The 72,089-nt window shown below is 33.4% G+C and overlaps 1 protein-coding gene across 6 annotated transcripts; it reads right to left on the bottom strand.

Annotated features, from left to right (window-relative positions):
• Nucleotides 1–17,654: 17,654 nt before the first annotated feature.
• LOC143252168 (scavenger receptor class B member 1-like) lies at nt 17,655–61,831 on the bottom strand. 6 transcript variants are annotated; one of them, XM_076503882.1, is made up of 15 exons: nt 61,346–61,831; nt 45,177–45,352; nt 42,220–42,311; nt 41,190–41,350; nt 38,339–38,480; nt 34,549–34,755; nt 33,312–33,403; nt 32,093–32,139; nt 28,835–28,904; nt 28,145–28,317; nt 25,500–25,618; nt 24,951–25,024; nt 23,356–23,407; nt 22,642–22,803; nt 17,655–20,332 (listed from the first exon to the last, which is right to left on the bottom strand). In XM_076503882.1, the coding sequence occupies exons 2-15, from the start codon at nt 45,199–45,201 to the stop codon at nt 20,213–20,215; spliced, it is 1,536 nt and encodes a 511-aa protein (XP_076359997.1). In that variant the 5' UTR covers nt 45,202–45,352; nt 61,346–61,831; the 3' UTR covers nt 17,655–20,212. The 6 variants fall into 6 exon arrangements, with proteins under 6 accessions (XP_076359997.1, XP_076359994.1, XP_076359996.1 ...); XM_076503879.1 differs by lacking the exon at nt 61,346–61,831 and adding an exon at nt 46,719–47,551; XM_076503881.1 differs by lacking the exon at nt 61,346–61,831 and adding an exon at nt 47,224–47,281.
• Between the last annotated feature and the right edge of the window lie 10,258 nt (nt 61,832–72,089).

Raw genomic sequence — 72,089 nt, 5'->3', positions numbered from 1 at the left:
AACAATTTTGTTGCTTACATGGCTCCTAGTAATATCCGAGTTAAAATAATAAAAAAACACATTAATATCACAACTAATCGCTCAAAGTATTTCACGGATTTTTACTTATCTGTTAACGTGAGTGAAACACCCAATGTTTTGATCAGTGATCAGTCTGATGTTTTGATCAGTATCTTATAGTAAGTATTTTGACAGAGACAAACAACAAGAACATACAATGAATGAATGCCATGCAATATGCAATAACCTATTGAATCTTACTGACTAATCCATCTTAGTGTACTGATTGGTCAAGAGTAAGTTCGGGGTTCGACTGACAGCAGTTAACAGAACACGGATAGTTCATTGTGTAGTTTGGCATTAAGAAAACAATTCAAGTCGGAACTCCAGCTTTAACTCTTTCTAACGTTTTCTGATATCCTTCATTCTAATGTGTAACTATTCATACCTGTAAGGTAATTTAACTGATGTATCTGCAGGCATAACATACTCACGTGAGGCTGTTACTTTTCATTTAGTATTGAATAAAGATTAGCAATGAAAATGGATACATCAGACCATGAATGGAATATTACCAGTACTTACGGCTAACGGATTGATTTACTTCGTTATATTGCTTGTTAATAATTAGAATGAGACCTGATGAATGATACATTTATCTGTTGTCGTCATAACGACTAAAGGTACCTTCACGAGAAGAAAAAAACAGATAAGAAAAACATTAATCTCTTTCATACACTGCTTAATACATTCTGTCTTTCCTGGTTTAATATGAAGTTTTTCCTATCACGTTGTAGCCCTTAACCGCTATTATTTTTGCAACTGAGACATCTACGAATTTTCTGTATGAAAGTAAGATACTAGAAGCTATTGAAGAGTCAATCTCACTATTCGTTGGTGAAAGAGTAGCCCAAGAGATGGCGATGGGTGATGATGACTAGTTGCCTTCCCTCTAGTCTTAGGGCCCGGCATGGGCAGGTGGTTAAGGCACTCGACTCGTAAACCGAGTGTCGCGGGTTCGAATCCCTCTCACACCACACATGCTCACCCTTTCAGCCGTGGGGGCATTATAAAGCTACGATCAATCCCACTATTCTTTGGTAAAAGAGTAGCCTAAGAGTTGGCAGTGGGTGGTGGTGACAAGCTACCTTCCCTCTAGTGTTACAGTGCTAAATTAGGGACTGCTAGCTCAGACAACCCTCATGTAGCTTTGCGCGAAATTCAGAAAACAAACAAACAAACATTCTATTGAAGGAGTCAATATAACGTAATTGGGCACCGTTTACGTTGAACAGAAAGGTTGTGAACACCTCTTTATTTGTTTGTTTACGAGACAGAACAATGTGAACAGAAGTTAAACGAGAAAAACATTTCACATGAGAATAACCCTTCGATTGCGTGAAAAATTCGTTATTATTTTCTCAATCATTAAAAAACAATGTTTCGAATATAGTATTGAAGTTTGAATTGACATGTTGAAGGTCTAACTAATGATTTACGGACATATTTTTGCGAAAATTTACAGAGGAAATGGATGTGACCACTATCAGTACGTCTTTATTTTATACATTGATATAATAAATGATAATTTTGATTCCTGTTTTGTCTCGAAATCTTTCTGGCTTTTGTATATCTATTTCTTTAAATATCCACATCCGAACAGTATTGTTGCAACACGTGTAATATAATTGTATATCGCGGAACCATTTGAAATGCTAAACAATTGTAATTTGATTGTATAATTAGTCGTACCTTTACGCGGTCTCTTCATTATATTACTAATTAGTTAATTTCTTTAATTAACTGGGAATAAAAACAGGCTTCAGTACGTTGCAACAATAAGAATGATTATACAACATATTCTGGCTTTCAGTTCTGATAAAAGTAACAAACAAACAAACCTATTCAGTTTAGACTAATGATTGCACTGAGTCATTCACATTCTCGCTTCCTTTCCCTGGAGACATTTGTTTTCATGCCTTTGGTCAGTAGTGTACCAGTACGACGTTATAGTACATTTAATTAAAGTAAATTTGCTTTCACGGCGTAAGAAATTAAGTGAAAGTTCACTGCATGGCTGAAAAAATTACAGCCGTAGTATATTGATTTCTTTAATGTAACTACGTTTGTTGTAAACTTAACAGATCAATTCGTGAATTTGTATATGTACATAATTATATTTAATGTATGTAGACGTCTTGAAGAAGCTGAGAATATATTCGTGTATTTTAGAAACCTAACTACAAAGGGGTGAAATTAGTTTATTTATTTATTTATTTTTGAATTTCGCGCAAAGCTACTTAAAGGGAAGGCAGCTAGTCATCACCACCCACCGCCAACTCTTGGGATACTCTTTTACCAACGAATAGTGGGATTGACTGTACATTATAACGCCCCCACCGCTGAAAGGTTAAATTAGAAAAAATAAAAATTGCTTCCCCATAACCGACATTTTCAAAGGCATTGTCCTCTTCATTCTGTACAAGTGAGGCCTGGCATGGCCTAGCGCGTCAAGGCGTGCGCTTCGTAATCTGAGGGTCGCGGGTTCGCGCCCGAATCGCGCCAAACATGCTCGCCCTCCCAGCCGTGGGGGCGTTAAAATGTGACGGTCAATCCCACTTTTCGTTGGTAAAAGAGTAGCCCAAGAGTTGCCGGTGGGTGGTGATGACTAGTTGCCTTCCCTCTAGTCTTACACTGCTAAATTAGGGACGGCTAGCACAGATGGCCCTCGAGTAGCTTTGTGCGAAATTCCAAAACAAATAAACAAACAAACAAACTGAACAAGTGTTTTAAGTTGATGGACTATAGGGGATACATGGTTATGATCAGGTTTAAGTCGTAGCTCTAACAGTTTTTTTCAGATAGTAATATTTTTTTCACCTACGTTAAATAACATCTGGTAGCCCTGGTTGAACGTAGTTTAATTATTTTGGTACTTTTCCGTCCGTAAGATTCAGGCAACTTTATTTTACGGTCCAAAATTGTATCCGTTTCTAATCACGTGGTTCAGTGAAATACTTATTGTAAAACATTGTATCGTCTTCTGACTGATTCTGATGTTTTCCTGGGTATTGGAAAATAACTTCATTTTTCTTAGACCAATACAAAAATCATATTACTTCGTATTAAATAGAAAGAAACGTTTATAACATATCTCTTTTCTTTTTTGACACAAAATTTTAAGCGCTTGTTTTTCATAAGCTATAATATCAGAAGAAAACGAGTCTGCAATATGTGACATGCAAACATATGTATTTTACCCCTTAATGAATGTATCAAATTTTTCAGATTTCTTGTATGTGAGGTGTATATTTAGCTCCCAGTAAAAAAGACAATCAATGGAACAATTGAATTACTTTCATCACAGTTACTCACGGAGCTGGGTCACTTTCCTAAAGCATCACAAAAACTTTGAAGCAGAAAAGATACCTGAAACTACACATATGTTGTCCAAAAATATAGAACAGACTTTTCTTTTGGAAAGTCGAATTATACCCCAAAGGCATAACCTTTCCTTGTACTAAAAAAAAAACCACCAAAAAACCCTATAGACACGAGATCAGTCTGGACTTTGTTTTGTTTGTCTACATAAGGCCAGGTTCTTTCAATCATGATCAGATAAATTGTGAATAAAATCGAGATAACATAAGAAGGCAATAGAAATATAAATGAAGCTTATTATCACAGAGCTTTAGTTGTAGACGTTTCCTGCTCCAGAGAGAGAGAAATAATCAAAGTTGTTCAGTTAAATATACAAATAAATGTGACGGTTTGAAGTTAAAAGCGTCTCTCTCTCTCAAGTGCAGGGCACACTAACATTTGTTTTGTGTTGTTACTGTAAATAAAAATTGTAACAATGCACAACTTTGTGTCGAATCTCTTTGTTTTAATAAGATTCATTCGGGCGTCAACCTTTTCAGTCGTGGGGGCGTTCCATGTGACGGTCAATCCCACTATTTGTTGGTAAAAGAGTAGCTCAAGAGTTATCGGTGAGTGATGACGACTAGCTGCCTTCCTTCTAGTCTTACACTGCTAAATTAGGGACAGCTAGCGCAGATAGCCCTCGTGTAGCTTTGAGCGAAATTCAAAAATAAACCATTCGGGCATCAACTTCGATCCAGTATCTTGCGATCCTCTTGTTATACTGTGGCTCCTACTCATCCTTACTCTAAGCAAAATCAGAGTAATGAGAATTGCACAAATATATGAGGAAACTTCCAGAAGCAGCAACACAAGAGTAAACATGAGCAGAGATTTCCAAAGTATTAATGATTGTCAAAACTAACGTTATCAGATCAGTGTAACTTGCATGCTCTTTTAAAAAATATCTTACGACATTCACACATCAATTCAAAGAGACAATGATGTAATATTGTGAAATTTTGTTTTGATACTAAAAGGTATTTGTTGATCATAAATCTTTAAGAATAAAAAGTGATTTTTTTAATGATTTGCTTTTCGAGGATAATAATATTGCCAAACAACAGAAATTTACTCTATTAGGTAGCATTATATTTGTTTGTTTTTTTTCACTTGCAGAATTGTTTGCAAATCCAAGATAACAAAGGTCTTCAGCCTCACTTTCTTTAAGAACTGGAGAGGCTTAAAATAAAACAAGCACTTAAATAGCACTAAATGGTCCAAGTGACATGTCTTTCGATTATTCTAACCCCTTCCCTACAAAAATAAAAAGGTAATTATCGCCAGACCAGCAAATTTTTGCCCGGATCAAACACTTAGATAGCACTAAATGCCACATGCCACGTGATGTACATTATTCTATAACTTAAACTCTCCTTAATATAAAATGAAAAAAAAAAAACTCTATTATAGTTTTCCATAATATACAAGGAAGAAACTCTCTCTGGTCAAACACATTTATGCTTGTATTAACAAACTAGATTACACATCTCATTTTACCTGTGCATTAGTCAAAAATAATTATTCATAAATAGTTTGCCATCTTCCTCAAACGTCAAAATAAATCAAAACATTCTTCATATACTCTTTGTCAGGACGTACATTTTCAAATAAAAAACAAAGAACGTTTTTTTTTGTTTTAAATGCTCTATATTTGAAAAACGGAATGTGCTTATTGTTTAACCAGCACACAACAATTTGTTTTAAATCACTTTAAAACACTATTAAGAAACAAACGGAGTAATCGTATGATTTATGACGTGTAATTTGGTGTTTGTTAACAGCGTTGTTTGTTAAGATACGTAGGCAGGTTTACACTTGATTATGATCAGAATAATTTTAAACTTTGCCCAGTACATATTTTACTCTGATTAGAAGTTATGTTTATTACCAGTATAACTCATTATACAAAACATTGTGGCAGAGGGCGGCTCCATGCCTTTTTTTTACTCAATGTATAAAATTTTCAAAAATTCTGTATTTTCTTTCAGTTTAATTTTAACACAGAGAGTCGCTTAAGCAAACTCCTTCATCTTTGATAGATTGTTTAGGCAGAGTATTCATGATGAAACTTTGTAGAATGGACGGTAACTGCTTGTCATGGAGACACAAGTGTAGAAGACGACGTTTGGAAAGTCTTCCGCCTCTCGTCTTCAGTCTCACGACTTGTGTCTCCACAACAAGCAGTTGCCGTCCATTCTACAAAGTTTCACCTCTATCTTTTCATAATTCTGGCTTTGTCCACAATCTGACTAGTTGACAATTAGCCGCATTTTCTTGCAGGAAAGATAGCTTGTAATGTTCCAGAGTAGAAGGCTGTTTTATTTGTAACGAGTCGGTTAGTGGTTCAGAGCTTTCCCGCCCTTATGCTCAGGTAGCATTGAATGAAGGTCATGTGTGCGAAGTAAAGTCGTGAACCAACCTTGCCTTGTTAACAATACTATGCTCTAACCTGCTTTTACGGGCCAGGCAACCGGGATTTTGCAGAACCTAACTTTTCAAGCCACTCTGGATTGTTTGTTTATTTACTAACAATTTTACCAAAACCTGATTGGACAAAAAGCAGGCAATTGTCGCATCCTTTGGAAAAACCGAATCCAAAGCTGACCACAAAACAGATATCGATATTCAGTAACTAAATATACTGATCTTGTATTGATAAAGCAACGTTCGTACAGGAAGAGACGAAAATGGCTTGTGAGTGCAAGGTGCATACGTGCAGAACTTGTGGGCAATGCTTTCGATGTCAGTGTGGATGCAACGATTTAGACCTAGAGGTAAATATTGATACGAAAAACAGGCGGGAAAGAGACCGCAGAGCAAATTAAAGGGAATAAAGATAAAAGGAAGGTTTGATTACAATCTTCCATTGAAGACTGATGAAGATGAAATGTCTAGTGTTACTTCTGAGGAACCCTTGGATTTCGTGACACCGAAGAAACGACACAGATCATTCAAAAACTCAAGTGTAAAAGCAAGGCGCTCAAGGCGTTGTTGTACTACTCTAACAGGGCGCAGGAACGATGCCTATTCAATTCGGCAGTTCTTTAGAATCAAATTTACAGCAAAATTGCATATTCGAAATGACGGAAGGAAAGAAGTTTCAGTGCTCTTGACAAAAACAACCGATTGCTTGTGTTCTGAATGACTGTATCAAAAATTTTTTTCACCACGTTACTTCAAGGAGATCAAGATGGTCTTATGAATGCGATTGGAGACGATATTTGTAAGAAATCTGATGATACAAAACTATTCTCATCTACCAACGATGTACAACTAGTTCTACCAGAGAAATGTACTTAGAGAAAAGTTATACTTGCACTTCTATGTTAATGGATGAAAATGTAAGAGGTCAAAGGGAGATTTAAGATTGGAGAACAAGCTTTTGATATCACTAGATGGCACTTTCGTCGATTGATGTCTGGGTTTTAGTTAGAAACTGCAGTAGAATCTGTCCAGCATTACTGTAAGAGTACCAATGATCAAGGTGATGAGAATTATCTCACAGATGCCAAGGTTAAGGTCTTCGTATTTAATCTGAAAAGAAATAGCAAGAATAACACAAACAACATGTACATCTTATAAGTTTACTATTGTGTACTATGGGAGTCAAAAACTTGCAATAGCGTCACTAATCTTCGGAGTTTTCCGTGAAACTTCGTGTGGAATTTTAGTTCAAACTGAAAACGCTTAAAATAGAGTTTAAGCTCATGCCGGAATGATGTTATATATCATGTTATACAGTCCAAATCCTGGGTACTAAGCCCGTGAAAGGGTTGTTAAATATTAAAATTCATTTATATCAAGTAACAAGAAACGTTTCTATAACTTTATAGTTAACTAGTGCTGTTGGTCTGAGTTTTTGTTAAGATGCGGTATAGATTTCATCATAATTTTAGCCTTAACTTGACTTTACCGTCCCGCTAATACAGCGGTATGTCTCCGGAATTACAACGCTACAATGAGGGGTTCGATTCCCTTCGGTGGGCTCAGCAGATAGTCCGATGTGGCTTTGCTATAAGAAAACACACGCAAACTTGATTTTAATTTTTCTGTAATTCACAAGGTAACACTTTGTACTGTTATCATTTTAACATTGGGCTTGTTTTCGTTTTAGATTTTATAGTTGTAGTTTATCTTGTAGAGACACACACTGGATTACTGAGAGAGAATTCTCTGAGATGTAATTTTACTTCTCTCTCACACTAGGGCCCGGCACGGTCAAGCGTGTTAAGGCGTTCGACTCGTAATACGAGGGTCACGGGTTCGAATCCCGGTCGCATCAAACATGCTCGCAATTTCAGCCGTAGGGGCGTTATAATGTGACGGTAAATCCCATTATTCGTTAGTAAAAGAGTAGCCCCCAGAGTTGGCGGTGGGTGGTGATGACTAGCTGCCTTCTCTCTAGTCTTACACTGCAAAATTAGGGACGACTAGCGCAGATAGCCATCGAGTAGCTTTGCGCGAAATTAAAACAAACAAACAAACAAACAATCTCTCACACTAGTCTAACACACCTGTTACAGACACACATGATCTTGTTATATTTAGTGTTATGTGTTTGTGATTGTATTAATGGAGGTTGTTGTGGCATGGCGATTTTTCCCTTCACTTCGATCGCATTCAGAATTGGAAGAAATAAATATATACACTTCACAAGTTGATGTTAACCTCCTCGTGATGTGCGGTAACCTTGAATACTATGTTATATCACAGTATTTATATAATAATAATTCATTTCACGCTAACCTAGTTAAGTAACAAGAATATTAGAATCAAGTTTGTTTCATTCGCACGTATGGAGCTATGGACCTGCATCGGCCTTCATCACTGAAAATGGACGAAAGAAAAATGTAAAAGAAACATTTTTACATCGATAAAAAACACTTTCTCAGCTAACATCTGCAAAATAAATCTTTTTATTGTAAAGTTGAGTAGTTTGGTAGATTATTAGTTATTGTACTTGAAGGAGGTGTCTGTGAAACTGTTACAAGAAAGGCGGGCTAATAACTTTGGCGCCAAACGTGATGAATAAGTAAGTAAAGAAATAACAACTTAACACGTTAAATAGTTAATTAAATAAACAAAAATTGTCATTAATCAATGTGAAAAGGATTGTAAAAAATGGTTTTACTGCTTTTAAAATTTAAATTTAATTTATTTTAAATGCAACCAGGCTAAAGAATGACAAAACTCTTTCGTCACCCTTCATCTACGCATATGGTTCCCATGCTGGGTAAATGTTTCTTAAATAATAGATCCGGCATAGGGTCGCGGGTTCGCATTGCGGTCGCGCCAAACATGCTCGCCCTTTCAGCCGTGGGGGCGTTATAATGTGACGGCCAATCCCACTATTCGTTGGTAAAAGAGTAGCCCAAGAGTTGGCAATGGGTGGTAATAACTAGCTGCCTTCCCTCTAGTCTTACACTGCTAAATTAGAGACGGCTAACACAGATAGCCCTCGAGTAGCTTTGTGCGAAATTTCAAAAACAAACAAAACAAACATCGTAAATAATAATTTCGAATTATTGATATTTGATATTTTTGCTAGTTATGTCGAATACGGCTCAGTCTTTTAACAATAATCTGAATTATGAATATCATACCAGAGAAGGGTTACTAGAATCGTGTCTGGGATAGTAGGGTTATGATATAAGGGGAAGTAAGATCTTGAAAAAAGAAGAATTAGAGAGGATCTGATTGAAGTGCTTAAGATTGTAAAGGGGGTTATAGTGTTCGTGCGCCATCTTTTCTCATATTTAAAAGTGAGAACAGTAGAAGTAGGAAACAAATATAAATCGGCATGGCCGCCAGGTGGGTTAAGACGTTCGACTCGTAATCTGAGGGTCGCGGATTCGAATCCCTCTCACACCAAACATATTCGCCCTTTCAGCCGTAGGGGCGTTATAATGTGACGGTCATTCCCACTGTTCGTTGGTAAAAGAGTAGACCCAGGTGTCTGCGATGGGTGGTGATGACTAGCTGCCTTTCCTCTAGTCTTACACTGCTAAATTAGGGACGGCTAGCGAAGATAACCAACGTGTAGCTTTGCGCGAAATTAAAATATATATATATATAAATTTTGGTATAAAGGTAGCAGTCATTTTCAATTAAGACAGTTTTATTTTTCTGACAGGGTAGTTGGTCTTTGTAATGGGTTGCTTTCGCATGTTGTAGAGACAGTAAATTTAAATGAGTTTAGGAGACAGTTTGATATGAACGATAAAGTATATCTTTGATATTTTCATTTCATTTTATTTATTTATTTTATAGTTTTGATTTAGTTTAAAGGACTAAACAGTCGAGATGGACCAATAGGTTATGAACATTCGTTATGAACATTAATATATGAAGGCAAAGTGTAAAACAGAAAAAAAAAAGAAGGCAGCTTTCGACTAGTTGCCATTAAATTCACATATTAACTGACAGCGTCAAAGTAATTCAGATAAAGAGATTAACTCTTCAAAATGATTTGTTTGTTTGTTTTTTGAATTTCACGCAAAGCTAGCTACACGAGAGCTATCTGCGCTAGCCGACCCTAATTTAGCAGTGTAAGACTAGAGGGAAGGCAGCTAGTCATCACCACCCACCGCCAATTCTTGAGCTACTCTTTTCCCAACGAATAGTAGGATTGACCGTCACATTATAACACCCCCACTGCTGAATGGGCGAGCATGTTTAATACGACAGGGATTCAAACCCGCGACCATCAGATTACGAGTCGAACGCTTTAACCCACCTGGCCATGCCGGGCCCTTCAAATTGCAATTTATAAACAACCACGCTTTAGCACATGAGTTATAGCGAATTAGAGCATATTGCACTAATAACGTTACTTTACCGATAAAAATATGCCATAACATACTTTATAAACGATAGTTTTATTTTGCTGTGTATGAACTGCTCTTTTGTTGTCTTTCACACAACCAATAATTATTGGTTATTATCGTACTGTTGTGGCTCAACAGTTTTTTTATCTTTCAGATGTGGTACTAGTACAAAAGAATGAAGTGTATATTAAAGTTCCACTGTATGTGATTCAACTCCATATTTTTGCTAACGTTTCAAGCTAATCCTTGTGAAAATTTTTATTAAATTATTTTTGATTAATTATACGTTGTTGCTTAAACCTAACAATATGATCGTCTTTCTAACTTATTTTTGTTGCTAGCTAATACAAATTGAAGTCTTACACGATTATAGATTAGAATAAAGATTTGTAATTAATTATGTCTAAATGAAGTTTACTCGGTTTGAATTAACTGTTCTAATTGGACAGCTTGCTTCCTTTTCGGTAGTTTGAATATTACGTATAAAACGAAGTATAAGCTCGTGCATGTGTGGACTGCTACTTATAGCGATTTAAGACGAATACTTGAAACAGCCATTTAACGCGCAATAAATAATAAGAACTGATTGTTCACCAACATAAAATCTATCGGTATTCCAGTAAGAAGAAGATACCAAGCAATAAACATTTGTTAATATCTTCGCTTTTTATCGTTAGTAACTCATTCATTCACTCAGTATCTGGATCTTCATGACAAGCGTATTTCTTCAATAGTGATATAAACGTCAAGTTCAGATACTGCTTCTTGAAGATACTTCATCTTTTACTCTTGCCGAATAAGATAAAAATTTGATGCCAAGCTATGAAAAGAAAAAAAGAGAAAGAAGGCTTAGGTTTCGATCAAGCACAGCCAAATAATGCCAGACGACACAACATGTCAGGTGACTAAAATTGATAAGAACGCTTTACAGCTTGTATAAAAACAACGTAGTTATCTAAAGCTACGATTTTAATGTACGTGTTTTACAAATAGAACATTGGCACGTTTAAAAGCTGGTTGTAAATGCAATACATTTTGTTGCCTAAATGCTGGATGGAAGGCAACAAGATGCATTGTCCTAAATGTCGTCTTTTGTATTTATGTAGACTTGTCTTACCTTTCTTCATATTGGTGTAAATATTCATTATATTAAGTACAGACTGAAATTTATTTTTATTTAGGCTTATCTGTTTGTTTGTTATTAAGCACAAAGTTGTCTCCTGCTGAGACAGCGGTAAGTCTACGGATTTTCAACGCTAAAATTAGAGGTTTGATTTCTCTCGCTGGATACAACAGATGACTCGATGTGGTTTTGCTGTAAGAAAAATACACACAAGCACAAAGTTACACTTCAAGGTCGACGCTAAAAAGGGTAGAGGTGACCTTCAACCAGTGTGTTTAAGATGCAGATAATTTACATATCTTAACAACAGAGTCCCCTTTCAATATTCTACCTACCCTCTAGCCCTCCTGGTGACGGACCTGCTGTGCCCACCATGGTTATTGAAACCCAGTTTTAAACATTATAAGCCTTTAGGTTTAGCGTTCAGCCACTGGGAGCTTTATTTAGGCTAAATATTGTCAAAGAAAATGTGTTTCGCATTTCTTCTTACCGTTTCATAAAAGCAAAGTTTTAAAAAACTTTGTTTTTACTGCAAATTAAATATTTACGTGTGATGATTTAAATAGGAAAATAAATATGACAGCCGTACACTGAAAACAAAGATTGATGATTACAAATAATATTTTTCGTATTTTCAACACTCGTTATGACATCTTGGAAGATATATTAAATAAAGCGTAAAATAGAAAAACGTTTTTAATATATCTTTGCAAATTCGATTTCCTGTCACTAAAACCAGGAGGTGCGTCGCACTTTAGGGTTATGAATGTGTAATAAGATTGACGGTCAAATCCTGTTATTGGATTAGATAAGAGTAGTCGAAGCGTTGAGAGAAAGTGCTTTTGACTATCATGTTCTTGCGATAACCGACTGAGAACCATAAACTTCTAATTTCACAGTTTGGTCATGCTAAGTATGAGGCATGACCAACCAATTACAATCAGTTGAAAGTTTTAGAGTGCATTACATGCAATATAAATGAATATTTATTATCTATTGATATAAAATTGTGTTTCTTTTTGATTGCTTCGAGTAATAAGGAAATACAACTTCAAGGGTTTACTTGCTGTCTTATAAGAGGTATTTTTATGAAAAAAGACGACAACATTACCTGTTGTCCCTTCATTTAAACGACGAACTGTTCTCCTCAACAACGAAGAATAAATATATTTAATACAGTTATACCAGTCAAGATCAGATAACAGTTTTATGTTTGACCTTAGATAAACATGATTCAGAATTTTCGGTACAAGTCGAGAAATAGTGACCCTCTAATAGCATAATTGAAAAACTATAAAAATTAACAAAATAATGCTGTGTAGGTAATAAGCCAAACCTTTGATTTTTTTAATCAATTACTAAAGAATTCAAAGTTTTATGCCAATAAATTTATTGACACTCATTCTGAAAGCTCACTTGTCAAACAAAATTATAGTTTTATGGTTAAAAACAAAGAAAATAAAACGACAAACAGAATTACTGTAGTCTTTTCTATTTATATAGTTTTCTTAGTATGCACGAAACATATATTTAGGCTTAAAGTTAATATTCTGCAAAAATTAAGAATGGCAAATATGTTCCTTTATTTTAAACAATAAGCTCAAACAACTGGCGTTATATCATAAATATGCACAATTTTGGCATTTTGTCTTTCACTCAGGCGTTTTCTGTCCGGATATGCATTTTAAAGTTCTTTAAATGTGCTTTTGACAATTTTTGTATTTCTTCTTATTCATATTTTATGAGTTAAGCCAAACAAATATGGTTTACAAATACTTCTGAAGCTCGGATTGGAGACAATAATGGCATTATTATAGACTATTGATTTTTTTAAAAATCTTTGACTACCATAGTCTCATAAATATCGCTTGTTTGAGCCCTGCCTTATGAGTTTGGAACTTTTTTGTATCACCATGAATAAATGGCTTTCTCAAATTTCCTAAAGTTTCAAGTTTTGATTAATTAATGAAATATTAATACAATTCTCTTTGTTCTTTATCGTATACCTGAAAATGAACCTGGCACTGGGAGAGTTTTTATCTCATCAACGTGGAAGCGATAGAATTAAGAAAAATGAAGCTCTTTATGAATATTTGACGAGTAGCTCGTAATGACAGATTTATTTTGACTTAGCTGCATACTGGACTTCACTGTTTCTGTACTGTTTCTGTTGTTACATATTGCGATTTATTTCGGACGAGTCTCCGATTTATTATGTTACGTTTCACGATTTGAAATAGCCTAAAACTGAGTTAAATTGTAATTTAAATTTAGAAGTTAATTAACTTCAGAGATTTATCAGATCGATTTTGCCAACAATAATGATACACAGTCTTCTTTGTTAACACAATTACATTTTAATACACAATGAATAGTAAAATTTATAATAACGATTAATACAAATAGTTATGAGGCCTGGCATGGCCAAGTGTGTTAAGGCGTTCGACTCCTCTTCGCATCAAACATGCTTGTCCATTTAGCCGTAGGGACATTATAATGTAATGGCCAATCCCACTATTCGTTGGTAAAAGAGAAGCCCAAGAGTTGGCAGTGGGTGTTGATGACTAGCTGCCTTCCCTCTAGTCTTACACTGCTAAATTAGGGACGACTAGCGTAGATTGCCCTGGAATAACTTTGCGCGAAATTCAAAAGCAAACAAATAGTTATTACAAACAATTATTTATATACAAACGTTTTACAAACAGAAATATTAGTCTTCTATCCGATTTGGAACTTCCTCGATAACTTACCAAGGGCTCACGACGAGCGAATTAATTCTGAGTTGATATAGGTACAATTCACTTAACGGAAAACTATCTAGCTCCTCTCTGATCACACATTTCAGTTTTCACAACTGAAATTATACAATGTCTTCGTAAAAATACTAACGTCTGAAGTTAATCCGCTGAAGTTAAACGGTTTGTAATGTTCGAAATCTATAAACGTTTCCGATCAAATATCTGTAGTTTCCCGATTAACAAACTTTAATCACAGTTATAGCTTTCTGGGTTTATATAGTACACCAACTGTAAGAAACTAACAATATATACTGTCTCTTCACGGTTTAGTTTATAAACTTGAGAGGAAAGATTCCAGTAATTTCAGCAAAGGAAACAATACTGACAATAAACTACTGCTCTTTCGCAAAACACATTGATCATCCTTACGTTCGGGAATCTTGTAAAACTTTCTTTTTTTCGTTTTATTGAATAGTCGGGAATTTTGCAATACCAATTTAACAATACAAGTTACATGCATTTCTAAATGTATATTTAATTGAAAGAAATTTCGATATTGAAATAAATATGTTTTAGCAAATTCGTTACAAACGCATAAAAAATGTATCTAGTCGTATGAATTTTGCCATAATATCGAAAAAGGAATTTTGATTTTTACGGGGTCATTCGCGAATCGTGAGAATTTATCATGGAGATCTGGACATTTCAGACAGAGATCCCAGAAATGCATAGCCTTTTAACTGAAAATTGAGGATGAAACAATGACTGAAAAAGAAGTAGAAGAGACACAATCACGAGCAGCCTTGCCTGTCCATAACTTTCAGGTATTGCCTAAATCGGAACTTGCTTGCTTTTGATGTCAGATTATGAATAGTTGTTTTAATGTTATATTTTGTATCGCAATGTTTTAATTAATCTTTTGTTAAAAGCAACATTTAAAAATACTACTTCAAAATACTATTCATGTTACAGCTTCGTGGCTTAGTCACGTTTCTTTTTTTTTTTTATTATGGTGAGTGTAATGGTCGCTGAAGTAGAGAATTTCGTATGTTCTAAAATAATTCTTTTTCACAGTTTAGTTTAAATGCTGCGACTATTATCAATGGATCCAAGTATAAGGTAGTTTTTTTTATCGAAAGTCATCTAGTTAAATATGTTTATTTAAGCAATTATTTGAGACCTTATAAAAATTATATATATTGCACTGTATATCGACAGATGGCGATACTTATTCATACAAATATAAAAATGTGCGTTTTCATATAAAAAAGCCATATAGAGCTATCTGCTGTATCCACCGAGGGGATTCGAACCCTCTGAATTTAGCATTGTAAATCCGTAGATTTACCGCTATACCGCGTATAAATATAGACAGCTGTATTTTCCTATATAATATAGCAAACAGGAGACTTGTTTATTTTCATTCTGTTTTTCGCTTGTATATTCTTCTGATACCTCATTACGATGACACGTGTACGATGCAATATTGTCTATAGCAGCAAGCATGACGTTACGAACATTATGATCCTGTCATACATTTTAAATAATATTTGGGTAACCTGTGAATAACCTTTACTGCTTTAACAATTTTCACGGAGAGCAACACAAAATATTAACGCAGACTTGCAACGCTAAAAACCAAGGTTCTATACCCGTAGTGGGTACAACAGGGAATGAAACCCCGAATTTTATCGCTATAGGCCCTCAAACTTACATCCGACCTGGCCAACATGGGATATTTTAACATGATATACTTTTTCGGTTCATCCAATAATTTATGGAGTGATTAACAGCTTTTACAGCGTTCTAAGTAGCTGTGAGCTAAAAAAGCAAAAGCCAAAATTAAATTCACAGAAAAGAACTGCAAACTAAAGCTGTTTTTTACGTATTCCAATATGCCCTCCGAAACACTACAAGCGTTACACGAATTTCTATTAAACATAAATAGGAATCGTGGCCCAATTGTCAGCTTATTGGACTGCGATTCTGCAGGTCCAATGTTCACGGCCCGTTACCACATTAATAATTTCGTTTCTGTATTTTGGGATTTTATAAATGATAGTCAAATCACACTCTTAAGTTAGACTAGAGTAGTCCAAGAGTTGGCCATTGGGTGTTGTTGATTAGCTAGCTGCCTTCTCTGTAGTCTTTCAGCTCAACATTGTAGACGACTGGAGCTACATAACCATTGGATAGTTTTGCACGAACATCTAAGACCTGACCTAATAATACTAGGAAAATGACGATCGAACTTGTCATTACTTAGCAAACGTAAGTAAAGAGCTTTTCAATCCAGAAAAAAGCTCCCAAAATTAAACATTAGATTTACAGATACTTACTTAGATACTTTGTGAAAAATTATAACAGTGGGAATATTTTCTTTCTTTTGGCCAAGTGGTTAAGGCACTCGACTCGTAATCTGAGGATCGCGGGTTCGAATACTCATCACACCAAACATGCTCGTCCTTCCAGCCGTGAGGGTGTTATAACGTGACATCAATACCACTATTCCTTGGTAAAATGAGTAACGCAAGAGTTGGCAGTTGGTGGTGAAGGTTAAAGGACTACTTTCCCTCTAGTCTTACACTACTAAATTAGGGACAACTAGAGTAAAATTCAAAAAACAAACAAGCAAGCCAAAAACTTTTTTTTTAATAGAGAGACGCTAAAAATCATGGCACAGTATGGTCAAAACATCAAAACCAAATGTGCCAACAATATTAATTATAATTCAGTTCTAAAATAAACAATGATATATGTATAAGATTGCATTTCATCATGACCAGGTAACTGTCATCAATAGAAAGTGTGGTACCTCCAGGAAAAACCTTTTCTCAACAGAATTTTTATAACCTGCTAAAAACAGTAGGTTCGAGCAGAAAATATATTACACAGTTGAGTTGAAATCTCTAATTTCAATTGAACTACGAGAAAGATGACATTATGAAGACTGTGAAAGCAGTTTTTGTTCAACACTGAAAATGTCAAAGTCAAAATGATGAGTGTGCCAAACGAAAATACAATGTATTTATTGGATGTACATGTTGGAAGCTATCTAGAAAAATTTGCTCCAGATTTTGAAAATTTAATACTTGCATACACGGGTCTACAATGATGTCCTCCTCAGGGTAAATCATTTACCTATACGTTATTATTGGTCATTCCAACAGAAGGGGGAAAATAAAAGCTGTTAAAAGTCCACGAATCTTGGGTAACTACAGTATGCAACAAAAGCAAAGATTTCCATCTGAAGAAGTATCACAAGTCTCTATCTGTTTGAAATACATACACACACACACAATGCTTTTATGATATATGAGCTATACTATTGCATACCTTCTGTGTAATTCAGGCTTTTGAAATGAGCTGTGGGTAATTTTCATCTTCATTAGATTGATTATGGAAAGTTGCAAAGAGGAGAGAGTGTGCTTTGAAAGTGACAACCTTACAACAGAACCTTCTGCATGCAAGTTATGTTGTTAAAAGCTACAGTTATTAATAAAGCATGACCTGTTGTGGAAGCATGACTGAAATAAGAAGGTGAAATTCCAAAAGCATTTTAATATAGCATACATAACCTTTGTTTACATAATCTCTCTTAATGAATACGAAATTGTTCAACCTGGCATTTTCCACATTTTTAAACGTTTCCTGAAAGGCTCTTTCAACAAAATGCTGTCTTGTCTTGTTTTTATAAAATGTGTAAGAATATATATATTATGGACAAATATGAAGATGTAAATTGTTTTCTTCACACAACCAGATAGTTTTATTATTTAAAAGTATACATAGAAACAAATGCACAGCAGAACCAATGGAATTTCTAAAACACAGAAACAAGCCATAATATTCAATATGTGCTAAGTTCTCTGCTGCATATGATATTAAGAAAATAGATTTTAAAAAACACATTTTAAATATAATCAAAATTAAGTTACTATTTTTCGTACCTTTACAGTAAAAAAGCAACTATATTGAGAGAATGTTATATTGAATACAAATATTAAACTGTTCCAAAACAGATTTGCCATATCTCTGATTTAATTTCATCTGTAGTCAGGGGCATAGATTTTTTACACCCGATGAGGGAGGGGGGGATGATTTTTGCAACCACTTATGTGGACTGTTCAATTTACAAATTGTTAATCTTCGATTACGTGAAGCTGAAAGTTGTAAACATGCAGTAACAGAGTAATCTTGTTGCCACCATACTTACATGTACACTTAGGCCCACTGACTGATATGAACTATCGCTTAGATCGAAAAGCTTAGAAGCATGCCTATATTAAAGATGTACATTTCGGCTACTGAAAAAGCCTACATCTTGGCCTAATTACGTAATTCGATTGGTAAGAACACGAGAATCAGAAGAACAAACACACAATTTGTAGGCCTGTCATGCAATAAAACAATTCAACAGACCAAACTGTAGGGGGGGGATGATTGTATGTACCATAACCCCCACCTAAAATGAAGGGGGGATGTATACCCTTCATTCCCCCCAAGATTTATGACCCTGGCTGTAGTCACATGGGAGTTTTATTTTATATAACTCTAATATTCATGAAATATTAAAGTCAAATATTTGTGCAGAGACTAGTTTAAATGCAAATATAATACAAAAAAAAATAAATTCTTGATCAAAAATATATCTTTTCACTAAAATAAAAACCAAGGAAAAATAACAATTGTGATAAAAATCAGTCCGAAAGATAAAAATAACATCCAAAGATTTTTGACGTATTTTTCAAATGGCACAAAACATGTTTAAATTAACTGTACTTACTGTACATGGATTGTGGAAACAAGGACACTCATTAACATTTGAGTTCATTGAGCTTTTTTGATGTGTTGTCACATACTGGTTGCAAACATAAAATAGAAAGTGACAGAAATTCCTTGGCTCTTAAATGCCCATTATCTCCCTCAAAATTTGTAAAATTGCAACAAATTTACATGCAATTTGTAAAATTGCATCATTCTATCTTCCTAATAGCAGAGTTATCACATTCATTTCTTACCCTATTAAGGTTATAATACATCAGGAAGACTACTGCAGAAACTGTAGAATATACAGTACACAATACAGATATACATTTAAAGATGAATACATTCATTAAGACATCTAGTAATATACACATTAAAAAAGATAGAAATAAAAACATTTTATTATGAGGGACTTAATACAAAAAAAATGATGAAAGCAATAAAGCTAAAAAAATAAAAAAATTAAAGGAAGTAGTAACAAAAAATCAGATCAAAAAATAAACAAGGTATGATATATCAAATGAAGCTTTCTACCCTTGAACACAATAAAAACCTTCATCACGTAGTGTGTCAGCTAACAGTTTCATATACTTTGTCAATGAGATTGTTTAAAAAACTCCAATAGGACAATTTCAATTAGGCCTATCCACATTATATATTTTTTGGTATAGTCTAAAACATTTTAAGTCTACAACATGTGGAGACAATCAAAAATGTGATGATTAGTTTAAATACACAAATCTCAGTATCATGTCATACTTATTGAGCACCTTGTCTTAAATGCTAGGATAATTTTAAAAATATGACAAACTTAGTTTATAAGAGGGAAAAAATGAAAATTACAGTGATCAAAAACAATGCTTTTTTCTGTGGAAATGGCAATTATCAATCCTTCAGTTATCAGTTTTTTCGATATTAAATTGTAACTAAAAGTTTGTCCTAGTACAAGGAACATGCAATTTTGATTACATACAAATTAATACACTACATGAAAGTACACATCTAAATTACTTATGTCTATCACCTAGTTAGTTCTGTATATTATCACAAAAACTGTTTCTATGAAAAAAATACAAATCTTTGTTACACCTTACTTTAGTATAAACACACAAATTTAACAATGCTTTTAACCTCAAGCAATATGCTTTTCAGGTCTAGCTACAAATATTTCTTAACTGACATACAGACAAAGCACTTCTTTAATTCCAGGCATACTATTATTTCTACATTTTCCATTAACTGTACGTCAGTATTCATTGGAAAAGAACTAATTCTAGCTCAGTTCATTATTATCTGTAACACTTGTATCTGAGAAACAGATAATTCTTTTTCAATTATTGTACAACTACATTCTCATGATCATATGTTCTTGGAGAAACTCCATCTTCAGTGGAATATGTTCCTTCCCCATCCACTTTATCATCAATCAAAAGGGGAGACCATTGTCTTGATGACTAAACAAGAAAAATAAGAGTCTAAGGCAGACAATACACCTCTGGCAAATGTTACATAGTCATCATTTTAAAAGGAACATGATAATGTGCCACAATAAATTGTATGTACTAAATATTTTAACAAGTCTTTAGTTTAGTTTTGTGTACAAATGTTCCACTACTTTGTTACCATGACAAAGTGTTAACATCAAACAACATGCTTTGTTTCAAGATGTCATTAGTTTACATAAGGAAGACTTTTAAGAACGTTACTACATAAACCGTAGTAGATATTTGAATATAACATTAATTGCTAGAAATGTTGCAAGTGTTTAACCCTTTTGCTGTAAAGTCTGAATATATCTGAATACAAATTTTATACCGACTGGCTGTAAAATTCAGATTTACCATATAGCTACCAAAAAACTATTTTTCCTCTACTGCAATATGCAAAAATATCTCCCTGTACTTGAAACAAATCCAAAGCCTGTGTGCATGCTGCCATCTGCATTTTATGTCATGAATTCTTGATTTATATGCCTTAGATGACTGACAATGTGGTGAGATGCATTTTAACTTTCCATGTTTTAGAACTGTATTAAGTTTCTAATATTTTTTGTTGGCTTTCAGGAATTATATTATATATCCTCTTACATACTAATATATGATAACAGTCTTTGAATTCACTAATAAAAGGCATTTCTGTGTGGATAATTGACACTTGTGAGGAATCAACCTGAAAATTCAATTGCACAACCATGACTACAAACATGGCAAGTATTTCAATATATCATTAAAATGGAAAATTTGGTGCAAATGTTTAAAAACTTAGTATGCAACATTATTGATTGGTATAAATAGGCAGCTGCAGTCAGAGTAAAAACAAATGTAATAAACAACAGACATTATTACTAAAATATAATATTTCAAAACAGGAAGTGTCTCCAAATATAAAACAGTTTACTGGATAATCTAATATGTAAACCATTTCAATGAAATAAAAGTATTTACATATTCACAAACAAATTACTAAAATTAATCAATAAATGTCCTGCTTTGATTTTATCACCAGTAACATGCTATACACCTCACATTCAAAGTTCATGTTCTAACCTTTCACTTAGATAGTTTAATGTAACATTCACTGCATTAGTTATGACACTGTGTCACTGTTTACAAATATACCTCTAGATGAAATCACTGACCTTTGTTGTAACCTCATGTTTCTTGACCAAAACAGAAAAAAAAAAAACTGAAGATGTTTTTAAAATATCTAACAGGTATGCAGCAAAACAATCACTTTTATTTTTTAATGGTAAAAACCAATGAACAGACTAATAGAATAGCTATGCATCTGTCATTTCTAACCTTTTTCTGGGCTTCCATGAAAAGGTTTGGTTATGGTCCCATCTTAATGTTCTAAGTCTGTGCATTACAGAAGACATGTTGGTCATAGATTTGTGATGTTTAACAATATTAAGTCAGTTAATGAATTTCTCCAGTTTTCAAACATAAAGTTTACTGTTGAAAATCAACAGAATGACAAAATTTTCATTTTTATATTCGAGTCTTAAATAACCAGAGCATACTAAGAACTAAATAATATCATAAAGCAGCTTCCACTGTACTCTATTCACATTTTAAAAGTTTCACTCCTTCAACTTTAAAGAATATGTAGATAAAAAAAACCTTATTATAAAGCCTTTATGATATCAGGAAATCAAACATTTTGAAACAGAAGGTGAGAACATTAAGCAGATAGAAGAGACTGTTTTCACTTGTCACTCCTTAATACAATAATTTACACCAAACTGTAAGATATAAATACTCTATCTGTTACTATGTTAGCTTTCTTCAGAAAAACTTTTAGTCATAACCCACTGCACAAGTTTGATTAAATGATTAAAATGTGTCCTCAACTTTAAAAAGACAAAAAACATAAATTGAATATTTCACAATTGGTATACAGGTTTGTGTGCCTGAAATGCAACCAGTAATATTTGATGAAGTATTGGAAGGCTCTGCCTTTAAATAAAATAACACTGTAATGACAAAACCTTTAACACCAGTAGCATAACCAATCAGTAGAATGAATTTAACCTAATAATGCTGGAATCTCTTACCACTAAGCTATAAAAAAAACAAACAGCTCTTAACCATTATATTTTCAACTGTAAAAATATAAATAACAGAATATTAACTTTGATCATTGAGTAATATCAATTTAACCATAAACCAAACATTTTTTTTTCTTACAGATTATTATTACCATGATCACAACAATTAAAAAGATTACAATCTATAGGAACACATGCCATGTAATCACTTACCTTTCTCATTTCAAACCAATGATAAATTAACAGGCTACATGCTACTAGTGACAATACAGCACCAATAGCTAAGATACAGTAAGCAAAATCAGCTCCATATATCAGAGGGTCTTCCAGCTCTTTTAACAATTCAGATGCCAATTCTTCTGTTAAATAACCAGTCTTACAAATACCCCCCAAAAAACAAAAGATTAGAAAACAATCAAACATTCTTACAGAATATAACACTAGTTATAACATAGTATATAATAAGTAGTGTAAAAAGTTAGCATGCTAAATACACACTAAACTTGGTAAACTATTACTAACAATACAAAAAAACAAGAATAAATCAACATTAGAAAGTAAAACAAAAATGGTAGAACAAATTAGTACAGAATAAATAAATAATGTAATTAATATGCACACAAATTTAAATTCCCAAAATCTAATAAAATTAACTCATTTAGTAGAAGCTATTTGATCACTGGCAATAAGTATGATTACTTTTATTCAATAATTAATTAAATTCCAAGATACTAAAATGACTTGGACTTGATAAATATAACACTGACTACTTAAAAATTTCACATTATCCTTAAAAATACACACCACACTAAACACAAATAATGTGAATTAGTTCTAATGTACCAATATACTTTATTATAAAAAGTTGATTCAATACTTCTGTGTAAAAACTTAAGATTGCAATATTAAATACTATAATATACATACCACTTCCTGCCACAATACCGGTAACACTAGATCAGTGATGTTGGAAAACTGCCTGAAATAAGAGAAAAATCCAAGAATTAACTTTAAGTCTGATAGAAAGTCATTGAAAGCAATAACAAATGATACTTGTTGCAGGTCAAATATTACCTATGACACAGACTGACTTTTTGAAGTAAAAATTCATTTTTATTTAATGTCATTACAACTTAAATACTCCAAATATATTGATCACCAATAAATCAAACTTTAGAAGGATAAGAGTTGATGCTATCCTTTTTCAGTTAGTGGAGAAAAACAAAATTTAGATCTTACTCCACCAGTAAATAAAGATGTAAGCGTCAATTTTAAGTTGACTAAATGGATGACGTCCTAAAACAAAATAAGCTATACTTAATGAAACACTTGATTTTATTTAGAGTAGCAATAATACCTTTAAAGTAAAGTATTATTAAATCACATATTATAATCCAACTATTCATTAAATTCATGACTTAAAAAAAAAGGTTTTGTGATCTTTAGACTAGAACAATATTTTTGACAAAATTCAACATTCCAAGCACAATGAACATAAATATAAAATGAAATAGATTTCTTAATTTGATAAACATGGGTCCACTAATCTGATTTGATATGCTTACAACCAACAATAACATATAACTTGAGTATACTGTGTTTCTCCAATAATAAGACCTACCCATAAAATAAGACCTAGTGTGATTTTTGGGGATAGTTTTAATATAAGCCCTACCCTTAAAATAAGCCCTAGTTAAGAGTGGCAGGAAGAGGAAATAAATAAAAAAAAAAATTTATTAATTAGTTTAATAGTTAGTTAATTAGTTTGTTTAAGTATTGATCAAATTGAGTTTCTGAATGTTTTTCGTAATTTCTATTAATTTAGAGGTCTTATAATTTTTACTTTGTAACTTCATTTTTTTAATATATCAAAATAAGACATCCCCCGAAAATAAGCCCTAGTGTCATATTTTGGAGTGAAAATTAATATAAGCCCTGTCTTATTTTCGGAGAAACACGATAACAGTAAATGTTCACCACTATGATTAACATTCAAATATTTTATTCACAGTTAGAAATAATCAAATTCTCAAAGTGAGAGTTACAATAATAACGTATTTTATAACCTGAGTACAGCAGTAAATTTCTCGATGAAAATATCATTATTAGTAGGACAGCAAGGAATATAAAAGTACAGATTGTAAAGAAAGACATGAAACAACATGGGTTTGCTTCTGTAATCAAAACAGTACAAATGTTTCTGACAACACAAAATTTTCATTAATATCACACAGAAACTTTCATACTAAGCATACATCCTCAAAAAATGTTGCTAAAAATAACTAATACATGATAAATATAATAATAATGTATAACAAAAAAAATACAGTTCATACTGTTTTGTAGCCACTTGTTTACACACATTTATAAACTAAAATAATATTATATTTAATGACAAGATTATTTAACATCCATGATATAAAACAACATTTTTAAGTTTACTTAAAAATAAACAGGGTGTGTTTCAAGAACTTTAAGAACTCACTGTTTAGTTGTTATAATAAAATAATAATGAAACTTACTTTATCTTTTTATCTTGCTCCAAGATGGCATTAAGTTGGATGCGAGCACCAATGCTTGTTGATATGCCTGATGTCTAGTAAAGACAAATAAGAACATAACTTTCAATCAGACATTTTGCAAACAATAATAGTCTTAAACATTGTTCTAGTATTATTCCTTTGTTTTTCACTTAAATTTGGTCCATTAAAATCCATTTTACTTTTGTAAATATCATAAACATTGTTTTATATATCAAAGAAAGGTAATAATATAATAAGTGACAAACATATTTTCACTTTAACAGGGATGTTGGTAAGTGTACTTCAAACTATGTTTTATTATCATCTGCCTTATTCATCAGAGAAACTTTTATCTATTTTTTCACCCTTCTGTTAGTCAGAGAGTACATATCTAAAGTAATAATGAAAAAGTATAAAGAGTTAAAATAGTCTTTACTGAAGTAAATGTTTCCTCATCAATTATAATGATAACTAAAAATTAGTTCCAAGCACTTCACTTTATTACGTATGGTAATTTTATAATAAAGAAGCCTCCAGTTATATTCTTACCGGATGAATGTCAAGGAAGAATTCGTGATGAGATGCATTAGGTTTCAGACCTTCAACATCATTGAGGTAAGAGGGTGAAGCAAGATAAAAATGAGGAAGTGACAGTGCCACTGGAGTGTCTAGAATATATGTACAATGAGTAGTGTTTATTCCTTACTTCAGGAGAAACATGCAATAAAATATTTAAAAAAATAACAGGTTTCTTGAACATGAGAAGTGCAATTACAACAAAAATTAACTTTCTGGTAACTATGTAGTTATGCCTTATAAAAAGGCATCTTTAGTCTCTTGCCCCAGGTATCCTTTACTGCATATGAAAAAGTTTTAGTGCCTTACATTCAGAATATTAGCAAACTACTTTTCTGCTTATGCTTTACCAATTAGTATAGCATAAAATCTTAGTTTATAATTCATATTTTAATAACATACAAGTTTTAAGTTCTTAAAAAAAAATTTTATGTAAAGGAGCGAACAACGTTTCGACCTTCTTCGGTAATGGTCAGGTTCACAAAGAAGGAAAGAGGTAACTGACCGGAAGCTGACCACATGTTTGAAAGGGGTTGTGTAACTGAGTGTCGGGATGTAGAGGGCATGCTTAGATGTTTGAATATATAATTTTATGTTATTTATTTTATTATTATTATTTATTATATTTTTAATATATGTATAAAGTTGTTCTTTTGTATTGGTTTATTTTGGGCTTGAGTTGTTGTATAAGTAAGGCTTCTTTAATTTTGCATTTGTTTATGTTTGTTTCTTTATTTAGTATTTGAGTGTTTTCTATGCTTATGTTGTGTTTATTTGACTTGCAGTGTTCGAAAATGTGTGAAGGTGACTTTTTATGTTCTTTGAATCTGGTTTCCATTTTTCTACTTGTTTCTCCAATATAGAAGTTGTGGCAGTATTTTATAAATAATGTTGGTGTTGTGTTTGTCAGTGCAGTTTTTACATAGTATAGACCTCAGTTTTGTGCCTGGTTTTTGAATAAATTTTGTATTAACTGGAATGTCATATTTTGTCACTAGTTTTTGCCAAATGTTGGTTATTTTCATATGTGGTCAGCTTCTGATCAGTTACCTCTTTCTTTCTTTGTGAACCTGACGATGACCGAAGAAGGTCGAAACGTTGTTCGCTCCTTTACGTAAAAAATTTTCTCAACCCAAACGAGCTGTTTCTACATATTTTTTTTTCTCTACAAGTGGGTTTTCTCAACATCACTGATTTTAAGTTCTTAATTTCCCAACATTTACAAAAAATCCTGAATTTCTTCTAGGGTGACACATATAATTCTCTTCTCTAGTTTATCCACCATTCCTTCAACAAGTATGAAACTGAATGTAAATTATTCATCATAAAATCATTGTTACTCAAAAAAACTTTATACCCTTCATTTTGTTTGGTTATAGATCTAACAAATAGAAATTCAGACCCCTCTTGCCACACCCAACCATCACATTCTCTCTTTCAATATTTGTTAACAGTTCTCTCTTAAGAATGTTTAATTATACATTATCTGCAACTAATAGAAATTCAAGGTTTTAATCTATCATATGATATATTGTATTAAGTTATATTCTAAACAGATAAGCATCAATTTTACTTGTAATACAACGTCAGTTCTTATGTGAATCACAACAGCTAGCTTAGATCAATTTGTAACAACTCTTGTTGCACAGCTAGAAAGTCAGAAGAATTGTGGTCCTTAGAGAAAATTGACTGCTTTAGGTACATTAGTAGTTCAAATTCTTTGGTGCATTATTTAATTAAATAAAAATTATTTAGTGCATTACTATCATTATTATTAAAAATTCAAATTTAACTGACAACAAGTAAAAAAAATATGTTTGGATAAGTACTATAAATCATGTTTATTCCTTATTACTACAAAAGTAACTAAATCACAAAAATAGGGATCTTTTTAGTTTAATTAAGATTAGAATAGGTAAAATAATAATAATAGAATGCACACACACAGGCAAGTAGCTCATAGGTAATGTAATTCAGTAGTATAATGCAAGTTGCATGTACTTCAAGTTATTTACAACCAATAATAGCACTGACAGTAGTCAGATGCAGTTAATTGGACAATAAACAAATGAAATGTAATTATAAATAATGTATACTGTTTCTAGTTTAAAGCTATTCAGGATATGCAAACAAGTTTTAAATTACAATTTGAAGCCATTCTAGGAAGAAAAAAAGTAATTTAGATTTTTTTGGGTGGTTACAAGGTTGTTCATATTGACTGATCCCATTTTGAAACAGGGTAAGGAAACAGAAAAAATATAAAGTTATATTGTAAAAAAAAAACGTTTGAAATGTATTTAAGAGGTTTTAGGGATTACATAAAGGAAATGCAAGATTTTTTTTGAAATGCAGAAAAGTATTTTAATCTTAACAAAAAATTTCTTTGCACATGGACTATTCAAAAACAAATACTCAATATATTTATGAAGTATTTTTAACAAAATAAAAATTTGCCCACTAAAAATAATTTTTTATATGAAAGACATATAATGTTAATTAAAAGACTGCCAAATTTTGTAATAATATTGAAAGTTAGAATTATTAAATCTATAAAGACTTTAAATAAGTACAAAGTAAAAATTTAAAGCAAATGCATGGGGTAATGAGAGTAAGCTTACCATATCGACATGGGCTTAGATCCATGACACCAGATGGGAGAAGTCTACTTGTATTAAAACAACTATTTTCTGGATTGTCTGTGCCATTAGCGAGCACAGATTCCATGGCAGAGAAACGATAACATTTCAGACCTTGGTTATTAACAACCTCCTTGTAGTTTAGTTTCCAAGATCTGAAAAGAGCAGCGACATATATGAAAACAGTCAAAATATTAAAAAAAATGTTTAAATGTTGAGTTTCTTTCAGTCAAACAACTCAATTCAAATTATCTTTTTTTTGAAAAAACTAAACTTTACTAACAAACACACGAAACAATGAATGTTAAAAACGTATTTAATGCCAAATCTAATCATCCACATTAGTTTAAAATGTACAAACATGTGCAGCAATGTGTTTTTAAAGTTTGTTAAAGTTACCATTACCATCATATTACCTCTTCAACAGTTTAACCTGCATTACCAAAATATGCTTTCATTAGGCTTAGAATTGTCACATGTGGAAAAGAATCACTGAAATAGGTGTTGCAAGTCAGCATATTAACTTACTGTCATATAAGGTTGCTCTTTACAATACTTTTGTAGGTAAATAACTTAAAAATACTAAAAAAAAAATTAACTATTTATATTGTTATTTAAAAACTTCATTGCTGTTCATAATTCTTGACAGTCAGTATGCTTTTTTATTCTAACCTGCACATATCTGTCTGAAATAAAGTAATTGTTTCCTGTTCTTTTTTTATTGGAGGATCAAGTTCACCATCTGAAACAAAAGATAAAAGTTCTGTATTCAAGAAGATGGGAGGCTATATCTTTACTTCGTGTTTTCACACTTTGTTACTATACACTGCATAATCTAAATAGACGTTACCTTAAGAAAATAATAAGTTAAAGATCTTCTGTTAATCTATTTTACTTCCTTTTCTTCTGTTCATCAGTTGAGAGGAGAAAGTAATTTTAAATAGAACAAACACATTTTGTTTAATCTGTAACAATGCCTTTGATCCTGCAAACCAACAGTGATTTCAAGATTGTATGTTTGTACAGATAATTTTTACGTCTAATTAAAACAATCTAAATCATAAAATAAATTGATAACAATGAGATTACAAAATGCAGTTCCTAAAGTTTCAAATTCTTTCATTTAAATATTTATAAATAAAACTTTGCACAATCACTTTCTTCAGAATTAGCTAATCAGTATCTGGTTTCACTGACACTTTATTACAATTAAATTATCAACAACAAAAACCTAGTAATTTATCAGATATGCCAGATGTATTCATATGTATTCCTCCCATTTATTTATTTTATACTTCCATAGAAACTACCATTTACAGTTATTAACTAACTTCTGCTTCTCTATATTAATTGATGTTACTTATTGCTCTAGGTATAGTTTATATATCAAAAAGAATTATTATTTACTGAATAAATAAGCAATCATAACATTCATAATAAAATCACTGACAACTAATAAATCATAAGCACAAAATTATATACAATTAATAAGTTATGTCAGAAATAAGATTAGTTGAACTGCAAAATATTATATACTATATATGTATAATTATACATACACATAGTCAATGCTATATCTCTGTGATAAATTTAAAAAGAATCAGGATCTCAACTCAAGCTTTTCCCAAATTAATTCTCTATTTAAAGGCCCCTCCCCCCAGTGACTCAGCAGCATGTCTGCAGACTTACAATGCTAAAAACCGGGTTTCAATACCCGTGGTGGGGAGAGCACAAATAACCCATTGTGTAGCTTTGTGCTTAATTCAAAACAAAACAACTCAACAAAACAGCAACTATATTTCATAATGTAGATAAATATATAATATCACCAATTTTAAATATTATGTAGAAAAAAAAACCAATAACATACAAACCACTGATGGAAAGTCCACCATTCTGTTCACAATAACACTGAATAATAGTTTATGTCAGATACTGCAAAATTCTGAACTGAAAGTTTTTGAACATTAAGAAAGCTTTAGAATCATACTAGCTTTTCCAGTCCCTCACTTTATTCTTTTTCACACTACCCAATTCATTAAATTTATTTTTATGTCCTTTATGAGCTTTAACAGTACTAATTTTATATTTTAAGATCATGAGAAAAATAAATTATATCTTTCTGCCATTTATTAATACTAACCCTATTTCTCTCTCTCTCTTTTTAAACACGTATCTACTGATTACCTTTGACACTGAAGGTAGACAGAGGTTATGTTTTATCCATGTGTTTGTCAGCAAGATTTCTTGAAAATGAATTTGGACAAAAGTTAGTATACGTTTGAACTATGAACCAACTTAGAAGTGATTAGTTTTTGGAGGGCTAAAGCCAAAAATCACAGCAAGGTCACCACAAGGGAGACCACTTTTTCACATAATTTTTACTCTTTAACTCAGTGAAAAAAATGATTTGATTTTGAAGAAACTTTGTGGGCATATATAGAATATTACTCCTCATTGTTCTACCAAAAATGAGGTGTGTCCATTAATAACAGTGAACACACAGACACATTTTCATATCTTTCTTTTTTTTTTGTGGGCCAAAGATGATAAACACTGTGTGGTGGTGGAGGATACAAACTCTAGTTGTTTGTTTTCTTGTCCACTATTTTATAAACCACTTAATCAACCAAACCAAACTGAGATAGTCCTGAGAACTTTATGAACTTGCAACTAGATTAACTTTAGTTTCACCACCCACGTTAAGACTTTATTGGTTATATTTACCAAAGTTCTATCGATAATTATTATCACTTTGTATTCATAACCGAGTTCAATTTTACACATGTTACCAGATAAGCAGTATGTTAGAGCTGAATAAAAAGTGTTCTAATGATCAGTTGGTTTGTCATTTATTCAAGGGCTATAACAAAATAAAGAGGAAGCTTCAAAATATTTCTTTATTCAAAAGCCCACTCTGAATATTAGGAATATGATAGAACTTTACCCAATAGAATCTTTTAGTAGATTTTCCCTGATACCTCAAGATCAATATAGTGTTTAAGCTAGGTAAGTCTATTGGATATACAAATAAAATATTACTGGTACTAATATCTAAAGACTTTTACTATTCTGTTCACTGACAACATTTTGCTTCTAGTACATTTCCACATCTGTATGTCTATCTGGCTTTCATTAATCTCATGTCTTTCATATGATTTTTTGCTCAATGTTAACCAATAAAACAGTTCTCAAAAATAAATAAAAAATGTATATTGTAATTGTTGTGCCTTAGAGTTAAAAAGTACAAAACCAGTAGAATACATAATTCTTTAAATATAATGTTGAACTGAATAAAATTAAACATCTCTTGGAATCTTTCTACGTTCTATACCCTTTTTACACAATAGTTTCACATTGCATGATCATTCAAATTAAAATTTCCATAAATTTCATTTTTTTAAAAGAAAACAATGAATTTACCAAATTATAAATACTACAGTTTGGTTTACATAACTATGTATGACAATCAAACCCACTTTTTTAAAAAGGAACAAGTATGCTGACAAAAACAAATAATTTTAGTAGCTTTTAAACTTCAAATTAGAGCTTTTGATAGTATATATAGTTGCATGTGATTTTAGTTTTCATCAACTTCATTTCTATAATAATAATAATTCTCATCACTCATATAAGCAAAGATACATGCATTCAGACAGTTATATTAACTTGAAATAACCCTAAAATTTTACTATTTTGAATGCTAGCAGGAAGTCTGTTTGAATTTCTATCATAATTCTCTTCATAGTAAATTACAAAATAAATTGCTTTATTTCTTCTTATTATTATTATAAAATGAAATAAATAGAGAGAGTTAAAGAGTCACTGCAAAATGAGTTAAGTTTTTATGAAATAGGTACAACTAATATATTATTTATATATATCTATAACTTATCTAAAAACACAAAACAAAATTACATCAACACTCACTTGTTCCTGCAATTTTGTTACATTCTCCTGTCCAATACTTGAGAGAGCTAAAAATACCAAAAAAATTCTACTTAAATTATGAAGTAATCTTTAAATATCACATCTCAAAATGATTTCAATCAATATCCTTTAACCTAAATACTAATCTAGTATGTAAAAAGAATGATTCAATAAATTTGATTATTGGGCTTTACATTTTTTATTATGTACATGTACACACACTTACATATTGATATAACCTTTAAAAATCATATTTGTGGTGCTCAGTACTGTATCATCTAAAGCCAAATTATTAAGTAAGTATTTATGAATTCTGCAAACACATTTTATTTTGTAAATATCCACTTGCTTTATCCTGTTCACTTATTGATTCACTTAACACATACTAAGTTAAAGTTAGGACATGCAAGTCTATCAAAACAATATTTGACAATAAGCACATTACACAGTTACATACCATTGTCCATGCAACATATTTAGTGATATTAAGTTGAAAAAATAGTATTACTTCGACATGTGCGAGTGGCCCTATTAATGGATTTGGTATGAAAACATAGTTTGTAATTAAATTTATTTAAATTGTAACTTCTTAAATTTGTTAAGAAGGTTATGGAAGGAAAACTATATAAACATCACATTTCAGTGAAGTTTTATTCAGACTGTCATGAAGGTTTTAGAAATTCACAGACAAATCTTCAGTAGAAATAAATTACAAAACACATCTCATTTTTTGTGTACAACAGACTTTTGATGTTTAACAAGAGCTTGCTGAGTTTCAGAAAGAGTAATTTTAGAGCTGTTGTATGTAAATCTTCAAAACTCAGGTGTCAGCCTAGTGGAATGAACCTCTCCCAAAGAGTTAATAGCAACTTCCAATTAAAATTAATTGAAAACAGTAGTTTATATTTATTAACATTTAAAATGCTTTCAGAATTTTTCACACACACACATCTCATTTGAATAAGACTTGATTTTGATAGAATGCTTGTATCTTTTTTTAACAGGTTTGTTCAATATTTTAACAGCAGTCTTTGATGACTTCCAGTTAAAAGAAAGAAAGGAGCAAGAGAATATTGTACTCAACAAACAGTTATTTGACATTAATATGTTTAAAGATAACCAAGAGGACATATGTCTGGTATTAAAGAAAAATATTATTATATCCAAGATATTAAATCAATACAAATTTGGATGCTTAAGAAATATACATGTTACTTACTCTGTTCCATTCCATTTTTCTATTGTGTTGAATTTACTGATACCATTCTTACCAGTAAAAACTGTGAACTCTCCATCATCTGTATTATTTTTCTGAAATTAAAATTAGTTTATTCTGTTAGTTGAGTAATACAAATGTTACCTCTCACTCTTCCACAGGGTGTTTGAAAAGTCACTTGTATATTTATCAACAGACATGTTTCAATATAGAATACAGGAGGTAAATATGAATGACAATTATAAACAATGTTGAAAGTGACCCCCGTTGGCATCAATACAGACGTGGATCCTTCTTATTTTGTTTCTAAATACTGCTATCAGTTGCTGGCTTGAAATAGACTGAATAGACATATGATTACAAAACTGCACAGTGACTTTCTGAACACCCTGTACTATTTCAAAATATAACTTGGTTTTATTCACTATAGCTTCTCCTTTAAATGTTATGTAACCTAGTTTTAAGTTATAATAATGTTGAAGATGAATAAATTGTTGTACCTAAGCATTCCTCAACACATGAAAATAGCATATTTTTATTACAAATAAAATCAAGTTTTATTGATGACACTCCTGAAGATGAAAATTTTGTTATAGCCTGGAATTCCATAACAAATAAAATGTAGCACACTAAAACTCAACCAATATATTGATTTTTTAAATTGTATGTAGTTAGAATTAATAATGTGGTTAGGAAAAGCTTATTACATTGAATAATTATATACATAATTAAGTGTAAGAGCAATAATATTAAGCCTAAAAACTATGATAAAATCATGTAAACTACAAATGTTTTCTTCTCACATTCCTTAAAACTTCTCCATTATGGACTTCAAGTCAGATGTGTGGAAGAATAGCATTTATGACATAATGTCTTCCACAAGTCACTGCCCAAAAGCCCTTTCACAATACCAGTAATCATCAGTTGGGCATATATTAGGCCTAATAATCTCTAAAGCATCACCATATTATGCCATTTAAACTGAATAAATAATTATTGCTGAAACCTAAAAGCACTATAATAATAAGTCTTTTCTGAAACTGTTAACTGAATTATCACAAATTATTTTTAAAAACACTTTGTCATACAGTTTATGGAAGCAAAAGAATGGTTTTGTGTTCCATTTATGAATCTCACATTTTTTTCACTTACTTTTTATCCACCCAAAGTCATTATTGATAAAGTTGCTAAATTTGTTCATAAATATGAAATGTACATGAACACCATGAAAAATACTTACACCATAAAACCATCCAAAGTACCCATGAGTCTTGGGAACATCTGGATGGATCAGAGGAGCAACTGCTGTTAACAGATCAGGATATCCTTCATAGGCTAGCTGCTTCACTTTCCGTTGTATGAAGATCTTTTCTTTCATTAGAAACATCAGAACGGATGCAACTATTTTTTCCAGAGGATTGGTGTTACGTAACCACGTGGCCGCTGTCTGAATAAATTAGAAACAACTACTATTCTAATGCTAAATTATGTTAAAATTATGAAGGAGGGGAGAAAAGTTAATAGAGAAAACTGGAAAAGGAACAATAAAATGTTCTAAAATGTGGATTCTAAATTTCTAAATACTATCAAGTCTATGAAATCAACAGCTAAAACATATACTTGGTAAATTGCCATCTATTATAAATACTAAAGGTACGTACCAAGCTTTAATTAGATTTTGTGGTTACTGACATATAGCTCACAGACTTAATAAGAAACAAACCCTTATTTTACTGAAGATTATACAAAGTGATTATTAAGAAAACCTCAGTAAAACAGTTACATCTCAGTACAGAACTAGGTTTTATTCAGTAAAGCTTGCATGTAATAAAATATGTATCTACAAGTGCTCAAAATGCTTTCTTTTCAGCACATCAAGTCTGCCTTTAGATTAAGCTAATATAAGCATCATTCATTCTGGATAGTATTCAGTAATCCCTGTAACCTTATTTCAAATACCACTTTAATATTATTCAAATTTTGTGAGCAATTCCAATTAACATTAACTTTAAAGAAATCCCAGAGCAAAATACCCATTGATGCACTGTACAAGCACCTAGCCAGCTACTTCTTCCAATAAATGGTTTAAGAGTTTGTCTTCAATGAAAGTCCAATCCAATTTGGTAGATATTTAGTTATAATAATCAGGAGTGGTCAGAAATTAAAGTTATGTCTCTTTGGCCCTTTGTTTACTTGTAGGTAATTTTAGAGATTGTGTGGTCGAGGTTGGTGAATGAGCTATGACTTCTGTGGAATTTTTATTACATGTTGATGACTTACTAAGGTCAAATGAGAAGAAAGGCTGAGAAAAAGACAGGAAAAAAAACACTGAAAGCATTTGTTAAAAGGCCTTTTATGGGTTACAGATACGAGAGACTGTCCTATCTTGTTAGATATATTATCAATGCCCACTCATCATGATGTGGAACAACAGTCTTTCAAATTTCCTCATAACATACTTTGCTTATTAAAACAGATTAAAGCATAGCAAGTTTCATTAAAGAATTAATCAAAATGACAAATGATATTTATAATACTGATAAAACCATATCATATAGTAACATAAAGTCCAGTGATTTTATAGTGAACTTTTGGGTTTTCATGAGAATAGATGAAAGCATTTCTTAACATTACATACCCAATAAGAGGAAAGAGACAGTCTTCTAAATCATATTATTAAATGGTATGCAAGCATGTGAAGTAATAAATTTTAAACTTTACTGTATAATTATAGGCATGTGGATAATTAGTTATATTGATTTTATCTGTGTGAAATAATATGTCCATGAACAATGGATCCAAAGTTACTTTTTTAGTTAACTTAAATTTTGTTTTATGAAAAAAGTCGTTTTTCCCAAAAGGGGACTGAAGTCCATCCCTTTTAAACACTTGCACAAATTCATGTTGCTATTTGTACCATCATGATGTCAATCAGTAAAATATGTTTGTGCCATGAATTATGAGAAAAATTACACACTCTGTATCCTATGACACAGCATAATATATAAAATTCAAAAGCAACAAATACAGATATTTGCTACTTATAATTTTTTATTTTATTTACTCTTGAAACAGAATACTTCCAAAAGACTCTGCACAAGTACATCTAGTATTAAATATTTATTTTGGTTAAATTAGTGAATGATTAATGAAACAGAATTTGGTATATTCATAAACATAAAAATACCAGTACAGTAGACGATTCTTTCATTACACTAATGGAGTTCACCCTTTTTAAGTAATTACAACCCATACATTACTTTTGTGAAATAAGTAAGAATATTAAAAAGTTTTCCTTCAGGCCAGACAAATCACCCTTTTCTGTGTCTAAACTCTTTTCATTATGAAATTATATCCTTAAAAAAAATCACTTAATGAATCTTGAGCTTTTTGAACAAATGAGACCCAGGTAAAAGGAAGGAACCTGAGAAATTCTTTACTCACATTTACCTTGACTCTTTGCAACTTTCATTTAGATATTTTCGTGTTGCAATGCCACAAAAACTATGTTTGTTTTTTTAATTTTGTACAAAGCTACACGAGAGCTATTTGTGCTCGCCATCCCTAATTTAGAAGTGTAAGACTAGGGTAAAGACAGTTAATCATCACCACCCACTGCCAACACTTATGCTGCTCTTTTACCAGTGAATAGTGGGACTGACCATCACATTATAATGCCCCTACAGCTGAAATGGAGAGCATGTGTGGTGTGATGGGATTTTAAACCTATGACTCTCAGATTAGGAGTCAAGTGCCCTAACCACCAGGTCATGCTGGGATCGTATAAAATACATGGTCTGATTAAAAAATTCTAAGACTTCTGTCACAGGTGTCAGTACAGAGGCAGCGAGCTTCACCGAGATGTGTACAAAGTACAAATAGCAATATACCACACAAAAAAGCCATTTCTTCAGACCTTATACCCCTGTTGAAAAAAAAGTGTTCAAACACAGGCATATCTCTTGTCCCTGTCATAATAAAAATGGACAAGAAAGAAGAGCAATGTTAGCCAATGACCTACATTCTGAGCGACCACAGACATTGTCCACTGATGAAACGGTTGCTAAGGTGAAAGAAAAAATTGAAGTGATTGACAATTAACTATCCACAAAATTGCTGATAAACTGAACATTTCCTTTGGTTCTTGTCAGGCAATTTTAACTGAAACTTTGTATGCACAAAGTGTCTGCAAAATTTGTTCCAAGGCTGTTGACACATGACCAAAAGTTTTATCATCGACAAGTGTGCGAAGATCTGAAAAGAAGGCTAGAAACTGATCCTAATTTCATCAACATCATTATTACTGGTGATGAATCATGGGTATACGATTATGACCCTGAAACGAAAATTCAGTCATCCCAGTGGAAGTCTCCATCATCACGACATCCAAAACAGGCATGACAATCTCGATTAAATGCAAAGACAATGTTGATAGTATTTTTAGATGTTTGAGGTATTGTTCATCATGAATTTGTACCTCATGGCCAGATAGTTAACCAGGCCTTTTATAAAAAAGTCTTAATTCACTTGCAGGAGAAAGTTAGAAGAAACCGTTGCAAGCTGTGGGAAAATGGTCACTGATTTCATCGTCATGGCAATGCTCCTTCACACAATGCCGTGTCTGTTCAAGAATTTTTTTCTGTTCCCAAAAATCAAAATTAAGTTGAAATAAAAGAGATTTGATGGTATTTCAACCATCCACAATAATGTGAAAGCAGAACTTAGTTGTACGACAGTTAAAGACTTCCAGCATTGCTTCAGAAAACAGAAGGAACATTGAAACAAGTGTGTATCAGCTGGGGGAGAGATTACTTTGAAGGAGATAGCATATAATACTGATGTATGTACATTATTCTTCAGAATAAAAGTGAAGTTTCAGAACGTTTTGATAACACCTCATATATGACTCCTATTAGACTAAATTTTATTATTTGAAAGTTGGCAGCAGTAGTAGTTTCAAGACCTAAATTTTCATTACTTGTAATTAACTTAAATAAAACTATTGAAACTATTTCTATGTGTGCACTTACCAACATAGGAAAGTTTACTGTTGTTATTACATCATTTTCACTGCCTACTGATAGTTCAGGTTTGAAAACATACTTTTTTACTTCCCTGTAGGTAACTGTGTCATTGTTGTTCCACGTAATATTCTCCTTGGTCCACCAACTTCTGCATAAAGACACAAGATGTACTTTATTTCTTAACTAAACGTGACACTTTCTAACACAAAACATTAAAATAATATCAATTGTGGTTTACAAAACTAGTTATGTGTTTATGGCACATAAATCTATTAAAAACAGAAATATAAGTCATTGTAGGGTAAAGATAAAACTATTTGAAAAAAGTTAAATGTACACAACGTTTCAAAATTACTAATCACAAAACACAAGGACAGATAGCAACATAACAGGTTAACAAACCAAGAAAAACAGACACTAGTTACAGCTTTAATTCTAAAAACCTAACTATTGATCTGGAAATTAAATGCCTATCACTAAACATATTAAGTCAACTAAAACCTACTAGTCACAACAAAATTAATACTTTTGTTTCAAATAAATTTTGATTTAAAGTTAGTTCTAACATCTTACGAAGGAACCCTACAAGAAATGGTATGAGTAATGCAGAAGTTTGATACCTGTTGATTTTTAAAGTACAGAGAACCTTAGCTATGAACATTCATTATTACACTGTAGTCTATACACAAATAAAGGCAAGACGAGTATTTATTACCAAAAATGGATAAGTATTTTTACATAATAGTGTTTGAGAGAAAACAGCAATACTTCTCTTTGTTTCTCAAGTATCTTGAGAAATCTTTAGTCATCTCTTCTTCAGGTCATAGTTGAAGAGTAGAAATGTTTAGTTTATAACTAGTGTAAATATTTTCGGTTACGTTATAAAACAAAAATTAAAACATGTACTGAATAGTTCTTTGAAATATTATATCCATATGTCTTTCAAAAAACAACACAAAAACTTAAAGTGACAGGTTAACATATAACAAACCACAACCAACATTTATTTTGGATGATTTTAGAACTAAGTAAAAAAAAAAATGAAGACAAAACTTCCACACTGACCATAATGATTAATTTTAATCACAAACTTCAGCCATCAACCATTAGTTGTATCACTGTATGAAAGGTTTGACCCATTTGGCAATAGTTATTTAAAAATTAGTTAAGGTTTCCAATAATGAATGTGGTAAAATACTGGCAAGGGACTTTACTGTCTGTAGTCTGCAATTTAAAGGTTTTCCTTTGCTTAACCCCTCTAGAAATATGGTTTGCATGAAACAGAATACACTATAAATCACACAACAGCATTGCAGACTTGCAAAAACTTACTTGTTCACTTTCCTCTTAATCAGTTACCACAAAATCATGTACATACTCTCAAGGTCAAGCAGCAAAGAGCTCTCTGACAGAGAGTCAGTTAGTTTCGTTACAATGAAAAACATGTTCTGCTTAAGGACATACCAGTTACATGTTGTATGTACGTGTAGCTTTAAAACTCATTGGACAAAACAAATGACATTTTTGAATAGTGAATAGACTATTATATTCAAAGTCATTTTCTTTACTTTTAGAAGTTGAAGAGAAAATTTCAGGTTCCTTAATATATTGCTTTTAAATTTTTGGAATTATAGCTGTTCTGTAACGAGATTTAAATAGTATAATAACTAAATTTTTCTTGTATTTACCCCTTCTCTTTTAACCCTTAAATAGTAGGGATATTGCATAGGTAGCAGCATTAATTGATGATGGCCGTCGTTTAAGGGTTAATATATTAGATGTAAGTTTTAACATTACACTGAACTATGTTTGAACATGAACCTAATTCAGTCTTGTGAAATAGTATTAATTCTTATTTACACACTAACTAAAGTACCTGGCTTTATTTAGGCTATTAGGTTGATAGCGCATGTTTTCTGAACCCATTTTAGCATAAAAGTATAACCTACATAATTTTCTTCCTAAGCAACATGACATGAAAGCCATTGTTGAAACTCATTGTTATCAAAATGTAGTAGCTTTATATATACTAGAAGTTAATACATAAGAGCTACTTCTTTTTTAAGTGGTTTTTCACTAGTTTGCCTCATTAAAACAATAAGCAGGTGCACACAATAAGGATCAACTTAGTGAGGGTGCAAAATTTCAGGTTTCTTGGTTCTTTTCTCTCAAAAGTTATCAGCCACACAAACACACAAAACAAAAGACATGAATTTTTCTTATTATTGATAAAGGTACAAATTTGGATGGGCTCAATTTACTTTAAAGTGATAGACTACTGTGTTCTTTCAAAAACACCGAAGGTTCTACTTTGTTGTTTGTCGTATCTAATGTTTCAAAGCATAAGTTTCTAGCTTCTGAATAAATTTATATATTAAAATAAAATAATAAACAAATTAATAATAAAAATTTTAATATTTAATAACAAATAGAATCAACAGTACTTTACTTATCACTTATAAAAATTGTTAATTAATGATGTCAATATTAACTCATGATATAAACCTTTCTAGTCTAAAATAAAGTTGCACTGAAATGTCAATTTTACCTAATGAAATTATTTCAAAAGTAACATGTAATGCTAAGATACTAATACTAAGTTTTAAGACAATAACTTAATATTTTGTGAAAAAAATTAATTTATACTAGTGGTAAGATATTAATACAAACTAATGAGAAGGCAACCTTATACATTTTTCCAACATCAACTGAAGTACCCCAAAAGTGAGTTGTCAAAATCCAAAAGGCTAGTCTCTCAAACTCTAATGACTTGTATAACAAATTACATCCTCAAATACTACGAGTATGGGCAAAGCCACACCTTTATTTCTGCTCCCATGGCAACAATGAATATTACCTGTAAGTGTAAGGACCAATCTCCACAAGTTTGGGTTTGCTACTTTGCTGGAGAAACTCCTCTGGATTAGTCACATTAAAAAAGTATATTTTTTGGTACAGTGGAAGAGGAATATCTTTCCATAGTTTGTATGAGACTGATCCTTTTGCAAGAGGCAAATTCTGAAAATTTTTTCAAATATTTGATTAATTAAGACCTAATATCAAAATACACTATGCAATTTAAATTTTACAAATAAACTCATGGTGATTTACTGATTTATGCATGTTGTACATACATATGTAAACATAATTTTCCGAGAATGTTTTCAAAAAGTTTCTAGAAACTGAAATTTAGATACTTGGCTATACCAGTTTACAAGACAATTTTGGTTTTTAATTATTCATCAGAAACATTTACTATACAGTTGTATTTATTTTCAGAACTTTGAAAATCTAAAAGCATTTACGAAATACTTTATAAAGTATTAGCAAAAATATCATACAATTAAATACATAGTATTAACATAAACAATAAATAACTAGAAACAGAATCATATTACTCACCACCAGGAGTGAGATTCTATTGGTACTCACCAATACTGAGTACTTAAACCTATTTTTAAAATGGTACTGATACTGGGACTTATTTGAGCTGCTTCGTAATTTTTGTATGTTTAAAATAGACTGTTTATTCTTTTTTCAAAAACAGGTCCACTTCACTTAGCTGAGTATCTTCGAGTTTTGTTTTGAGAATTTCACCCATTCTTACTACCATAATATTGGTTTTCTAATTTCCCAGTACATAAGAATTTTGATTCATACCTAATATTTGGTTTCTTTCTTAACAGTTTAATGTTATCACATATGGGCAACAATTTTTGTTATTCAAATAAACTTGTCACTCCATAATCTTAGTTATTACTGACTATCATAATAATAATCAACTTGTATAAATAACAAATAAAAAAAACACTAAACAAAAGACAAATCATATCTACATAAGAACTGCATATGTGTACATAACAATTAGAAAAAACAAACATCCTCACCTTTTGTATGATATGGCTGAAAATTAATGGGAAACAATACAGAAGAACCAGTCCTAGCAACAGAAAAGCAATTCCTACTCCACCTGTTACCACTATAGAAATAAATAAAAGAAAAACAAGACTAAACATAACATTTTTCATACATAAAGAATTCCAGAGAACATTGTAAAGGTTTCTTACATATAGTCTGACAGTTATTTCATTGTGAATGATCCACAATTTAAGACACCTATAATTACTGCTATTATTTTTTATATTACAGATTTTGAAAAACACATGAAACTCAAACTAATTTGATCCATTGAAAAGAAAAAAATTTGAAATCAAACACTTAACAAAAACAGAGATGGAAAATATTTAATCCGATACAATATTGCACCATTTGATGAAATATGACCAGATCTAATTCTAATGAATTGGATAATCAGAATAGTATTTCCATCAACATATTACCTCATAATTTCATTTAGTAGTGATATGATACTAAAAGCATATGACTCACAAGTAATATGTATTGCATCATCTAACCCACTGATGTTTCATACTAGATTCTGAACATAGTAGCACTATCTCCAAAATTAAATAGGAATTTTGGTTGTTGTAACCATCTTAATAAAGAACAAGAGCTGTTGTGTACTTTATTAAATATTACACCCACCAAATGTATTGCCTCTGTGTGCCACAGGTGGTTATGGTAATGGAAGTGACAGTAAGGGCAAGCATGATCTGATGAACAGTTTGTAGGAAACTGGGGTGTGGAGAACTATTTTACACTTTCATGTGCCACATTCCCTTAAAGAGCCTGCAATGTCTGCTCATTCATGCAGAAATGTACAACTTTATTAAATTTTAAAAAGTGATGATACAGTAGTTGGTTTAATGCTACACTATAATGAGGTGGTAAGTCATGCCTGCAGTACCTTTTAATATGTATGTATGATAATATCTACTATTCAATCAAAAAATACCTGAATTCAATCAGTTATAAGGAACCTGATATCCAAAATCCAAGACTTTACCAAAACTACTATTTGTTTTACCCGTCCTTAAACAAAACAAACGAATACTGTTTAAGAGTGAACATGCATGGAAGATGTGAAACAGATGTCTGATACTAAACAATTACTAAAGACATGAACAAGGTGAACAATGTTGAAAAGTGAATTATAACAAATAACAAAAACATATGAATAACATTTGAAATTAAATATTTATAAAACGAATAAAACAGATGGATGAAGGTAAAAAGTAATGAACTGTATTAAAAAGAATACTTAATAGAAAATTAATGTTAGTAAACACTAATACATACAACTGAGCAGAAGAACAGTGTTTGAGAGTAAACATGTACATAAGAAATGAAACATTAACATTATTAGAAGAAAGAAAAGAACAGTACTTGAAAAATTAAGATTGCTTAATTAACAGTCTATAGAAACATTTGTATAGTGCACATTACTCGAGTTTTGAGAAAAAACTATTTCATATATATTTATTATCACACAAATTTGTTTTTGTTATAGAGTAAATCATTTTGAGATATGTAATAAATTGTAAAATTCACTTTTTCTTATGCCTTTTCACATAATTATTCTGTGAAAATCAAATACAAAATGACAAAAGTTTGTAAAATTACTCAAAATAATAAAGTATTGAGGTAATCAGCCTGTTCATGAAGATGAGAAACTCACATGAAGTAAATATGTATTTTAAAGATGGCTGGTATGGGTATTAAAACTAATTAAAATAAAAGCACAATGCAACTTTGACATATTTATCTCTGGTTGAAAATAGTAACAAAAGTGTTTATACTTACACTAATTTAGAGTAGTTGTTCATAGTTGAAACTTAAAAATGGCACTTAAGTAGTACAGCCTTTACAATATTTTACCTAAATCACTTTTACTTGTTACACACAGCAGTACTTGTATATAATGTTAAATGTGAAGCACATATATAGCAATTTCCACTAGCCTTCAATATATAAATAACAATGATATATTGTGACCTGAAAATATTTTAAGTCCAGGTAAAATCAAGAGGTGGCCAATTTTTTCAGCACAGTAAACATACTCAATTGCATTTTTAACTCTGACTTGTAACTTCCTGGAAGTTATTAAAAATATACAAATTTAAATAAATCTTATGAATAAATGTATGCAAATCCTAACATTAACATTTACGTTTATTGCTTTTGAAAATGAAAAAAAATATTAAGTAATGGTAAAGTTACAACTTGAAATTATTAAAACAAAGCTATGAATAACTGTTTAATGTCTTTTTAACATGTTGATTCAATCACAAAAATTAATATCTATCTAAGAAAATAATATTTAATATCAGTTAAGTCAAACACAATTACAAGTTTCTAAAGAATAAACTTAAAAAATCAAATAGAAGAACACAATTCTGATAGTTAGATGAAATATCAAAATAATAAATTAACAAATGTTTAATAGCATCATAACAAAAAAATAGTCTTGAAATAATTACCAAAAAATTAGGAATATTATGCAGCTGATACAGTTATTCACTTAAGTTTTAAAACTGTCCCTAATTCATTTACTTTTTAAGATTATTGCATTTGTGAAAGATAAAAGTTACCAGAGGAAAACAGTCAAACTTTGCTTTTACGTGTTGAAAACTATTTATAATTTTATAAACATGCACTGTCAAAAATAAATCAACAGTGTTGACAAATCAATTTCCTGAGTACATAAAACTTTTGCAAAATACTCGCTATTAATTTAGTATCAGTTATACAATGTAGCAGTTAATAAAATCAAAAAAGCATATTAACTTGCCAACTGAGAAACAAAAAAAGATGTACTATAATATTTTTTTATTCTAAACACTTACTATATGGGAGAGCTCTACCAAATTAACTGTATTATCAAACATACTGTACATTTACAAAAAAATCTGAATAATTAACAAGTACTATTTCTAAGACACACCTATTTTTTTAAATCCAGTCCACATTTCTGATATACAAAAACAGTAGTCTTGACACTTATTTTCTTCTTAGCACCATAACAGGAACACCTTTTAGTACTTCATTTGGCATTTGTTAATAAATCCTTTCCAGGTAGAACATATATCAGTTCTCATCAATTTTCAAACTGTTCAGTATCTTGAAGTGATATAATTGAAAATAGTTTTAGAGAATAAACTTCTTAAACTCTTATCTTATTACACAGTATTAATTTTCTACCTATAAAACTGGATTAAGTTATTTATAAACAAACAGAACAAGTATACACTGGCTGACAGGTTTCTGTGTTTAACCTGCAGAAATCTTAAAATGTGGCAAGTACATCAACAATTTTAAAAACTAGTACTCCTTGAAAACCATTTGTTGTGCAATAACACCTACTTTTCCTTGTGACTATGAAAGCTACATAGTTGACTTCACATGGACTTGACTCAGATCTGATAATCAGTTAACCAGTACATGAGTGCCCATTGGTTGTAAATAGCACACTTCCAGTAGACAACTGTTAAATTAATACCAAAACTTCCTTTTACAACCTCCCACACCCAGGCTGGTTAAATAACATCACGTGACACAGCAGAGTTAATATATTAAGACAAAAAGAAAAAAAAAATGAAACTAAGTTTCTAGCTTAAATAACATAGTTACTAAGACCTGTTAGGCAGACATATGAGATATATTAACGGTACTAACAAAAAGGTGTAATAAATAGGAAGATGGGTAATAATAGTATGTGGAAAAAGTTTCAAAAAGTCTACTATACTACAACTGGGTTATCACTTTCTTTTTAAATGTTTAAGGTGTTTTTAAAGATATATTAACATTAGTACTGTTAGTCCATGGTAGTGTTAAAACTATTATTAATATTTGTTTGGTTTTTAATTCTAATTACACTACATATAAAAGTCACGACATGTTTTACACTACAGTAAGAAGACTGTAGTGGTACTTGGGATATTAAAAGTTTTCATTTCATTTAACCTAAACTTTCAAAACAAATTATTATGTAACAAACCATAAATGCATGGTTTTATAACTGAAATTTTACACACACACAATGTTGAAGTTCATCGTTTATTAAATTTAGTCCATATACAAGAGAACTAATTAAAAATTGTATTAACTTAAGTAAGAAATTGAAACCAGTCATTACCATCTATTGTTATAATGTTCATTAATTACACAACACAGGTTGCCCAGTGTATAGCTTTATGCTTAACTTCAATTAACAATATAATTGGATTCTACTAAATACTTGGACACTTTACCATATGTTAACATTAAACATTATCAAAGAATAAAAATAAAATAAAATTATGAAATTCTATATATATAAGCAACATGATATTATAAGATAAATCCTGTAATTACTATTTTTTTAAAAACACGTTTTAAAACACGCACAAGTTATGATTACCTTTTATTAAATGCTTTTTAAAATAAATACGGCAATAGATTTATGCAGGTGACCTATTTTTAATAAAATACATTATATGTTACTTACCCATTCCCTATCAATTTCTTGAAGTAAAGAAGTACTAAAAATTAAGCCTTATCAACAACTACAGGAAGACTGTTAATACGAGTATTAATAATTTTAATTGTAAAAGTCAAAAGTAGATTCTACAGTGTGATCTGACGTAATAAAAATAACGTGTTTCACATTTTTCACTCTTAGAATACGGTCCTCATTAACTGAGAATTACTTAAAAGCTAAATTAAACCCTAGTTATACAGAGATGCCAACCATTACGATTTTGATGTATACATTACGATTATACGCTCATACAAACAAATATTACGACTTGTTGCAATTCCCAAATTATTATATAGGCCTATACAATAAAGTGATAAATTGTTCCCCCAGGGCTTGAAAGGGGTGAAAAGAAAATTTCTAGTGAGATACAAATAAATTTTGATAATAAATAAAAGACATAGTCCAAATGGCTACTTGCTATAATCATGTTTGTGCTTGAAATAATAAACAATATTTGTGCTCCGACGTCCACCAATAGTTTGAGTGAGGTGCTTCTCCATACTGGGTACGTGGGGGAATCCATAGTTCGTCATCAGTGCTTGTCAGCCAATCAGCGCTTGCGTAGATGGGTATTTCTCGTTTTCTAAGCGGCATAGAAACGCCAATGCGATCGTTCACAGGTTGGCAAAAAAAGAGGCCTCGTTCACCAGATTGTCTTGTTTCTGGCAAATCTGAAAGGACTAAAACTGTGACTCAAAAATTTAGGAAAGAGTATAGTGCAAAATATCTGGTCATTGCATCAAAAGTCAGTAACAGTCATGCGCTTTGTACAGTTTGTCACATCGATTTTTCTGTGGCGCATGGTGGGATAAACGATTGTTCCAGATATACAAAATTGGCATCTCACCAACAAAAGGCTGAGGCAAAGACAAAAAGATGCAGATAACGACATTTATGAGTAAGAATTCAGAATTTCAAAAGCATTTTTTACAATTTATTTATTAAATACACAAAACACAGATATAAATGAGTAATCTATAGCAGTAATAAATAATAATAGTTATAATAATAATATATTAATAAACAGCTTAGAGACACTGGTCAGGCCTAGTAGCCATAAATGATAAAGGGCTCTGTCTACAATCACTACGCTCAGGTATTTGAAATAGTTGTCATTTCTGGTTATATAAATAATATTATGTTACGTATTATGTTTCAAAACAGTCGGAAGTTTTAATTTTAAATTACAAGTTAATTCAATGTTCATATCTACCAAATTTACACTTGAGAACAAAATTGATGAGCGCAATTTTCTTTATTAACATAAATATATTTCAATATAAGAAAAACAATTTATACTAGCGGTTATTACAAATATTGGTTTAAAATGCTACTCTGCGTCGTTACTCCACATCGTAAGCCTTTTAATGGAGAAAACAGTAAGAATAACAAAGATTTGAGTCAGACACATTTAAATACAGTTTATATACACAATTGGCAGTTACTTATACAAACGGAGAGGAAAACCAACAACAAAGCGACTCATTTCTATTTTTTTAAATTCGTATTTTGAGCACACTTCTTAAAAATGCAACATGACTTATAATAATTTTATCAAGATATCCTCCACAAAAACATTAAATTCTGGGTTAAAAAACTGTCCAACTTAATTTTAACAAAAAGATTATGTGAAAGATTTTTGTATACTTTAAATTGATACTCAATAAACCTTTAAACATGCAGATCAAGCAGGATAAGATACAATTACGAAAAATAGGAAATTTGAAGAACATTTTGCAATAATCACCAGTGTAAAATGTACCTTACTGCCTTGCACTCAATTTCCAAGTGAAACGCCTGTGGTAGGTACAAAATGGATTATGCATTTGCACTTATTATTATTTGAAAATGGTGAGGGATAATCTTTGAGAAATAATGCTTAATGAAACGTTCGTACATAGATTTGAGATTAAAATATAAATAATAATTTATTTGGGGAGCACGTACACTACAGTGGCATAACTTCATTAAATAAAAGTATTGAGGAATTAAGTGGTGTGGTGGGTACAAATCCTTCTTTGTAAGCCCATTTAGCTTCTGGTAGTCTAAATATAATCTTGTACACCCACTCTTCTTTTTTCAGAAATACAATAGGTTAAGCCTAAGTCTAATACTAATATCATTCGCTGTTTCTTGAGATATTCTGTCTCTTTGAAAACTTCCTGATGTTTTGCAAGTGAAAGTTGTATCGGTAGTTAACATATTGGGTCTGCTTCACCGATAGTAGTCTTGAAACATTTTATTTATTTGACCTAAGCCTACTGGAGAAAAAGAATCTTAATGCTCCATGAGTAAGTCATATACTCATATAGTATATGTATAATCTTAATACTGAATGTCTTTTAAAGAAACGATTAATATAAACTACTCAACCAGATAAAAGGCAGTGTTAAATACAACATTGCAGAACATTACAAAATGTGCAGCATTTAATCGTGTTTTAAGCTATACAATAGATAGTCCTTTATGTGAATTGAACTATTATATCTTATCATGGTTTATAACTCCTTATGCTAACAGAGCGTGATCTTTGAATTCTTACTTTTGTGATATTATATTACAATAAGTAATATTTTTTTACAAATCTTTCTTTGTTGGTTCTGTGCTATGAGTTTCCAATAATAAAATAATATTTCACAAATACTACCAGCTGTTTTGGGCTGCGTACGGCAAGTCTGGAAGTGCCTGCAGCTGATATTAACTCAGATTAAGTAATTACTCTTATTTAACCTCCTTTCTCTGTTACATAGTGCAGATAACTAACAGTTACTACACAAAGGTATATTTGTATGTTAGATTTAATTGGTTAATTGGGAATAAATTTACACGTTGTTTTTTGTTTGTATGATATCACAGCCTACAATGATCTCATTTTTATTGAGTTGTGTGAACAACCAGTAGATTTTATTAACTAAATACATTCGTGTCTACGGTTTTATTCTTAATTATTTTGGGTCTCATGTCCCAATTCTATTTTTAAAATTCCGAATTCACAGCTGGTGTCTTGAAAAATCAGTACAGAAACTATAATAGATATCATACTGAAATGCTGAAATTTCCCATGTTATTCCCGCTTCCGGATTTCAATATTTTTAACCTATGAATTATAGTCTTTTTTAATTTTTTTAAGTATATTGAGGTACTATATACTTGTTTGAGGTGGTTTACTATCAGTCTGTGTTTTATACATTTACGGATGTAATTTTCAGAGGTACAAGCACACATCACTTCCCTGGTGCATGACTAAGGAACGATTTTCTATTTTTTTAATTGGCCCTACCCCTCGGTGTGGATTCCTGTACATGGTGAGGGGACCTCCCAAGGAAGGTTCTGTTCTATCAGTTTACCTCCTCTGGAAACTAAACATCCACCCACGTGTTTGCCGTGGGTGGCGATCCGTGAAGGGAAGGAGAGGATCCTGGCGGTTGAGGGGTCCAACCCTAACACACCACTTTGGCCTTGAATTCCTGTAGACTGGCGACCTTTGGGTGGCCCCTTGGGTCAATCGGCTGGTCCACTTGGGCTAGAGTCAACCAAGTACCAGTGTTGGATGTTCTCAACGGGTGTTGTGGACATTGTGTCTGATGCTGGTGTTTGGGTATAGTGCTCACGAAACCCTGGCGTTGCTGCAGTGTCCTCGCATGACATTGTAATGCGTCCCCTCGTAGGGCTCCATGGTGGGTGGGGTTAGTGGGTACCGAAATTTTCCTTTTTTCCTATGGATCCTCCAACAACAAAATTTAAATAAAATAGTGAAAAAAAAGTCAATAGGTAAACGATCACGTCTTGAAGACTCTGAGCAGCAGTCTTCAACATCTGTAACACATTTACATGTATTTTATCTAATTTGCATCTTCAAACCCTCTCCGATGTTTCCAATGTCAGAGGTTCGGCCACTCAAAGACCCTTTCTCTGACATGTGCTCGTTATGGTGGCAAGAACGTTCTTGTGTCAACTGCAATGATTCCCACCCTTCCTACTTTCGTTCTTGCCCAAAATGTTTGGAGGAAAAAGAGGTGCAGCGTTTGAAAACGACTCAAAACATTAGTTATCCTGAGGCTCGGAAATTGCTGTCCGCAACTCCATCTCGGACATATGCTGCCGCACTTCATTTCACAACTACAGTGGGAGTGCAGACAGATTTCTCTGTGCCTCCAAGAGAATCGTTTTCAAAACAAATGAAAAGCCTTTTGACCTCCATGGTTAAAAGGTTAATGAATTGACTTCTACACCCATCTCTGTTCCTCCCATACATTCCAACAAACCTCAAGATTCACATCCTTCGGTTTCAAATACAGGCATTTCTTCGGATAAATCTTCTTCTCCCACCCCAAGATGCAAAACAATCATTCGTTTTCATCCTCAGCCACTGGAATCCCCTTCCAACAACAAAGACCTGCCCAATCGACCCAGGGCAGCATCCGTGGAGGTCGATACACCTCTTAGAATAAGAACAGTAAGGAAAAAAAACGTGGTCGTAAACAGAAGGGTTCTCCAGAACCTTCGCCTACTCGACATTAAAAATGGCCACCTTGATACAATGGAACTGTCGAGGTTTACGTTCTAATCTGGATGACATCAAAACACTGATTGCTTCCTACCATCCTGCATGTCTTTCCTTACAAGAATAATTTCTGAAACCTGCCGATACAGTCACCTTTCGGCAGTTTTCTCTGTACAGAAATGACAGGCTGTGTGATGGACGAGTACATGGATGGGTGGCACTGTTGGTTGATCAGCATGACCCACCATGTCTTTGCCACTCAACACACCCTTGGAGGCCGTAGTCATCCGTGTTTCCTTGGGTCATACCATCACTGTTTGTTCTCTCTACCTGTCCCCTGGAGAGACATATGATCAATCAGACCTTGATACTCTCGTTGAACAGTTGCCGTCTCCCTTTCTAATCCTAGGGGACTTTAATGGACATAATCCCCTCTGGGGAAGTGCTGTTATTGATAGGAGGGGTCGCTTTGTAGAGCTATGCTTTCTGATCACAACCTATCTCTTTTCAGTATTGGTTCTTCCACTTATTTTCACGCACCTAGTCAGTCCTTTACCGCTATTGATCTCTCGGTTTGCTCCCCTTCATTATTCTCCCATTTTTCATAGATAGTTGACAATAATCCACTAAGCAGTGATCATTTTCCTATACTTTTGAGAGAGACTGGCTGTGGTCGATGCCACCCTACCCGCGTGCCCCGGTAGAAGCTGGATCAGGCAGACTGGTCCACTTTCACTGCTCTCGCAGAACTTGATCCTGCCATCGTGAATCAACCATCAATAGATGACTGTGTAGCAGTGGTAACTGACTGTATTATACAAGCAGCTGCTCAGTGTATTCCTAAAACCTCGACACGTTTTCCACGATATCCTCGTCCGTGGTGGAATCCTGCTTGCCATTTGGTACGGAAGACTCAAAAACAGGCCTGGGATACTTTCCGTAGATATCACACACTTTCGAACCGCATCGCTTTTCAACGGGCCCGTGCACATGCTAGGTGGATAAGACGTCAAAGCCAAAAGAAATCTTGGATTAAGTTTACAACTAGCATATCTTCTACCATTAGTTACAAGGTCATATGGGACAGGATTCGAAAGGTCAGTGGACACTACAATTCTGTCCCCCTCTCGATCTTACTCTCTGACGGCCAAAAGGCACCTGATGTCTGGAACATCGCCGATACTCTAGGTGAAAGCTTTTGCCGGGTATCTAGCACTTCTGCTTGTTCCTCTTCCTTCTTGGCCATCAAGACTAGAGCAGAGTGTTCACCTCTTTTCTTTTGAACTGACTGTCTCTTTAATTATAATTGTCCCTTTACACTGGTGGAACTGAAAATGGCCCTTCATCGGTCTGGCAGTACATCTGTTGGACCTGATGATGTACACTATGACATGCTGTGCTATCTCTCTCCTGTTTCTTTTGATATTCTTCTAATTGTTTTTAACCGGATCTGGCAGGAGAATGTTTTTCCTGATGCTTGGCGCCAGGCTATTATCTTACCTTTCTCTAAGCCTGGGAAAGATCCCAAGATTCCTTCAAACTACCGTCCAATTGCTCTGACGAGCTGTCTCTGTAAGACCTTAGAGAGGATGGTTAATGCTCGTCTTGTTTGGTTCCTCGAATCAAACAACCTTCTCTCGCCCACCTAGTGTGGGTTCTGACGACAGCACTCCAACACGGACCACCTAATTCGACTTGAAACATCAATCAGAGAAGCCTTTCTCAAACGCCAACATCTTGTATCAATATTCTTTGACATTGAGAAGACTTATGACACAACATGGAGGTATGGCATTTTGCGAGACCTCCATATATATGGGTTACGTGGCCATTTACCCATGTTTATTTAAATTTTTTAATGGACAGGAGATTCCAAGTTCGTGTGGGTTCGACACTTTTCCGTTCTTTTGTACAGGAACTTGGAGTCACTCAAGGCTGTGTTTTGAGTGTCACACTTTTCAGTATAAAGATTAATGCCATCACTGAACAACTCCCTCTCACTGTTGCAAACGGGCCCTATGTCGACGACTTTCGCATCTCGTGTCAGTCGTCGAACATGAGATATATTGAGCGGCAACTACAAACTGCCCTCAATCGTGTACTGAAGTGGACTACGGCGAACGGCTTTAATTTTTCTCTCTCAAAAACAGTTTGCATGCACTTTTGCTGCCAACGGGGTATTCACCGTGATCCTGAACTCCGTATCAGTGAAGTTTCGCTGCCAGTGGTCCCTGAGATCAAGTTCTTGGGGCTTATCTTTGACCGTAAGCTGACCTTTATACCACACTTAAAGCAACTACGGGTCAAATGCACAAGAGCACTGAACACCCTCCATGTTCTTTCTACCGCCAATTGGGGAGCGGATCGATGTTCTGTGTTAAAGATATATCGTGCTCTTACTCAATCGAAACTCGACTATGGATCACTGGTCTATGGCTCTGCCAGACCCTCGGACTTAAAGATGCTGGACCCCATTCATCATCAAGGGCTTCAACTCTGCACTGGGGCTTTCAGCACTTCTCCAGTTCTGAGCATACACATAGAGTCTCGTGAACCTTCTCTGCACCTTCGCCGTTTGCAACTGTTTTTACTATATTCTTCAAAACTTCGTCCCTTACCAAAGCATCCCACCTGGGGATGTGTTTTCCTTCCTCAGTGGGGCATACTTTTTCAGAACAGACGATCTGCCATTGTTCCTTTTGGCCTATGCATCCAGGCACATTTTGATGAATTGGGTTTGTCCTTGGATAATATTGCAGAATCCACTGGTCAGCCCATCCCACCATGACTTATTACAGCCCCCAAATGTGACCTTTCTTTAAATCATCTGAAAAGGGCAGATACTCCCGATTGGAAGTATCGTATTTTATTTACTGAACATCTTTCGAACAATCATTCCATTTCAATTTATATGGATGGTTCCAAATCAGGTAATTTTGTGGGCTCTGCCATGGTTTGTTGCGGTTCGGTGGTTGCGCGCAGAATCCCCTCTACAGCTTCTGTGTTCACTGCTAAACTGTACACCATATCTCTTGCCCTGAATCATATTGAAGCTGAGCAGTACTCCAAATGCACTATTTATACTGACTCGCTTAGTTCTCTACTGGCCCTGTAATCGCTCCAGGTTGGCTCACAACCTGTTCTCGCTGATATTCAAAACCAACTGGCCCATTTCTCATTAATATTTACTTTTATCCAGTTTTTATGGATACCAGGCCACGTTGGTATTCGCGGGAACGAGCTTGCAGACACAGCAGCTAAATCTATCTGGCACTATTACCACTGTGCCTATTCCGTACATGGACTATGGTCCTGTATTCAAGGCTCGGCTCCGTGCCAACTGGCAGTCCACTTGGAGTGAACAACGCGACAACAAGCTTTTTCAAATGAAACCTTATATTGGACTTTGGCCATCTAGCTTTCGTAAGGTTTGGAAGGAGGAAGTTGTTCTGACTAGACTACGCATTGGTCACAGTTTTTTAACTCATCGTTTTCTTTTATCTGGAACAGTTGCACCAGTGTGTAGTTTGTGTAACACTCAAATCACTGTAAGCCACATTTTACTTTCTTGCCATCGTTACGACTCTCAACGACGGCACCATTTTAAACATGTTTTTTCCCAGGGTTTGTCTGTAACATAGGACAGTGTTATTGGTGATGGTGACACTGTACACCTTGATAAAGTTTTTAGTTTTTTAATGGCCATTAATCTTTTTAACCTCATTTAAGTGTTTGATATTTATTCATTACACCTTTTTAAATGTGGTTCCCTTTTCAGAGTTTCAATATCTCTCGTTCAGTTTGAAATTGGAAAATGAACAGAACATTAACTAACTCGACGCCAGTTGGAAAGGCCAACTTCAGGTGACTAACGCTGCTGTTTGAACTATCCGCTTGAACTACCCGTTAGTCGTCCTGGCGAGTTGTTATTACAATTTTCCTGTATGTTTTTTAACACTTTTATTACTTTACCTTTTGGTACTGGCCATAATGACACATAACCCGGAACCAGGACTGGAAAGACCAACTTCAGGTGACTGACGGTGGTTCTTGAATTTACCTGTTAGTCTTCCTGGCGGGTTATGATCATTACCTTTTTGCTAGAGTAAATACCTTACAACTTCTTATACTCTGCCTTCTATCTTAACATTGTAGACTAGGTGTCAACATTGGTTTTATGCTTTTTCTGTTTTTCAATGATGTTTTGTTTTACCTTCATTACCTTTTATGTATTTTGCTATATTTAATTTATTTTTACCTTTTTACCGGACGTTTGGCGCAGATAGCCAAGCTGCTTTGTGCCATAAAACACTAAATCAATCAATCAATCAATAATTGGTCCTAAAACTGAAATAATAACTTACAGTTTACATTGCAACGAGTTAATTAAAGTAAATTTACACAGCTTTGCAATTTTGACATCTGTAAAAGTTAATTCGCTATAAAAACAACGACAAGGTATCGGAGGTAGTAGATAACTAATGCAAATTTTCAAATTACAGTTAAAAGATTAAGCACTTGTCGAGGTCCGGCATGGCTAGGTGGATTAAGGCGTTCGACTCATAATCTGAGAGTGGCGGATTTGAATCCCGTCACATCAAACATACTCGCCCTTTCAGCTGTAAGGGCGTTATAAGGTGGCGGTCAATCCCACTATTCGTTGGTAAAAGAGTAGCCCAAGAGTTGGCGGTGGGTGGTGCTAACTATCTGCCTTCCATCTAGTCTTACACTGTTAAATTAGAGACGGCTAGCGCAGATAGCCCTCATGTAGCTTTGCGCGAAACAAAACAAGAAGTGCTTGCCCCACAACTGGATGAAAATATGCATTCGGGTAACTAATTCTGAAACGTGCGACGCACTGGTTGTATATACTTTATTGTAAATAAATAAATAAAAATAAAGTACTGGATGAAATAGTCTGAGACTTCACATAATAAATTTTCATTATGTATAATTAAGCGTCGTTTTTCTTTAAACATCTGTGTTATTTGAACTTTCCTTTTTTTTTTTATCTTTAGCTCCTATTAACATTCCAGTTTAGTTTTCTATACATTTCAATATTATCTTAAATATCAAGTAGGCCAAACCAGTTCGATGTCACGTTGTAGGTCAAACAAGTTTCACACTGATTATTAATTCGTTACATCATTTACGCAGTATGCAAAGTCTAGAGAAACACTGAAAGTTTCTCTTTTGAACATCAAACGTGTAACAAAGTAAGCGCAACACCAGTTTTAATGTAATATACACTCACATCTTTCACATAGCATGTACAAAACACCAGCCTTTGATTGTTTTTGAATTTCGCGCAAAGCTACACGAGGACTACCTGCGCTACCCGTCCATAATTTAGCAGTGTAAGACTAGAGGGAAGACAACTAGTCATCACCACCCACCGCCAATTTTTGGAATACTCTTTTACCAATGAAAGGGATTGACCGTAACATTATAATGCCCCCAAGGCTGAAAAGGCGAGCATATTTAGTAGGACTCGGAGCCAGCCTTTGAATAACACGACGAGATTAGTAAACATTGTTAATTAAAAAGGGGAATAGGGACATTAGAAAGTACTTAAAGGATCAAAATCAAAACTTTTATATTTCTAAGTTTACAGGAAGGGACTATAAAAAGGTAAAGAAGACAAACAAGTTTCTACATTACTTTCTTGAGCTTCATATCCAAATGTCGGTGAAGTGAAAATAGGGAATTTAGCTTGAGAAAATAATACAGACGTTATTTACATTCTTAGAGTCTTTAGTACGACAAAGAATCACACATGTACTTGTGTACAACTACAACAAACAAAATGTATTTTTTTTTCTCCCGAGATCCTCTTGAAGGCAAAAAATGTATCATCACGGATCTAATGACCAACTTCCATTAATGTAACAAAAGACGAGCAGCAAAGAAAAACTCTCATTGGAACGAAATAATGTTCCTTCTAAGATAATACACCACAAATTAATACAATGTATGAAGACTTAGTAACACGATTACTTGTTAAGTCTACATGACACATATGTGTGTTTTTCAAGTGCTAGAATAAGGCAACACAAATAATACATGCAAAATAGACAAAGCGACACACTTAGCTTAAGTCGATAACTGATACCTTAACACCAACTATCTAAACATAGTAACAGATGTATGAAATGGTGCAGTAACTTTATATTGGGTTCATAATAGGAATTTGAGCAAACTGCCAGCTATAAATTTTCAGCCTTGTTTTTTTTGTGATTATTATTTGTAGATTTAAAATTTTCAATTTTAAGTTATTTTGCACGTTTACTTTGTTAATACACAGCAATGAGAAAGTATATGTCTAAAATAAAACTCAACTTCCACATACATATGACCTTTTACCAGTATAAAACTAGTATTTTCGAATGAAAAACAAATACGTTTAAATGAAGGTTCTTGTCTTTTAAAGTGATTATTTATTGAACCACGTGGCTTTGCGCCTGGGGTTTCGTGTCAACACGTGTTTAATACGTGTCGAGAACAAAAAACAGCCGCTCAAAACAACATCACATCTATCATGTACTTATAACCATATATATCAACTTTCAACAAAAAGTATTTAGTTTTTAAACTGGTATATGTTTAGGTTTGGGTGTAAAATACGAATCTAAATTTGCTATTGTCTTGTTAAGCGTTAACAATAATAATATTACTAAAATATAAACAAATTTTTATTTTGTCTAACAGTCGTGAAATAAGTTATACGAGTATTACTTATTATCAACATTTGGATGGGAAAGTTTTGAGTGTTGTTTCAAGAATAAGTCTGTTTTTTTAGGGTGAGTTTTGCCTTTATGGTGAATTAGACTTTTGAGCAAATTCTTGTGTGATCCATATTATGAACCATAATAGTGGTTTATGATAATGCTACATTAATTCAGAAGAAAGAACACACTTCACGATAAGCTGAATTTATGTTGTCAGCTTTAATCAACCTGTTGCCAATTGAAATTAATAAAGTGAGTCCGATGAACGTAGCCGTGTAATTCAAACCACTTTAGTAAATATTTGATTTCGGAACTTCGAGCAAAGCTACATTAGGACTGTCTGCACCAGATATTCCTAATTTTGAATTAACAGAGCAGAGGAAAAACAGTCTCTCGTCTCTCAAAACGTTCCACTGCCAACCCTTGAGCTACTTCCATCAACTAATGGAATTTCTCCTTCATTCGTACAGCTGAACTTCGTACTCAAAGTACGGTGTGCATTTTTACGACAACGAGACACAAACAATGAAACCTCAACTTCATATTCCGACAAGTTATCATTAGGTCACACTCGGTCCTTTTAGAAAATAGAAAATTATAGTGCGCCATCAACAATTAGACTTAAAAATTATTCTGTAGTTTTATTATGATGACAAACGTGATTTTCAGGAATTCAAATATCCATAAAGTGTTATAACGTCACGAAACCATGCACGACAACCTAGTGGAACAACAACTTTGTATGGAGACCGAGAAACATTCTGCGATAACAATCTCTAGGTGACAGCACTAATGCATAGATTCAAAATAGTTGCTGTGTAGCAAAATAATGGACAATTTTTTTCCTTTTTCTTTTCTATGTGTGGCGTGTCAGTACCCTTTTAACTATTCAGTGGCAAGTCCACATCCGTGGGGGAGGCGAAGCCCTTCACTATCACTAGTAAACCGATCGCTTTTAACATTTATTTTTTACTTTCTTTGGTGGCCTTTCGTTATATAACTGCTTTTGTTACATGCAAAAATAGCATTTTCATACTTATCAGAGGAAATTTACTAGAAATGTTTATTTACAGTGATAATAAAGGAAACATTACACTATTTCATATATATGTTTTTCGTCTTTGGACACTAAAGTTATGCATGAAACGAGTTCTACTTTGGACCAGAAAATAACTCCCAACTATTATACCTGGCTACGGGCTTAAAGTGGTAACACTTTCTACAATGAATGAACTTATTTTAGTGTACGATATATTTTACCAATTAACATAAGTCATCGACTACATCTAGAATAGAAAATATTCTCTAAGCTCATATTAAAAATCAACAGCTATTTCACTGACTTTCCAATTATTGTTTGTTTGTTTCTGAATTTTGCGCAAAGCTACACGAGGACTAACTGCGCTAGCCGTCCCTAAGTTAGTAGTGCGAGACTAGAGAGAAGGCAGCTAGTTATTACCATCCACCGCCAACTCTTGGGCTACTCTTTTACCAACGAATAGTGAGATTATAATGCCCCCACGGCTGAAAGGGCGAGCATGTTTGGTGAAACAGGGATTCGAAACTGCAACCCTCAGATTATGAATCGAACGCCATAACCACCTGGCCATGTCGGGCCCATCAAAGTATAATATCCATAGAAATCAATACTGCCTAAAAATTAGAAACGGCTTAAGGCAGGCTTAAAATATGTAGTCCTCCCCCACAAGGGCTATTCATCTATTATAGGCTCTTATATATATATATATATATATTACACATTATAAAATGCAAAGTATAAATAAGTATCTTAGTACTTATTGATATGAATAATATTTTCTGTTTTCCATTTCAAAAAATTTTGACCCATTTGTATTTTTAAGTTTTATTAAACAACAACTTTTGTTTTTGGGAATGAGGAAAAGTGAATGGATATTTTTGTGTCACATAAACACTGAAGAATTTATGAACTTGGGATAGTGGTCACATATAATATTTTATTTAAATATAACAATATGCTCTGTGCAAGGCGATTGAAAATTAAATCACTACTGCGAAGGGGGTTGAACTTTTAAGTTTTAGTAAATCATTTTTTAAACTTATCAATACAAAGACCGATAGATAGTTTCATAAAAGTGTTTTTTGAATATTTTAAAGCAAAATATGCACCAATAAAAATCGCGTAGGGTTTAAAAATACAAGCCCTCTATTACAACTGTTTTGTATCGTTCCGCGACGAAAGTCTGTGGTTGCGTGTAAGCATAGTCATGTGAAAACACCTCCTCACTGTGTCACGTGACAAAAAGTGTAAAGTGTTCAGTATTACCATGATTTCAAAGAATCTGAGTGTAAACGCCCTTGAAATTATGAACAGAGGAAGTTAACAACTTTTTTTTTTTTAATAATAACACTAATGACGCAATATAATGTATCAACAAATGATATTAAAAAAGCATGTTGGACTTCAACTAAAAATCTGATGACATAATTGTAAAAAAATGATTAATTATCTTGGAGGTAAGAGTGGAATGAATAACTACAGTTTTTATTATTTTTTCAACCAGCAATGAAGTAGTATTATATGTACTGAAGTATATTGTTTTGAATTTTTGTGTTGGCCAAGCGTGTTAAGGCGTGCGACCTCGTAATCTGAGGGTCGCGGGTTCGCATCCCGGTCGCACCAAACATGCTCGCCCTTTCAGCCGTGCGGGCGTTATAATGTGACGGTCAATCCCACTATTCGTTGGTAAAAGAGTAGCCCAAGAGTTGGCGGTGGGTGGTGATGACTAGCTGCCTTCCCTCTAGTCTTACACTGCTAAATTATGGACGGCTAGCACAGATAGGCCTTGAGTAGCTTTGTGCGAAATTCAAAAAACAAACAAAACAAACAAACAATTTTCGTGCAAAAGCTACGCTAGGGCTATCCGCGCTAGTCGTCCCTAATTTACCAGTGTAAGACTAGAGGGAAGGCAACTAGTCATCACCACCCACCGCCAACTCTTGGGCTACTCTTTTTACCAGCGAATAGTGGGATTGACCATAACGTTATAACACCCCAAGGCTGAAAGGGCGAGCATGTTTAGTGTGATGGGAATTCCAACACGCGAACTTCGGATTAACCACCTGGCCATGTCGGGCCGACATTGAAAGAATCACCTCCCCCTAACAACAAACAAACAAAATGCATTAAAATATGTCACTTAAATATGTTAGATTTTATTAGACAACGTGGATTATTTCTTTACACAACATATAATCAGTCACTAATTTATTAATGCTTAATGAATGATTTATTACTATATAGAACTAGATGAAAGAAGCACCATGGTAAAACTAATACATCATAGATTGTTATTACAAAATTGTCTGTTTTCAATACTTACATACAAAACTATGCAAGGGCAGTCTGCATATAACCCTCTTAACCATTTCAATTTATTGACTGGATTCAAAGGGAAAGAACATAGTTGACAGGATCCACAGTCATTTTATGGGATACATTTTTCTGACCGAATGGTGGGACATTCACTCTTTCATAGGGCCCTCGTTACCCTAAAGTCAAGAGTGTATTCTTGCGCCAGGGCGGGGCTAGGAACCACGAACGTTCGGATTCACTTTCTGGGCGATCTAACCCACCTGACTATGTCCGCTCCTGTTATTATACACTATCTGAATTCTATGTAAGTTATTTATATAATGTTGCTATTACACATTGTTGAAGACATCCTGTTGCATAAATGATTACTGTAATGTCTTTGTTACCCACAGTTAAAGGATAGTTCACAAACTGTTCTTTGTATTGTTATCATAGTACGTAGTGAGACACTACACAAATTAACAGCGAATTAAATTCTGAATGCATATGTACCACGAAGTGTTATTGCGCCATCAGAATGAGGTGAACCTCTGAAGATTTCCAATTAATTTGTTAAATAAATCCATGTTAGTTTAGAATGAGCAGAGCACCATTAATTCGCTTCCGCGAACAATCTTAATTGGCAGTATTTTGTGGGTCAGGGTCATCAGAAAAACACATCTCACGAACTTTCCACGCTATGCCTTTTACACCACAGTAATACGAAGCAGGTCGAACTGGCTTATTCTGGAGATAGGTATGAATGAGGTCACGAGTACTTTCTTCACCTTTGACCTCGCGAATATTTATCAGCATTAAGAACCCCGTTAGAACGGTACTTGTACCACATTGCCAAGACCTCACGTTCAGCGTTAGCGACACCCACAGCACGTTGAAAAACATTCCTAGGAATTCCCATCTCGTCATCTTCATCAGATTCTTTGTATACTATAAAAACACGACTAACCCACGGTGAAGTGTCGTTCAGTATACTTGAAAAATAGCGTCAGTGTTTAGAAAACAAGAACAAAACAATGGGCAGTCCGCCTGTAAATGTTATACACTATGGTGTTATGAGAACAAGCGTGAAATACATTTTACTCACGTCGTACAAGTCACCAAGAAAAGATCAAAGAAAGTTAAACACATAATATGCGATCACCCTTATTTTATTTTTCACGACTTTAATCGAGCAATGTTTAAAAACACGCCTGTTACATGATAAGATAAGGCAGTGAACAACAATAATAACAGAAAGCAAACAAAGAAATACAAAGGGTTTACGTTATTTCACATTACTCACTGTTAAAGCACCATAGTCTTCTGGTAAATAAACATCATATGCGTAAAAGTATCTTTATTTTTTATGTTTTTGTAATGTGAGATAATTATAGTGAAAAGCTAGTTATTTCAAAAAGGCAATAATTTCTGCGCTACAATAACAGTTCATCATATATCGTTAAGTATTAGGCGCGTCACTTATTGATTTCTTATACAATAATAAATTGAACTTCTGCTGACCTATGACACCTTAGCAGAAGTTATTTTGTAGCTGCCCCAAATACAACACACGCATTAATATAGAGTTCCAAACCACATTTGGTTTGTAGCACAAACCAGAAGAGAAGGTGGAGTAGCAAAGATTGTTTCTAATTAAAGTGCCTTAACCACCTCACCATGCCGGGCCAAATCCAATGTAAACCAATGTGACAGAACATCTTGAGTAACTGCTTTTCCTGACTTACAGCTGGCCTGGCATGGCCAAGCGTGTTAAGGCGTGCGAATTCTAATCTAAGAGTCGCGGGTTCGCATCCCCGTCGCGCCAAACATGCTCGCCCTCCCAGCCGTGGGGGCGTTATAATGTGACGGTCAATCCCACTATTCGTTGGTAAAAGAGTAGCCCAAGAGTTAGCGGTGGGCGGTGATGACTAGCTGCCTTCCTTCTAGTCTTACACTGCTAAATTAGGGACGGCTAGCACAGATAGCTCTCGAGTAGCTTTGTGCGAAATTCAAAAACAAACAAACCTGACTTACAGAAGCTTTTCTGCTGGCCGTGTTAATTATTTCACAGTGTATTTGGGACATGGAACTGAAGCGGATTTAGTGATTTAAATAACATGCATGAAGTAAAAGAAATGAAAATTCCTCGAGTCACATATTTTCAACTCTAGGTTTAGTTAGGTTTGGAAAATACTGATTCCAAATAAATAACCAACATAAAATAAATGTGCAAATGCACAAAGTGAACTTTCGGTTTTATTCACTGACGCTGGTTTGAAAGGAAAACCAGTGAATAAATTACTTGTTTGCGAAGTGCCAAGTTAGATGTAGTCCTGCAACAACTTATAAAGTTGAGTGAGTTAACCTTGTCTCTTCCAGCAACCAGTACCTCAGTTGATCGTTCTTTCTCTCATTTAAAAATAATTCACAGCTACACCAGAAATGTACAACAACAAGAAAGACTTGCAAGTTTAGCGTTAATTGCGATTCAGAAAAACCTTGTTAAGTAAATAAAAACTGATAGTTTCTATGAAGATATAATAAATGTATTCATTCAGAAGGAAAGAAGAATGGAATTAACATGTAAATAATGTAAGTAATATGTCTTGTTTTTATCTTTAACTAGAAGTACTTAGTATGAAACATAATTAATGACTACAAGTAATTAATTTTATTTTTATTGGCCGTCTTGTACATTTTTATTTATTATTTTATAATCCACTAGGACATATCTCTACACGGCCTTGGTTGCCGGGTAGCCTGAATGGGATTTAAATTACGTATGCACCATATGCCACGGGTGCATGCAGAGTACTTGAGTACCTATCACCATATGCGCCTGGTGCATGCAGAGTACTTGAGTGCTTATCACCATATGCGCCTGGCGCATGCAGAGTACTTAAGTACTTATCACCATATGCGCCTGGTGCATGCAGAGTACTTGTCACCATATGCTACTTCTTCACTTTTGAAAAAAAAATTTAGAGAGCAATCTATAACTAAAAGGCAACATAAATTGCAGAGCAGTTTGCAAGAAATTAACTTTTCTCTTTGTCTGAAAATATACATTAATATACTTTATTTTGTGAGAAATGCAGAGATGTGTGCTGCCCTGTAATTGGATAAGATCCAAAGAAGTTATGACTGATTTTGTACATAGAGTTGGGTAATTTTTACCTTAATTATGACTATGGTCATGGCATTGGTAAATAACATATATGGAACACTAAGCATTCCCGAACATTTTGTGAAATCTGTGAGGATTGCTGAGACAACGAACCCGAATCTCTTGTTGTTTTATTATTGTTAAGATGGGAACGAGGTCAAAGGTAAAGCTAAAACAGCAAAACGTCTAATGTGTTGCAAGTGACGTACCATTTACTTAAAACATTACAACACGAGCGGTAACTTTTCGGGTGTAACGAAGACGATTCTGTGTAGTGCAAGTCTTGAAGATGTGAAGGAAAACGAATTAACTTAAGGTAAGGAAAGGTTTGTTTGTTTGTTTGTTTTGAATTTCGCGCAAAGCTACATTAGGATTATCTGCGCTAGCCGTCCCTAATTTTGCAGTGTAAGACTAGGGGGAAGGGAGTTAGTCATCATTACTCACTGCCAACTCTTGGGCTACTCTTTTACCAACGAATAGTGGGATTGATCGTCACTTTATAACGCCTTCACGGCTGGAAGGGCGAGCATGTTTGGAGTGACGAGGATTCACACCCACGACTCTTGAGGGGGAACTGAGCCTCGGATTACTGCGATGTAAATCCGTAAAACGAGTGCCATATGGATTCTCTGTTTCACTTTAAGATACCGTAAATTGTGTATGAAAGTAATTATTATCTATTCTACCATATAATAAGTGTTTTTGTTTCGTAATTACACTATGTCGATACGGTTCAGATGAACAGATTCCAATATGATTTTTATAGAATCCGATATAACGTAAGAGGAATTGTGGTAAACTTCATTCCACCATACCTCTGAAAGATTAAGCCCGAAGTCCCCACTGATAACTTTTTATTTTTGGATATAATTTAAACTTGGACTTTTCTTAAACACTTTTCCTACCATGTCAGGAAAAAAATATTTTGAAGTAAAGAGAATTATATGCTAATAAATTATGTGTTGTTATGTACAACGTCACTTTGCTTCGCGAGTATTGGATTTCGCCAATGAAGCGTTTATTGAATTTATTTAATAATGAACAGAGTATGAGGCCACGAAAATCACGGTTGTGTAATTTATCAAGATTCCGGATATGGTAAATTACGGTACCGCATGTAGCTATCCTTTTGTGTTTTTTTTTGGATGCTGTATCCGGTATAACCTCCCCTGAGTAGCAGGACAAATATGTAGTTTAACATATAATTTGCTTAACAGGATGTTTTTCAAATTAAAACCGATTCGTTTCCTCCCTTTCTCCCTCAAGCAGGCTAGTCCTGAGCAGAACTAGAATATTTCTAACGAATGCTGCAGGAATGACTTGAACTTTGCGTATTCAGGTCGGGCATCATACCTAACGGTTTACCTACTGACATTTGTATTACTGTCGACTACTAACTAGTTTACACTAACTTCCACCTCGTTCTTGATATATTACATAAATAAAACAGAAATGAAAATAAAAATGTGAAAGTTGGAGAGCGTAAAGTTAAGAGCAGAGGGGGGAACACTCCTTACAGTAAAGATTAGAGCAGAGGGGGGAACATTCCTCACAGTAAAGATTAGAGCAGAGGGGGGAACATTCCTCACAGTAAAGATTAAAGCAGAGGGGGGAACACTCCTCACAGTAAAGTTAAGAGTAGAGGGGTGAACACTCCTCACAGTAAAGTTAGAGCAGAGGGGGAAACACTCCTCGCAGTAAAGATTAGAGCAGAGGGGGGAACACTCCTCGCAGTAAAGATTAGAGCAGAGGGGGGAACACTCCTCGCAGTAAAGATTAGAGCAGAGGGGGAACACTCCTTACAGTAAAGTTTAGAACAGAGGGGAAACACTCCTCGCACACAAACAAACGGAGCTGAGAATTGTGCCCAATGAAGAGACGGTAAGACAACAGTACAAAGAGCTTTAACTAATTTGATTAGTCGTTTTTTCATGGCAGAATATAAATTTTAAACTTTAAAGAGTTATAAAACAATATCAAATCGTTTTAATACTGAACTGGTAGTGCTATTGCTAGATCATAATTAGTTTAAAAGGGTGATCGTAAAAGAAAAACAAAACTAACAACTGATATAATGATTCTGGTTGTGTGCTATATTTTAATCCAAAGAACAAATCAACTTATTAAGAATTAAAAGTTGCAAAATATTTAAGAATCACTAGATATATAAATTTCAGTCAATGGTAATACTCATATGTGTATTTCAATATAGCTGACAGTTGGAGCGGCTTCTATTTACTTTGGTGTTTGATGCCCATAAAACACTTATTTCGACTCAATGAAATGTTTAGATTATATAAGATATTCTGTCGGAAGAGTTAAACATACTAAAAATAATTATAATATCTTAAATAAGTACGTGTATAAAGGGTTGACAAGTCAGAAACTATACAGATGGCGCGAGATTTTTTGAGTTCAGTACATAAATTACGTAGTAGTATAAGTCATATGACTAGTGGCTTTAATATGTATGGTTTTTACAGTCCTTTTTATTCTATACTCCAGTCGCGGGTTCGAATCGCCTTTACATCAAACATGCTGGTCCTTTTAGCCGTAGGGACGTTATAATGCTATGGCCAATCCCACTATTCGTTGGTAAAAGAGCAGCCCAAGAGTTGGCAGTGGGTGGTTATGACTAGCTGCCTTCCCTCTAGTCTTACACTGCTTAATTAGGGACGACTAGCGCAGATAGCCCTCGTGTAGCTTTGCGCGAAATTAAGAAAACAAACAATTCTATATTCCTCAAGTTGATGTAATTAAACGTCGAAACATTTACATTGTCTGTTTTGAGACCGTTGACGGTTTCAGAATACAGTTTTTACAGTTATATACTTTAAAATCGTTTGTTTGAGTGTTTTAATTATACAAGTGGAAAAAAATGTTGTTTTTTTTTTTTTTAAATTTGAAAGTGTAGAAACACTAAAACAGTGAGGAAACAATATAGGAATGTGCATGGTGTTATAAAACTTCCTCTCTGCAACTTCACAAGGGGGCGCCTAACATTTGGTCCATGCCTACTTCGTTTAATTTTTCTATACTGTACAAAATACGCCAGATAGACTAAACTTATCAAATTTAAGTATGTTTATCATACAGCGACTAGATATTTTGAATTATTGGAAACAATAGATGTACTGTATGATACCAGAAGAATAAGATATTCGTGTGGACCCATGACTTGCATGGTTTTTATTTCTTCACAAATTGTACCTCATTTTACAATTGTATGAGAAGACAACAGGATTTCGTACATTAAATATATAGGTGGAGTAAAATACAACTATGAAACTCACAAGAATTTTCTGAACATGGACGTCATGGATTCATTACTGTCTATAGAAAAGTAAAAAAATCACATATACACTTTGCATATATCCATAAGGTGTATAACATCACAAACATAGAAAAACGAAGTGGACATAGGTCAGATGTTGGATACGCTGCTTGTGAGGTTATACAGAGGAAGTTTTATTACATCATGCTCATTCCTACCTTGTTTCCTCACTTTTTGGTGTACTTATTCCTGTACTCTTAATTTTAAAACAATTTCCCACTTGTTCATGCAATTTTGTTTTGTTTTTCATACAAGGTGACATGATCTTGTGCAACATTCATTCATGTTGACATGCTATATTTATATCACCAGTTTTAGTGTGCACCGTAATATTAAACAACGTATTACTGATTTTAACAATACCTAGTATTATCAATTATAGAGACACATTTGGAATAGTACAAACCACTTAATGGTAAATTATTTACTTTATTTATGAAAAACACGCAGATCTTTGTTTGTTTGTTTGTTTATTTTTGAATTTCGCGCAAAGCTACACGAGGACTATTTGCGCTAACCATCCATAATTTAGCAGTGTAAGACTAGAAAGAAGGCAGATAGTCATCATCACCAACTCTTGGGCTACTCTTTTACCAACGTATAGTGGGATTGATCGTAACTTTATAACGCTCCCACGGCTGAAAGAGCGAGCATGTTAGATGTGATGTGGATTTGAACCCGCCACCCTTAGATTACGAGTCGGTGCCTTAACCATCGCGCCATGCAGGGCCTCACGCGGATCTAATTGCCATTTACTGTTTAAAATTAAAGTATTGTAAATAATATTTAATGAAAACAGATTATAAATTGATGCGGTATGTAAAGACAGCTGTATATTAACCGAAAATGTTTTGGTTAATCGGTGAAAATATTCTCCCCTCCCTCTCTCTCTCTCTCTCTATATATATATATATATATAATAGAAACTCGTATTTGGATTTGAATCTTGATTTGGGGCACACGTGGTTTGATTTCTCATCAATGACAGTGCTTGTATTTTTTTTCTATACAGCTCTCAGGAATGGTCTACTGTGGATGATTTCTCTGTGTGAGTTTAGTAGTTTTTATGTGCGAGCATAAACAAACTTTTGAGCAATTAGTTTGTTTTATGTAACGACAATTGGTCTGAAGACAGTTCCAAAAAAGGAGTTGAAACCTTTTCCAGTAATTTTGAACGTGGAAGTTTTAAAAAGAAATACATAAATAAACGCTTGATTTTAAAATTTATTTTTCTACGTTATATATAGATTTAAACCAAACAATCTAATACGTTCGTATGTCTTCAATGGATGTTTTCAAACAAAATTGCCCCCCAGTGGCTCAGCGGTATGTTTGCAGACTCACAACGCTAAAATCCAGATTTCGATACCCGTGGTGGGCAGAGCACAGATATCCCATTGTGTAGCTTTGTGCTTAACTCAAAAAACAATAACAACAAACAAAATTATATTCACTTGCTAAATCTGTTCAGCTCAAATTAAAAGTGGGTGTTGGTATGTGAAAACTAGCTGATTATTTTATTTCCTTTTCCATACAAACAATATGATAGGTTAATTATACCTTATAAAAATAAATACTAATACAATGACACGGCGTCACAGTTTTCGAGCTTTGATGCTACAAGAGGCACGCTTAAATGTCCGTATTTTTGCCGCATGACGGATTTTCGATCGTTCAACAGTGCAATGCCCTAAGAAAGATTTTATTGCTAGGGTTAACTGTTAGTGTGATATTCAGGTAAACTGATGTCTAAAAGCTAGCAAAAACTCCCTAGAAAACTTAGATTCGAAACAATTAAACGTAGAATAAATCAAATTCGGACGGAAAAGGAAAGTAAAACAGAAATATTTTCTCATACAACACTGAATGATATTTCTTATACAAGTGTTCTGAAACTATGTTTTGTGGTATGTAATAACAAAATTCACAACCATGTCAACTACGACGTCACAATATTTTAAAGAACGGGTATTCATATGTCGAGAGTGCGTAATTGTGAAGAGATAAAGCGAACTATATTTCCAAGAAGGGAATCTCCAAAGTTTTCCACAGAAGCAGACAAACTTGTAAATGGTTTGCAGTAATATAATTCGAAACGAAACTCCAAGCCAAGCTAGAGCAACACCTTCGTATATAAAGGACTACAGTTATGAAAGAAATTCTTTGAATGTAAAAGACTGATGAAGGTCGTTGTATTTCCTGGTACGTTGGCCACAAAAATATAAAAAAATTGAAATCAAAGACATTCACAAACCACACCTGGAAATCAACAATTGTTTTCATGAGAAAAAAAAATGGCGAAGAACTTGAAATAATAGCTCACAGGTCAAGATACTCCATGCAATTGTTACTGACTTTTGTTTAAGGATATTGAATGTGGTCTTAAAAATTGAAGTCCACGATACACTACAAGATCTTTGGAAAGTTCTCAAGGTGTAAGATTTAAGACGTATATTGTCGTTATTTGTAGAAACTTGTTATAGCGATTATCAGGAAGAACATGGACGAATGGGAACGATCTCTGAAACGTCACTGTTGTAAAGTGTGATTAACAGCTCGTGGTCATTGTTCTTTTAAAAATGGATGAAACGCATGTAATATATTATTATTCAAGAATTATGCCAAACAATACCCGATAAAGGGTTTAAAACAAATTTTGAAAGATCGTGCACTTCACGAAGGAAAATAAAACCCACCAGTAATTTCACACTTACAATGGCTATCAGGGTTCGATTTCTTTCAGTGGACTCAACAGAGAGCCCAATGTTGCTTTGCTATAAGAACACACACACACAACGACTACAGTTTCAGTATTGTATCAGAGTCTAACTTAATGACAGTTTCTGCTTACGATAAAAAAATTGTGTGAAAGTATACACTTTAATTTCCAAAATTTGTTTCAGCATATAATTACCATGTTATAAATTCGAAGCAGATGGCGTGCCAGTGTAACAATTATAAACGCAGTAACTAGCGTAAGCGTTAAGCTTGATCAGGTTGAAGTGATGAGGAATGACATGACTAGCATGAAGACAAGCATTATGAAAGTCAGTTCTAAGAACGCACTAAAGCATAGTTCTGTTCTATGTGGATGAGCTGTAAGTATCATGTTTAGTGCTTTGGAATCATTAACGAGCGTCAGGCTTAGTTCTCCCACACAGGCAAGGAATGAGAAGCCTAGTTTATGAAAACGTGTGTCAAGGTCAATCCAGAAGGATAACTCCAGTTATGGACATGGCAAGAATTCTGTTGAGTTATACTGTAACGATAAAAACGTTGAAACCTATAGAATCGATACCAAGTGTCAAGCTCAGTTTTGTTGAAGCAGTAACATTAGGTGGCTCATTTGGATATTCGTTCAAAGTTGCACAAAGACTGTTTGCGCTGGCCGTCCCAAATTTTGAAACTAATAGTGTTGCTGAATTTTCGCACAAAGCAGTCCGAAGACTGTCTGCACTGGTCATCACTAATTCTGAGGGCCCGTCATGGCCAGGTGGTTAGGGCTCTCCACTTGTAATCTGAAGGTCGCGAGTTCGAATGCCCGTCACACCAAACACGTTCGCCCTTTCAGCTATTATTTACCAACTATTCGTTGGTAAAAAGTAGCCCAAGACTTGACGGTGGGTGATGATAACCAGCTGCCATCCCTCTCTTCTTACACTGTTAAATTAGGTACGGCTAGCGCAGAAAACCTTCGTGTAGGTTTGCGCAAAATTAAAAAAAAGCACACACACACAAACTCTAATTCTGAAGTCATGGACTAGAGGGAAGACAGCTGTTCAACACCATCCCCAAACAACTCTGGGGCTTCTCCATCGTACAGTGCAATTTAAATGTCACTCGTATACACATCCACGGACCAAAAGTGAGATGAAACGCTAACCATGGACTCGACTACGTTAACTACTAGGCACGTCAGGGTTGATGCTCTGGTGAATGAATACGCTTAGGCGTGAAACTCAGTTTCGTGAGACCTTTTGAGAAGTGTAACATAGTTGAAGGCATATTCAATAACCTCTGATCAAAGCAAGTTACCTATTACACGGAAAGAACTAAAATATTTAATCGTAAATACTGCATTCCCGCTCGTTACCACAACGAACAAAAGCAAAATTTGTGAGTTTGTGTATATAAGTTTTATGATTATAGAAGTTCTCGTACAAAATTCTTTCAAAAAATTCTGAATAACAATTAAGCTCTTCTGAAACATTGTACAAGCAGCAATTATAATAATAAAAACAAGTTCTATGTGAAATCTGACAATTTTTTTAC

This window comes from Tachypleus tridentatus, chromosome 6 (assembly GCF_004210375.1).
Source record: "Tachypleus tridentatus isolate NWPU-2018 chromosome 6, ASM421037v1, whole genome shotgun sequence".
Lineage (NCBI taxonomy): Eukaryota > Metazoa > Arthropoda > Merostomata > Xiphosura > Limulidae > Tachypleus > Tachypleus tridentatus.
The sequence above is the reverse complement of the archived record's forward strand: the minus strand, read 5'-3'. Positions and strand labels throughout refer to the sequence as shown.

Bases quoted from the DNA above. Each gene is read 5' to 3' on its own strand.
- LOC143252168 (XM_076503882.1), bottom strand. From the start codon at position 45,201: ATGTGGACTGGATTTAAAAAAATAG. The intron at 38,481-41,189 runs GTAATATTCATT...GTCTTTATGCAG, and splicing joins ATTGGTCCTTACACTTACAG to AAGTTGGTGGACCAAGGAGA. The intron at 28,318-28,834 runs GTTAGAATAAAA...TGCTCTTTTCAG, and splicing joins TTTCAGACAGATATGTGCAG to ATCTTGGAAACTAAACTACA.